Below are 64,734 nucleotides of genomic sequence, written 5' to 3'. Positions count from 1 at the left end.
TCTTCATCATGGAGATAGCCCTGGATCTATTCTTGTTACACAAATTCTCAATGGTGAAAACTATCACACTTGGCGTAGATCCATGATCATGGCCCTTACTTCCAAGAACAAATTAGGTTTTGTTGATGGCTTTCTTGCTAAGCCATCAAACACTTCTCCTCTACTTCACCATTGGACTCGATGTAACAACATGATTTTATCATGGCTTCTCAACTCTCTTTCCAAAGAGATTGCTGCCAGTGTAATTTACGTTGAATTGACCATGAAAATGTGGTCAGATCTTCAAGAACGTTTCTCTCAAGGCAATGGCCATCGGATCTTCCAGTTAAAGAAATCAATTGGATCTCTCATGCAAAATGATCTCTTTGTTAGTGCGTAGTACACTCAAATGAAAGGTCTATGGGATGAGCTGATGAACTATAGGCCATTACCTGTTTGTTCTTGTGGAGTATTACGTGCTTTGATGGATATGCACCAGCAAGATTATGTCATTCGATTTTTGATGGGGCTCAATGATTTATTCTCTCAAGTCCGTGGTCAAATACTCCTAATTAATCCACTTCCTCCTATCAACAAGGTTTTTTCACTTGTTCTTCAAGAAGAACGCCAAAGAGACAATGGATCTGTGCTAGGCTCACACATTCCATCTGCTGCTTTTTCATTTACATCCAAACCTGTTCATCAGACTAAGGCTTTTCCTCGCAAAGAAAGACCTATTTGTTCTCACTGTTCTCTTCCAGGACATACTATTGACAAGTGCTTCAAGTTACATGGATATCCTCCTTGATATTGCTCCAAAGGGAAATCTTCAATTCCTTCATTCTCAGCTCATCAAGTTGCTGTTGATTCATCTTCCAATTGATCATCTTTCGGGTAACTCTGTGTTTTCTTCTGTTTTTTCCGTTAAAACCATATCTCCATCATTTATTAATTATAGTGATTGGATTGTGGATACTGGTGCTATGGACCACATGGTCCATAGAACATGTTTTTTCACAACTTTTCATTCTGCACATAATGGGTTTGTTAAAATGCCTAATGGCATTTTAGCACCAGTTACACACATTGGTTCTATTCATTTGTCTCTACAACTCATTCTACATAATGTCCTCTGTATGCATTCTTTTAAATTCAATCTCCTCTCTGTCAGTCAACTAACCAAATCATCCTCTTGTTGCTTAATATTTTCTGGTGATGCTTGCTTTATACAGGACCTCACCCATTGGAGAATGATTGGGAAGGGTAAAGCCAAAGGAGGACTATACTTACTGCATAAACTAGATGATCTTAGTACTCTTCCTTGTGATTTACCTTTCAATTCAGCTTTTGTTTCTCATTCTAGTCAATCTGAAGTTGATATTTGGCATAAAAGGTTGGGTCATCCCTCCTTTTCCAAAATCAAATTGTTATCTTCTATTGTACCTAATGTTTCAATCAATAATACAATTCCTTATTCAATCTGTTCACTTGCTAAACATAAGAGGCTACCATTTCCTTCTCACAGTGAACATAGCTCTTCTTCACCTTTTCAACTTGTACACTGTGATATCTGGGGCCCTTTTCCATATCAATCATTAGATGGTTTTAAATATTTTTTAACCATTGTAGATGACTTTTCTCGAAGCACCTGGGTATATTTGATGAAATATAAGTCTAACACTCGAGTGCATTTTCAGCATTTCATAAACATGGTCAACAATTAGTTTGATTCTTCCATAAAAATTCTCAGAACAAATAATGGCACTGAATTTGTTATGTCAGATTTTTATTCTTCCAAAGGAATAGTTCATCAATTGTCTTGTGTGGCCACTCCACAACAAAACTCAGTGGTTGAAAGAAAACACCAGCACATTCTTAATGTTGCTCGTGCTCTTTTCTTCCAATCTCATGTTCCATTAAAATTATGATCTGAATGTATACTTATAGCAGTATATTTGATCAACAGAATTCCATCTCCTTTGCTTGCCAACAAAACTCTATATGAACTACTTTTCCAAAAATCCCCTTCATATTCTCATTTAAAGATCTTTGGTTCTCTTTTCTATGCCTCTACATTAGCTCAAAATAGATCCAAATTTGCTCCTAGAGCTAGGAGATGTATTTTCATAGGATATCCTCTTGCCATCAAGAGATATAAAGTTTATGATCTTGATAATCATCAAATCTTTGTTTCTCGAGATGTTGTTTTTCATGAACACATCTTCCCCTTCCAATCATTAAATCAGAATTCCAATGTTTCTTCAAATGTTGTTTTTCCTACTCCAATTTCTGATCAATCCATTCCCTTTAATCTCTTTCCTGATCACGAAGATTCTATCTCATCTCCCTCTTCTATAGATTCTGTTTTACCTGTTTTATCTCCTCACATAGAACCTGTCTTAAATTCTAATACATATTCTATTTCCAATACACCACAAATTTCACAAGAGCTTTCTCTTTCCAGAAGATCATCTCGAGTACATAAACCACCTAGTTACTTGCAAGATTTTCATTGCCATTTGGCATCTTCACAGGCTTGCTCTTCCTCACCTTCCCATGGGAATTCTAGTCCTTTATCAAGTAAGTCATACCCTTTATCTCATTCACTTGGTTATTCCTTTTTAGCTTCTAAACACAAAGCCTTCACTTTAGCTCTTTCCACTTTCACTGAACCTAAATTCTATCACCAAGCTGTTAAGATTTCCCATTGAAGAGTTGCTATGGCTAAAGAAATTCAAGCCTTAGAAACAAATAATACTTGGACATTAACCAATCTTCCCCCTGGAAAGAGTCCTATTGGGTGCAAATGGGTGTATAGGGTTAAGCTGAAATCTGATGGATCACTTGAGAGATATAAGACAAGGTTAGTTGCCAAAGGTTTTACACAACAAGAAGGAGTGGATTATTTTGATACCTTCTGCCCAGTTGTCAAAATGGTCACTGTTAAGTGTCTCCTTTCCATAGTAGCTACTAAGGGTTGGCATCTAATTCAATTATATGTCAACAATGCATTCCTCCATGGAGATTTATTGGAGGAAGTTTACATGTCTTTACCTCCTGGATTTGGTGACAAAAATGATACACAAGTTTGTAGATTAAAAAAATCTTTGTATGGCTTAAAACAAGGTTCAAGACAATGGTTTTCCAAGTTTTCTTCTACCATTGTTGAGCTTGGTTTTCAGCAAAGTAAATCAAATTATTCACTTTTCACACTGCTTCAAGGTACTAGTTTCATTGCATTGTTAGTATATCTGGATGATATCCTCATTACTAGCAATGACATGGCAGCTGTGAATATCTTCAAAGTTTTTCTTGACAAGAAATTCAAGCTTAAAGACCTTGGGTCTTTAAAGTATTTTTTGGGGTTGGAAGTTGCAAGGAATCTCTCTTTCTCAGAGGAAATATGCCTTAGAGATTCTACAAGACACTAGTTTCTTAGGATCAAAACCTATCAAGACTCTAAGGGAACAACATCTAAAGCTCTCTCAGGATGATGGACCTCTCATAGAAGATCCAACTTCATACAGGAGATTGGTAGGAAGGTTGTTATATCTAACCATCACAAGACCAGATATAACTTTTGCAGTTCATACCTTAAGCCAATTCATGGATTCTCTTCGGTTGCCTCATCTTCATGCAGCTCAAAGAGTACTACAATTCATTAAGGAATCTCCTGGTTAAGGATTATTTTTTCCTTCCAAGTCTAATCTTCACTTGACTGCATTTACTGATTCAGATTGGGCTAGATGTCAAGATACCAGAAAATCTATCACAGGCTTTTGTATTTTCCTTGGTATCTCTCTCATTTCATGGAAATCAAAGAAGCAATGCATTGTTTCATGATCTTCAGCTGAATCAGAATATAGAGCCATGGCCAATACTGTTTGCGAGCTTGTTTGGTTACTTTCATTGCTTCAGGATTTACAAGTTTCACATCCTCAAGCTGCTGCCCTCTATTGTGACAACAAGGCTGCAATTCACATTGCATCTAATCCTAGATTTCATGAAAGAACGAAACATATAAAAATAGATTGTCATTTTATTCATGACAAAGTCCAAACCAATATTGTAAAGCTTTTTCATGTATCTTCTCATCACCAGTTGGTAGACTATTTTACTAAGCCATTAGGATTTCCATTATTTTTTGCTCTGGTTTCCAAGCTGGGCTTGATTAACATACATGCTTCAGCTTGGGAGAGGGGTATTAGAGATAATATAGATTCATTTTATTCTATTATAGAGTTTTCTGTTAGTGTTAATTTGATATTTAAGTTTTATCTTTCCCGCCTCTGTAAGTGAGCTTATATAAGTTGTAGTTCATTTTATACAAATCACTTAATAAAGATTTTTCTGATACTCTATATCTTCTTAAGCACTTCTTGGTATCAATATTAACAGAAATGATCTTCCGTAACAAAAATATAAACTTATAATTATTTTGCAACTATCTTACACTTCTATAACAATATAAAAAATAAGGATAATTTTATAATATTAAAATTTACTTTTAATGGAATGGCATGATTGTGTTAATTATAAAATAATTGTAAATAAATTACAAGTGTATCATTTGATTCATTACCTTTGAAAAATATCATGCTAAGTGCTAACAAATTAATAACCACAACTTATAACTAATTTTAAATATAATAATATTTTTATTATATTTAAATACATTAAATAAAAAGTAAAAGTCAATATTAAATTTAGAATAATATTATTTTCATTTTTATTACATAGTTGTATACAAATTATTATTTAGTAGTAAATTTATTATTTTTCTATAATTTTTGGACCCATGAATTGTACGGAAAATCTGTACTGGTTTTTTTGTTAAAAAAATAAATATTCTTGAATTTATGTATTTTTTAAATAATGTTAAAAATGTTAAAAAAATATTTGAAAAAAAAATGCAATTACAGCGACTAGGTAGAAACCATCGATTCCAATAGCGTGGTATATAAATATATGATGAAATATTCTATCCATCATCTCACACACTAAATATTATATACTTTTTATTTTTTATTTTTCATATTAAGCATGTGGTGTATAGATGATGGATAGAATAATTCAATTAATTTAACAATAATAACATAAAATAAAATAATTTTTTTTTAAATATCTAAAGTATGTGATATATTAAATTACTTTGGTCACATCATGATTACACAAAAGTAAATATATAAACTAATGTAGTTTGATGTGATATATTAAATTATTAAATTATTTTTATTATAAAAAAATTTAACAAATTTCATAAAATTATGTTAATTTATGAATTTAGTTTTTATATAATCTCTTTCGATTAATGTAACCGTTTTTTATTATATGAGTAATGTTACATACAGTCGTGAAATACAAGTATTATGCAATCGTTTTAAAAAAAAATAAAATTTATTATTATAAAATTAATTTTCTTTTCATATGAATCTCTTATTTATTTTTTATTTTTTAAATAATTGTACAACACTTACCAAGTCAAGACCGCAACTACCATTTCCATAATTATACATTCGACGCGAGCCAAACATAATGCACGTTATAACACAGCCCACCTACCTGGCAAACTCTCTCCATTTCCAACTCTTCTTGTTGCCTTCTTCATCGTCGTCACCACTCGTTCTTGTTGATCTGAAACAGAGTCGAAATCTGTTATGGGTACCAAAAGCCGCCAGCTCCATGTATTCTTCTTTCCCTTTGTCGCCCCTGGCCATATGATACCAATGTTAGACATGGCCAAGCTATTCACAACCCGAGGTGTCAAAGCAACCATAATCACCACCCCGTTCAACGTCCCTATAGTTGTGAAAACGATTGAAAGAACCAAAACTCGCGGTAATGGCGTCGTCAAGATTGATATCCAAACCATCGAGTACCCGGCAGTGGATACTGGCCTCCCAGAAGGGTGCGAGAATACTGACTCCAGGACTATCCATGAAAAGATGACCAGTTTCATCACGGCCCCTGCGATGCTCCGGCAACCACTCGAGCAGCTACTGCAAAATCATGATCATCCTGATTGCATTGTTGCTGACATGTTCTTTCCATGGGTAATTGATGCGGCCGCTAAATTTGGTATCCCAGTGCTTGTTTTTAATTCAACCAGTGTTTTTTCTACGTCCGCAGGGGTGAGCATGCGACAGTACGAGCCTCAAATGAAAGTTTCATCTGATTCTGAACCATTCGTCATCCCTAATTTTCCTGACGAGATAAAGTTGACAAGGAGGAAACTGCCAACCTTCAGTGATAACAAATACGTTCAAGCATTATTTTCCGACTTCACGAAAGAAGTTGGAGAATCCGAGGTGAGGAGCTATGGGGTTGTGTTGAACAGCTTCTACGAGCTCGAGCCAGCTTATGCAAATCATTACACAAAGGTTTGCGGAAGAAAGGCGTGGTATATAGGCCCAGTTTCACTCTGCAACAAGGAGGCTGAAGACAAAGGTCAGAGGGGAAAAGAATCCTCCATTGATAATCATGAATGCTTGAAGTGGCTTAACACAAAGAATATCAATTCAGTTGTTTATATATGTTTCGGAAGCTTGGCTAACTTCAATGATTCTCAGCTAACGGAGATTGCAATGGGTCTTGAGGCCTCTGGGCAGCAATTCATCTGGGTTGTGAGGAAAGACAAAAAAGAAAAAGAAGATGAAGATTGGTTACCCAAGGGATTTGAGAAGAGAATGGAAGGTAAGGGACTCATTATAAGAGGTTGGGCACCCCAAGTTTTGATTTTGGATCATGAAGCAGTGGGAGGATTTGTGACACATTGTGGGTGGAACTCGATATTGGAAGGAGTGACTGCCGGGGTGCCTATGGTGACATGGCCTACGTTTGGTGATCAATTTCTCAACGAGAAATTAGTGACTGAGGTATTGAAGATTGGGGTTCCTGTTGGTGTTCAACAATCATATTTTGAAATGAGTGGGAATGATAGTCCTATCAAGAAGGAAGCAATAGAGAAGGCAGTGAGGCAACTCCTGGAAAGTGCAGATCAAGCAAAGGAAATGAGAAGCAGAGTCAAAGAACTTGGGAAGATGGCAAGGAGAGCCATTGAAAAAGGTGGATCATCTTATTCCCATTTGAATGCTTTAATTGAAGAGTTAAAGGCCCTCGATGGTTAGTATGTTGGAATGAACTAAGCGATGTGGATAATATCTCAACTATCTTTCTGCTTTGGATTAGGTTTTATTAAATTTTATGAGTCTGTTTTTGAGATTTCCTTCTTTAATTTTTGCTCCTATGTTCCTCTGTTATAAGTTAGTGTTCCTATGTTATAAGTGAGTATTTATTAATAAAATTGGACTATCGTTCAATTCTTAAAAAAAAAAAAAAAAAAAAAACAACAAAAACATCAAAGTGAGCTATCTTCCTTCAATAATTGATTTAATGGAATTTTTGAGAGCTTTGGCATTTGATTATATAATTGCAAATATAATTTTGCATAATATGACATGACTTTACATTAATTTGATTATTTCATTCAAAACTTATTTTTACATTAAATTATTTATCTATTATTTAAAATAATAATAAAATATTATAAATATAATATTATTATTTTTTATGTTTTTTTATTCTATTAATTTTTTCTCTAAAAAAAGAATTACATAAAAATATTAATATTATACCATACGAGACGTCTATAAAACAGTGAATGAGAGTGCAGCAAATACATTTTAGATATTTAATAATTAAAGGCTGGAAAGAGAGAAAATATTGATTAAAACATTATATATCAGATATCCAAAGACGAAAACAACTCCATGCAACTAAAAATAAAACCTACAAGGGCAAATTAAAGCTCTGCAAACTGCAGACTGGATGCTGCGGCATGTCTATCAACGATGCCTAGTCACTGAAACAAGGTGGGAAATATACATACGTACTTGTAAATCTAGCCACCTCTAGAGCTTAGCACAGTCTGACTTGCAGGGGCGCCCTACAATCCTAGATGATTATTTCAACCACTTGAGTAAATATACACACATAAATGTAAATAGTGTACAAATTTAGGAGTCTTATTAGTATTTTTTAAAATTAAAATAATAATATTTATAATTTTAGAGTGCGTAGACTCTTACACACTCACTTTGAAAAAAAATAATTAAATTTAAGATCCATTTAAAAAATAATTTTTAATAACAATTCTAATTTTTTTTAAAATAAATACGTGAGATTTATAGACTTTCAAATTTTATCTAATAAAAACAAAAACAAACTTATTTGCAAACTCTCTTATGGACAAACCAAGAGACACTAATTAATGATGTGAAAGTTGTAGATATCTTCGGCATAACTATAAGTTTAATTTTTTTTACAACTTCAATAGGTTTACAACAAATAGTATGCTTACTAAATTTAAAATCATTTTTTATTTGTTATTCTAAAAAAAAGTTTTAATTATTATTATTATATTTTCAACAACATTAAATGATTATAACTTTATTTAAGGTTAAATCATAAGATAATAGAAATATGATGATGAAAAGTCTTACTATTTTCAAAGATTAGGAGGGTAATACAGGCATGCCATCAATCCCTTTTTCAAGCATTGTCGTATGGAAAATGATTTATATACAACAATTTCACAACACATTTTATAATAATGTGTTAAATGAGGGGTAATTTTGTAAAATACTTTATAAAAATAATACTACTTTACAAAAATACTCTTATCTTATAATAGAGATTTTCTACTCATCTGCCGGTTACTCTTTATACACCACAAATTCGATGCCCGTCGGTGATGTGGCTTTGAAAAAAAAAAAAAAACTCATGCGTTTTACATTTATCCCTAAATACCCCAAATCAATCTATGGGTGGATTTTGAATTTTTTCTCCCCCCCCCACATTCTTCCTTTGCCCGCCTTCGCCCCTCTGCCAGCCTTCACCGATGTTCAACTCACGACCTTTAAAGTTGCACTACATCTACCACTGTCTAGGGCTGCCGATGAGAACGACCATCTGGGGCCACGTTTAGCTCACACACAGGTTTTCTCTCACCAAGCTGCTCCATAGTTCTTCATTGTCTTCATTCTGAGACGTGAGCAACACTCAAGAAAACAATAAATAAACAAGACAATAAGATATAAACAAGAGGAGGAACAACGTTGAGAAAATAATGGATCATTTATGACAAATACCATAAACTCCCATTTGATTGAGAAATCATTTTCGGTCTCTTCATCCTTCATGGACTTTAGAGCTTTCTTGTGTCTGTGAAATTAGGTCTCTACTAACGAACAAGAACTAATCAATTGAGGAGCAGAACAAATCTAGGATGAAGAGTTTGGCAAGTTTAGGATGAATTTTTTTAAAAAAAATATATATATATATATATTTGACATCAAGAAACCACACTGAGGAAAGGGATTTCTCAAAGTGGCTGGGCAACTAGAGATCACCGGGGAGGGGAATTTCTGTTCACGAATGAGAGGGGATTTCTCAAATGGGTTGGGAGCCGAACGACCGTCACGGAAGAGAGAGATGAGAGATTTCTCGGAGGGCGACTGGGGACTCATGGGGGAGAGATTTCTTAGAGTTTGACTTTGTGGAATCTATTTTCAGAGTTAGGGATTCACGATTTAACAACTGGACCGGATTTGCCATATCATAGGTGTGTGATCTCAAAACCGGACTAAGAATAGAATTACTCCTTATAATATTGTTGTGAAATATGTTGTAAAAATATATTGTGTGTTGTACTACCATTGTCGTCTACATGCATGACACTTTACCAGTCTTGTTTTCATTTATTCTTTTGTTTTGTTTTTGCTTTTTTTTTCGTGGGTATCCTAAAAAGTGCATAATTTTGATAAAAATATGTGCTACAAAATGGTAGCCAGCCAGAGGAATTCTAGGGACAATCGCCCTTGCGTCCCTATCACGGAATCGGATGACGTGGTAGTCTACCACATCAACTAGTTTTTTAGAAAAAAAACACAAATTGTTGTATGCAGAAAGGAGGAAAATCAAAACAAAAACACAAATTGTTTGAGGAAGCTTGCAAGAGAGCGTGAAACCAGAGAGGGAGATTTGACCAACTCTCATTCCAGCCTCTTAAGGAGAACCTCTCTTTGGACCTTCTTCTTCTACGTGAGTTTTCTGGCTTATCAATTTCCTGTATTTTACCCATTTGCTATGAAGTGGGTTGGATTTAATCTGTAAGTTTGTTGAGTCTTTTATATGTGTTTGGAAATGAAATTTTGTGTTTTGTCTCGCTGATTAGGATGTTGGGCTTGTTAGGGATGTTGAGTTTTGTCTAATATCAATGAACGCTTTGGGAGTTTATGAAGTCTTTTTCTTTTTATATGTGTCAGTATTTGTTCTTGAGGTAATTTCTTGTTCTATGTCAGCCTGTATTTTAATTATTTGGTTGGAGATCTTCTTCTCGGGTCTAGGTTCCTAGAACTATAAGATTCTGTGTTTTGCTTATTATTCAACTATACAATGTTTATGTGGACTGGAATTTTGAACTCATTTTATGGATCACCGATTCAACATCTATCCTAATGAGGAGTTGAAACAGATACATGTAAATGATCCTTGTTTGTCATACTTCCATCATAGCTTGCGAGTCAACGCTATTACTTTATCATAAGCAAGTTCGAGATGGTTTATGGATGTGATATTTAGTCTTGAAGTTCAAATATTGTAGTCAATCTCATGAGTTGTTAGCTGGAGTCCAAAGAGATCTCCCTCTCTGTAGGCTATGACGACAATGACCGTAACAATGGGATGGTGACCATACGTGGACTAAACCACCAAATTTTTTCAAACGCACAACGGCGATGAGATCTCCCTCTCTGGTTTCTCGCTCTCTTGCAAGCTTCCTCAAGCAATTTGTGTTTTTGTTTTGATTTCCCTCCTTTCCACCTACAGGATGTTTTTTTTTTTAATATTAGCTGTTGATGTGGCAGCTTGACACGTCAACCGGTTTTGCAATGGAGATGTAGGGGTGGTTGTCTTTAGAATTTCTCAGTCATAAATGACATAAAATAGAAAACAAAGGTTTGGTGGGCAATGTTTTCAAAAGCAGCTTTGTCTCATTCTATCATTATTATTCGACCATGTACCTATACATACTATTACTAAACTTCTTCCACTATCTCTTAATGGAGCAAGCAGTAGCAGCATTTTATTTGTTGAAGGAAACATCCTCCTCTACTCTGCGTTTCAACATCATTCTGTTGAATTCCCTCCTCTATGTCATACATATTATATATATATATATATATAAAGAGAGAGAGAGAGAGAGAGAGCATTGTGAGCTACAAAATGATCTAAAATTAGTTAATATTAAGAAAATACACTCAAGTCACCATAATAGTAATCACCATAATATGAAAATCATTTGAACACAATGTATGTGAGGTCTCCAGTCAGATATAAATTAGTTTTAACATTATTATAAGTGACCTGTTCTTTTGATATAAGTAGAGCTGTAAAATGAACAGGCTACAAGACAGGCAGCTTGAATTCGACTCAATTAAACTCGAAATTGACTCGAACCGAATATTAAATGGGTTAATCGTAAACCCAGAATTATACTCGATTATTAAACAATACAAACTCGTATAAAGCTTGACCGGCTTGAATAATGTTCATGAACAGACTCGTATTTAGCTCGACTCGTATATATTAGTACATATATAATACAATATATATATATATAATAGCCAATAGTTATAGTCCAATACAAATACTGTAAATTTAATTTATAATATTAATATATCATATTGATATATTTATCTTATTCTTATCAAATATTGAATTTTCGTATAAATTTTATGCTTACAAGCTATAGGCTATAGAATATAGTCATAACTTATTAACTTACAACTCATCACTTTAGATTTTATCATTCTATGAAGTATTGTTGAAGACTTTACAATATTGTTATTAATCTATCATAATATTATTATTAAAGACTTATCACTTATGATTCTATCTTTATATATTCTATGAAGTTACATCTATTTATGATTCTATCATTCTATAAAGTACTATTAATAACTTTTTACTAGTTTTTAATCTTATTACTTTATATATGATTAATCACTAGACTCTAGTAATATTGTATTCATAAGATTATATCAACTATAGTAATTTACATATTTAGTGTTAATATCTATTATTATTAATTAATAAGTTTATACTAGTAGACTACTAGACTAGTGTCTATTGTGTAGTGAGTCTAGTGACTAGTAGTAGTAGTCTAGTATTAATTGTTACATAATACATATGCATTATAACTACAAGAATAAATTGTAATACCCTGTATTTTAGTGTATTTTTAATTGAATGATTATTTGTTATTAATTTAAAAATTGATTCTCCTGTTTTAAATTTTCATATTTTAGTGGGTTTATTTTATGATTTTTAATTTGTAAAAATTAAATTTGACATGTTTCCTTAATATTAATTATTGTTATGCATTTAAATTTTTTTTCATATTAAATTAGTTTATTGTTGGGTTTAATTATTTTTATTTTCATTTCATCATTACGTTTAAATTATTTTAATCGAATTGCTGTTTTAAAATTTTTTTCGTTGGATCATTTTTTTTTTGTGATCCAGGATGTGAGGATTGGACCTCATTTCTTTCCATTTCCTTTTTCCTTTTCCTCTTTTCTTTTTCCCTTTTCTCTTTTTCCTCTTTCTTTTTCTTCTTTTTCTCTTTTCTCCCTCTGCTTCTCTCCCGCGCGACGCCACCCTCCCTCTCTCTCCCATGAGTTTTCCTTCCTCCCCCAGCCCGCCACTGTGAGCTGCCCATGACCGACACCGCCCACTGCCACAACTTCCCCTCTCGCCGACCATCATCCCCCACCAAGCTCAACCCTTAACTCGCCGCCGTTCTCCTACATACATGACTTGAAGCCACGGCGTTCCTTGTGCTCGCGCGCCACCTCCGGCCGCCATTTCTTCACCACTTCATCCTCGACCTCCTAGCAACCCAATGCACCCAACCCCAGCTCCGATCTGCCACCGGTGAAGCCCCACCAACTCCATTTCTGATTTGGACATTTTTGCACTTCAACCACCTTCTACGCCGCCAACCACGGCCAACCACCACCACCATTAGCTTTACCGACATCCTTAAGCCCTACCCTAGCAATCTCGGGTCTTGGTTTGTCCCCGTTCAAAAGTGGGTTATTGAGACTCACGGCCACAGTGCATTCGGCACTATTTTGTTGCTGCGTTGCCGCTTCTAGCACCTCCGTGATCTTTCAAAAATTATATTATAGTATTGTAAGTATTTTCCTAGAGAACTTTTGAGATTTAAATGTATTTTCGAGTTAATTCATATTTACTGTGAATTGGTTGGTTGTGCCGGACTGAGTTCGAGGAGTAAGGGGATCGGTTGGATTGGATGATGGAGTTGTTTGTGTGATTGGTTTATGCTATGAGATTTGTTGGTTGTTTCGGGTTTAAATATTGGTGTTTTGTATTTGACGTGGGTTACGGTGAATATTGGTGATTTTAGGAAATGATGATATATTTTAAGATTATGAAGGTTTTAAGTTTTGAGGAATTAAAATAGGTTATTTAAGAAGCTTAGACTTAAATATCGAAATCCGTGATTGATTGAAAACTTATGAAAATTACATGATTATTTTTATAGGTGACGATTTATAGTCGACTCGACATTTTTTAGGAAAATTCTGAAAAGCTAAGTCGTTCAGGTAAGCGGGGTTCCTATGCTAGATTTGCATGAAAATAAAATGGACTGAGGTTGATTTTTGAAAATATGCATGTTTTGTTATGAAAAGAGATTTGAACTACCTCAGTTATTTGTTCTGCATTACTCATGAGATTCTGTTTAAGAATAAAATATTTTCTGGCATGACTGGTTTAGACATGAGCTATTTTGCATTTTACTTCTGAATTGTGCAAAAGAGAGCGAATATGAAAGTTTGTGCATAAAATTATGTTTTGTGATTTCTGAAAATTCTATTCTGTTCTGAAGATGTTCTGTACTCTGATATGATGTAATTTCTGAAAACTTTTGGCATGACATTTTGAATCGGGATGTGGTTTGTAGATGGTGACCTATTTGACCTACCACGGGTGCTAATAGTGGCTTCTGTTTTGGTTGGTACCAACTGTTCTGTTTCTGGTGCACTCACTTTGGAAGCAAAGTGGTTTTCTGGTGGTTTTTCATGTGTGCACACTCGGGGTTCCGAGAATAAATAAGGGGAAGATTCACATTCTGTTTCTGCTCGGTTAGCTACCGAGGTTTGCACAACCCTACCACGGGAGTTAAACATGGCCTCTGATGTGATACGATGTTCTGGTACGATGGTGGTCAGTTATGTTATGCCAAAAGAATTTGAATAAGAATATTTTTGAACTTTCACTCTGATATTTTTGATAACATATTCTGACTCTGCATTATGAAACTAAAGTATTTTGTTCTGCATTCTGAAATATGTAAATGTTCATGTTTGCATACTAGTATATGTTATCTGCTACTGAGTTATTGATAACTCACCCCCTCTTATCTCCAATATTTTCAGATGATTTTTGGATATTTCAGCTGAGGATCAAGACTATGAAGAATTGGGTGAGATGACTTAAGAATAGAAAGTTTCCGATGAGTATTGGTATTTTTTATAATTATATTGTTGAAATGTGAGTTTAAGTGACATGTAGAGAAGTTGAAAATTTTTGGAGTTACTGTATTGGGGATTTTATATATGAGTATATGTGTTTAATTAAATTTAAAGTGTTTACGTTTGATTTGAAGCTTTTAGAAAAATATTAACAATGTTGGAGTTGATTATCAGGTAATATGAGTTAACTCTCCGGACTCTCGGGGGCGGGGCGTTACATAAATAATATAAGACCATGGGGTATCAATATTTAAGTATCAATATTGTAGTTAATATACGGTATTAGTATATATAATAGTATTATTATATTATACTAATTAATATAACTATAACATTATATTATGAGCACTAAATTATAATGTTTGAAAAAACATAATGTTAGACAATTTTATATAATTAAATACTATAAATAAATGCAGTTTTTTTTTTATAACACTACTTGCTAGTTTTATAAATTATAGTATATAACAACTAACATCTATTATAATTTATAGACTACAGTATTTTGTTTTCAAATAGAATATAGTAGTAATAGTTTAGTATTTAATTTTGTAGTTACTTAACTTACTTTGGTGTTGTGGAGATATTCAGGACTGAGGCCATTGGATCAAAAATCTATAGTGTGAGCCGTTGATTCCATACCCTAAAGCTAGGGTTACAAACTTACGCTCCTGCTTAGTCTTACGCCGTTTCATTCTCAACTCTCACTGTTTCACACTTTGACTCACTCCTTCAGACTTTCTCTCAGAGCCATTGAGAAACCCTAGTCTCCTACGCTTACATTGGTTAGCTCCTATTTGATTTTCATGGAATCAAGGGTTGAATAGCCTTGACTCTCGAAGACTTGCAGCTAGGGATTCTCAAGAGGCTGAGAGTGATACCGGCTGCAACTGCAAGAAACCTTAACAGATGCAGCCGGCGACTGTATTTTCGAGGAGCCGTGGTCGTAATCTCAGCCTCTGATATCACAGCCTGGCCTCAAAAAATTGGTCATTAAATGCATGCATTTATGACTCCCAACCAACTGAATCCCTGATTCTGTGGTTTGTGGTTCTCTAGTTCTTTGATTCGTTCGTCTATGAGTCGATTACCCAGGTTCTTTTCCTGTTTTTAAGCATTTGGTTGGGAACTCTTTAGATTTGGTCCATTTGGAGCCACTTATCTATTATTAACTTATCTGAGTAGTTTCGAAGATTTAATCTGGTTCTCTCCTAACTCTTTGTACATTGTAGTATTGTTACATTGTAGATCTAGATCTAATCATCTAAGTACACTATTGACTGTTCTGACATACTTCACACGTCGTCTATGCATGCTTCTGTTAGATTGTGACTATCTATCACTTTGATTGATAAGTTTATGCTTTAATTTTATTTATTTATTATTATTATTATTTTTTTTTTTGTAGTGGCAGAATATGCCTTGTTAGGTCCTTAGGCTATTTTGCTATTGTTTACAAATTACAATTACAAATATATGTTTCGAGTTTTATATTTCATATCTGAAAATTGTGAAAAAAATTCTTCTAAAGAGCTTTCCTATATATCTGTGCTTGAAGCAAAATTTAAAAGCCCATTATGAGTTTAACTTATTCTCCCGACTATAGATTTTCAATTTTTCATTTGCTTCATTGGCTTGTCTCGGGTTATTTGTATATATTGTTAACTAGAGTGTGGAGATTTGGTTCTGGCTTTATGTTCTTGCTCCTAGTATTTAAATATGCTTTCTTGAACTGGTTTTGGTTGATTATAAAATATCCTATCTTGCTCTTGCTTCATGTTCTTGCTTCAACCATTTAATTATGTTTTATTTAACATATCTTAGTTGATTAATCTTATCTAATATGTTCTATGTTTATGTTCTTGCTTAAAGTATTTAAATATGATTTCTTGAACTTGTTTTGACTGATTATAAATTATCCTATCTAGTTCTTACTTCATGTTCTTTCTTTAACATGTTTTGGCTGATAAATATGGTGCTTTCTTTAGCATGTTTTGGTTGATAAATCTTTTCCAATCTGTTCTATATTTATATTCTTGTTTCAAGTATGAAATAGTGCTTTGTTTAATATGTTTTGGCTCATAAACTTATCTAATATGTTTTATGTTTATGTTCGTGCTTCAAGTATGAAATGGTGGTGTGTTTAACGTGTTTTGGTTGATAAATTTTATCCAATATGTTCTATGTTTATGTTGTTCAGATGCCTTGCTTCTGAAGGCACATCCAACTACCAAGGCAAGGCTGTATATTGAAACTATTGGAGTCAAAATTGTTTGAATTTAATATCTTCTAGTTGATTAGTATCAATTGTATCATTCTTGCCTTCTTGAGGCACATTAAGCCATCAACGCAAGGCTGTATAACAAAATTGTTAAAGTCAAATTCTTTTGACTTTGACATCTTTTAGTATTATTACTTCTGGAGGCACCTTAAGCCATCAAGACAATGTTGTTTTGATTTTAATTGATTAATATAACCTATATAGTCAATGTTTATATGCTTATTTTATGTTTCTAGTTTTGTGTTTAAAAAATATTAGAACCTAGCAAATGGATGATCCTATGAATGAACTTGATCCGATGGAAGAGTATGAAAATTAAAACTCTATAGGGATTAGCTTAGTAGAGCCCATAGATGATGATGATGGAGACACTGCAAATACTGAGGCCCTTAATACTGTCTCTACTGAGGGCCCAACAGAAGTTTAAACAGTAGCCTATGATAGAAAGAAGAGAAAGTGGACTTCTGTTGTATGAAATGATTTTGTCGAAATTGAACGAGATGGAGCTAAACAACCTCAACGTAAGTGGTGTAAAAAAAATTTTAAAGCATTTCGATCAAGTTCTACGACTACACAACATATGCAATTACTAACTTGTTTGCCATACATGTGTTCTAAGAAAAAATAGAAAGTCTTAGTAGTTGAGTATAAAGAGGCAAATGGTAGCTTCACTGTCTCAAAATTTACCTATGATCATAGTAGGGTCCGAGAGCTTGCCTCTCATATGATACTTTACCATGAATATCCATTTTCTTTAATGAAGCATGTGGTATTTAATAAGTTTACAAGTGCAAACCGTCCATATTGGGAAAAAATGTTCAGGCTACTACAAAAAATGAATGCATGAGAACTTATGAGACTAAAAAGACAAAGTTAAAGGTTTCACTTAAACTTATTAACAAAGTTTATATCACAACTGACATGTGGACTTATTGTCAAAAACTTTCATATATAATAGTGACATGTCATTTTATAGATACTGATTGGCATCTTCAAAGGCTTGTGTTGAACTTTTGTAATGCGCCACCTCCACATAGTGGCCTTCTTATTCCTGATGTTTTAGAAAAGTGTTTCCAAGATTAGAGAATTGAGAATAAAATTAGTTCAATTACTGTTGACAATGCAAGTTCTAATGATGTTGTCATTTGGATCTTGAAAGATGATTTTAGATTGAAGAAAACATTGTCTATTAGAGGAAAATTATTTTATGTATGTTGTTGTGCACATATAACTAATTTACTTGTGCAATGTGGACTTGGGGAGATTAGGCAAATCGTTGGTTGTGTGAGAGATGGTATAAAATATCTGGTAGTATTAAAGAGTAGGCAAAAATAATTTAGTGAAACTGCAAAATAATTGCAATTGCCCTCAAAAAAGCTGATTTTAGATGTGCCTAGAAGATGGAACAGCACATATTTAATGTTGGATGTTGCAGGTCAGTTCAAAGAAGTTTTTCCTAGATATGGTGATAGAGATAGCAGTTTTGAATGGATTCCAACTGTTGAAGAGTGGGGACAAGTTGAAAATATTTGTCAACTACTTGTTATTTTCAACGAAGTAACCAATATGGTATTTGAAAGTAATTACCCAATAGCAAACTTATTTCTTTCTAAAGTATGGAGAATGCAAGACATCCTAGGAAAAAATAATAGAGATGAGAATGAGTACATGAAATCAATGGTAAGAAAAATGAGTGCTAAGTTTGAGAAATATTGGGGGGAGTGTAACTATTGATGGCAATTGCTGTGGTGTTAGACCCTAAATGAAGATGGTCCTGATCTAGGTTTGTTTGCCTTGAATTTATCAAGATTTGGAAGCTTTTTAGAATATTGAGTATGTCTCTTAAATATTGCATGAGTTGTATGATGAGTATATTTAGGAATACAATTCGACGCTTGAGGGACAAAGAGAGCAGGAAAACGCTCGAACTCTTGGTTCCAGTTGTTCCTCAAGTGCTGGGAGAAGTATGCAGAGTGGCCAATCATTATTTAAATCTTTTGTTAGAAGTGTTAATATAGTGCAACCTATTAAATTAGAACTAGACAATAATAGGGCTTAGATGCAAGTTTCGATGCCTTATTTGGCTACGCCAATTACCACAGTTAGCTCAGAATCAACATTCAGCGCAAGAGGCAAAGTTATTGATCCTCATCAAGTTTCATTGTGAACTAAAACTGTACATATGTTTTTATGTGAGTCTGATTGGGTTAGAGCATTATATGAGCTTAAAAGATCATCAACTAATTCTGTAAGTGTTACATTTATTTGAATTTTAAGTTGCTATTTTACTATTTTATACTTAATATTATTTATAGAAATACTAATTACTGTTTTTTCTTGTCAATTGAAGGATGTTCCATCAGAAACTCAGATTCTTTTGTCATAACCATAGGCAGTCCTGACTCAGATTCATCATTCAAGTGAAACTAATATTTTCACATTTTATATTTTTTAATCTGGTATGTATTGTTTAATTTATCAATTCTGCTATATACAACCGCCGGTGCGAAACCGGCACGGAACTGGATGACGTGGCACTGCCACATAAGTTGATTTAAATAATTAAAAAAAAAAGAAGCTCTCACTCACTGAACCAAGAACTGTCTAAGAGGGCCACTACTCAACAGAAAGAGGGAAAAAAATGATATAGCTCTACTTTCGTAATTTCTTGAAAAATATCCCTTTTCTTTTCCTTGATTTTCGTCTTCGTTCCATGTTGCTTTTGTGTTTCAAACTTTTCCAAACCAGCAGACCGTCGATTATCCAAGCTTCAAGCTGGTAATTGTTGGCGATGGTGGAATCGGTAAATTTCCTTTAGTGTATTCTTTCCTTCAAGATCTAACTGGTTGCCGTAATATAGTCTCTTTTATCTAGGGTTTTATTCCCTTTCTTTACCATTTTCATTATATAATTCTCAATTGAAAACACTCCAAAGGACAGATCTTTATGGTAGAACAAAAATTAAAAGCGACCTCGTATATAATAACTCAAAGTTCTTTAGGTTTAAGTTTTATTCTTTGTCATTTCCATATCGTGCAGTTGGGTTTGTATGTGATAAACCATTTTTTTCTTTTTTTAAAGAGTATGTGATAAATCAGTTACCTTTGACTTCGTTGTTGTTTTGGAACTCATATTGGATTGTTGACGATTTTGCTTTTTTAATTTTGAGTATTTGAACAATGCAGGAAAAACAACGTTTGTGAAAAGACATCTTAATGGGAAGTTTGAGAAGAAATACGAACGTAAGTCTGATTTCATCTTTTGGGTTATTTCCTTGGTGGTAAGGAAGGATTAAAACCTTGTTCAGTGATGTGGTACGAGCCTGAGATAGCAAGGTTTGTGGGTCTTGGGTTCGAGGAGAAGAGGAGTAGAACCATGTCCTACGGAGACTGCTCTGAAGCCGCTTCGTGGCTCTAGTGGAGAAGACCAAGTGGGTTTGTGGCTCTGGTGAACTTCCTGGGAAAGACGATGGGAATGGGGAGAAGAGGGCGAGGGATCGAGCGAGAGAAAGTGAAGGTGATATGTGAAAGTGAAATATACAAGGGGCTCGGGACTACATTTCAAATTTCAAACGACGCCGTTTTCAAACGTGCCATGTAGGACACGGTTCCGCGCCAGTTCCCCAAACCGGTTGCAAGTAGATTTATTCTTAATTTATCTTATTTGCTATCTGATATTTAAACAGTTTACTTTGTAATATTTGGACAGTTTGGCTATTCTATCTGATTTTGTTTGGGGTGATATAAGTCATGACAATTCAGGTAATTTTTAAGTTCTAACTCCTCACAATCCAAATTTTCTAAATTTTTTTTAAATGACAAATTAAATTTTGTATTGCAAACATCCATTGACAATCTTACTAAGTTAAAAGTACTTAAGTAATGAATTGAAATGAGATTCACCGACTGCCCCTCTCTCTAAACCAAAACACTCTCCCTTTTCTCTAACTTTCACTACAGATCCGGCTAGAGGGGGTGGGAGCTTTGGCTCCCTTCCCCCTCCCTCCCTCTCTCCCCCTTCCTCCCCCTCTGTGTAGTGCTCCATTTTGTGTTTTTTAAGGCCAAATAAGGGTGAATCGCAGATCTAAAACTTTTCGACGACAATAGACTAACACGCGCCCCTCCATGATGTTGCCCAGCCTGCTGATCTTCAACACCATTGGAGCAGCGAGTAACTTGAACACATGGTTTAAAGTTCTCATAAACGTTCTGCGAGTGGCTCTCACACGCCACCAAAAAGCTCTTTGCCAATGCTATGCACGGCACTTCTGGGGTCTGTGAGTTTGAGACTTTCAAGATCAACCGTCAGTTTTTCTCCCAGAGTAGCGCATGTACTGCATGCGCCACAGCAGCCTCTTGGAGCACTATTTTTCTGGTTTTCACAGTGGTTTCCCATTGTATTTTATTTTGTGTCTTGTCTTTACTTTTTAGAAAAATAAAAATCCAAGAAATTGTGCCTTCGGACCTTAGTCCAAATGGAGTGGTCCCCCCCTTCTGCTTAAGCATACTTTTGGTGGGGTTGGTGCACCCTACTCCGCTTAGTCGGGGTATGGAGTTTTGTCACCTGATTACTATTAACTCTGTCATGGACAGAGCTATGCACAATAGATCTCTTAGACTTTGGTCTTTAGAGATCTGTCGTCTGGACTAGACTATGTCAGTCACGGAAGTGTGCTAGGAAGCTATTAACGTTTGTAACTAACTTGTTTTTAAGTCAAATTTGTATGTCCTCTATTATGAATGGATTGTGGCCCAAATACATGCTGAATATAAAATTGTAAATGACATTAAACAGGCCCAGGGCCCAGGGCCCATAGCCTAGGTCCTTCATTCGGGAACTGTGACATCTGTCTTGTCTGAAATAATCCAACTTGTTTGGTCACTTGAGAAATAGAAATATTTGGCCACAAATTAATTACACAAAACTAATCTCATCATATTGTAGAGTTATTTTTATTTTAAAATAGATCTGACTAATCACATGAAGTCACGATAATTTGTAGAATTATTTTTATGTAATCCTTTTATTACTGTAGCTCTCATGAGAAAATTAGATCAGAGCTCTCTGTGTTTATGCATGGTTTCAGAGTATTTTTTAAGACCATGATAAGGTTCGACCAAAGTGACAGCGTTTTTTGTTTGATTAGCAATCTTTAAGGGGCATGTGGGGAAACTCATGCCAAAGAGATTGATTTTTCTTGACTTACTGAAAGGTAAAGTTTGCGTCTTACTATGTTTTGTTGCTTCTAGAAGTTCGACAGAGTATTACACAGCTTAAAATCTAACACCAATATTTCTAATGATCTTATCTTGGTTTATTATTAAAAACCATAGCAGCAATAACAATTCCAATATTTTTATTGTTATTATTGTTGAATCGTGCCAATTGCTCCCTTAGACCAAAATAGAATCATGAATTCAATGACTATCTTATTTTCTTTGTTACTGGGCAGCCTACGGTAGCAGCTTTTAAATAGCCATGAATGTGGAACAAAGACTACCACTTTGGGAGAAGTATTAGGCTTAGAAAGAGAATTGCTAAAAGAAAACTTATAAACTGACATGGTTTAACGTAGTAGGCTACATCTTTTGATAAAACTTGTTCACCATTCTGCTTCAATTTTGAGGCTTTGGGAACTGCTGAAATGGTTGCCGACTTGGTGCTGAGCAATCCAATCCTGGGAGAGTTGGTAGTGCACATCTTGCTGTTCAAGGCCAATGTTGGTGATAAAATGAGAGCTAGGGCAGCTATTATAACCAGGTTTTGAACTGCAAGCCTGCAGAGCAAGAGTGCATCTCAGTTGGAGTGGGACTTCACTTGATGAGGTATTACTCTGAGTAAAATGTAAGCCAAACAAACATTAGCAAAAATGAACAAAACCATTTGTACCGAGGTAAAGTACCTGTCAAATAAATAAATAAAATCATCATTGTGTGAAGCACATTGGATATGTTTGACATGTCAAATGGATATGCTGTTAGGAATCCCCTTTCCTGTCATGCCGACTTGAGATGCAATATTGGATGTATCTGGGTATAAACCATTGAATGGAACTTTTGCAGGACCCCATCTGTTCTTGAGCTTGGAATCTCCATTGCGGCTCATAATTTTCCCCTCTATCTCTTTAAGTGTGCCATTGAACTTCTCAAATTTATGTCGAACCTCTTCATTATCTGTCCACTCGGATGGCCTTTGGCCCAAGTACACTTCATCTGATGTGTGCCATGAGAGGACCTCCACTAATGCTACACCAATGGACATTTCAAATGTGTCAGGCAACATCTTAAGATAGTATTTGTCTGGATCCTTGAGGAATTCAGCATATTCAAATGTTCCTTCCTTTGGAATGAACTTTCGACATAGTGTGGGACGATTTAGAGGGTAACCGGCATATGTGTATTGCCCAAAGTTCACCGAAGCATGGATTGCAGATGCTATCCATATGAGAATTGTTAAAGTCTCTATTAGGGTTGAGCATGTTGTCATTTGATACCACCATTCCTCGTGGCACTTATCGCCATGACCTACATATTGTATTTCCCACCACCATGCTTGGAGTTCTGAATCAGTCTGGACAGAATTATCGTCTTTGTAGAAGATTGAGCAAAACTCTGTGACCCATGTCTTGATGGCAGTCCATATCTCAAGTCCATCTGCTCCATAGGGATAGTCCTCAAAGAGTAGCTGAACTCCAGTGGGATTGTCTGGATCTGCATCTTCCAGGGCCATACCTCTGGAGGAATTTTTCCATGAAGATCTAATTATCAGAATATGGAGGTATAGATGCTCTCTAAATCTGAAAAAAAAAAACATTCCCTAGGTTGCATCTGTGGCAGCTGTGACGTGAGAAAATTCCCACACTGTTATCTCATATCCATAGATCCAGCTAGAAGATCTCATAGATTACCAAGAGAGGAAGTCGGGAATTTTAATGGCAAAGCAACAAGGTACTGGCAAAAAAGAATGAGATTTCCACTTGTTCTAGATTATCTAGCCAATTTACCTTGCACGCATGGAAAATCAATGATAATTTCGTGGAATACCTTTTAAGTAGATCAGCAGGAAGGCCCTGCTCATCAAATCTCCACCCCTTGTAAAGCTCAGAAGACAACTCCATGGAGACTTCACCAGAAAATAATATTTTCTCAAGGATTCCTCCAGAGTTGATGAGGATTCTCCGAGCCAATGCATTTATGTGCATGGTGTCTTTGAAATGAGGATTCAGTAAACGATGGATTGGATGCATCTCACTCAACTGCCTTCTAGTGGCAATGATGAATGGTTCGACTACTGCATGGGTTTGCAGCCTAAAAAATGCATTGGATAGAAACAACTCACAATGTATATTTTCATATATATATATATATATATATATATAAATCTTATTGGAACCTGGTGTCCGGAACAAAGTCCAGACTATTTCCAGATATATTGTCACATGTATGTACAACAACTTGCTAAGTACCTCTGCACATTATTAGGTAGAGAAGCATATAAATAGGAACTGTTAAACTTGGGTGCACAGAATTGCTCAACTCACCAATGGCTGATTAGGTGATGATAGACAGAATCGTTAGTTGCAACATGAGCTTTAGCAAGCTGCCACAGTGCTGCTTCAGTCCCCTGACTTGATGGAACAAAAACCCTATTGATCTCGTTGCCATCATTCGAGTCAATCAAGCTAAGTTCTATTGCTATTGGCTTTAGCGTGCCATCACTCCTTAAGAATAGTAGTGTTCGAGATGCATAAACACAAACACCCTTTGTGTTTATTCTGCTTATATATGGCATCAGGTAGTCATGGTGATCTAAAATGAATAGCCTCCATAGATTCATTGCCTGTGAATTCATTGGAAGTAAAAAAAGAGAAGTCATGCTAGAGAACTGACCTCAAATATTTACTTCTTTCTGATCCAACAATTATACCCTTTGCTATTATTTTTCTCAAAAATTGAATCAGTAGATTTTTTAGATTTCAGGCCTACACTTTGGGCTTAAGTCTGTCCTTTGAGGCCAGATGCTCTAACCATTCTGTCAGATTTAAAACTACGATTGACGGGTTATATTGCATGCTGCAAGTAAAACTACTGCTTAGATTAGTGTTTTGCTTTACCTCAACAACAGTCAGGTCATCAAGGTTATGCTCTATTTGTGATCTCTTTATTGAACTTTTCACTCCATTTTTGTCCTGTGGCGGAAATACCTGCAAGGTCAAGTCATAGTAAACATTTCAAATCGGTTAGACGTACTCATATTACACTTACATTATACCTGACAGTAGTGAAGTTGCCAACCAGTAAGGCTGAACACATCTAGCCTGAGATAATTATTTTAGTAGTTGAAAATTTTGAATCAAGAGAAAGAAAGTCTTGCTTTAAGGCACTGTTGTAGATTTATTTTCAACGTATATAAGATGCTGAAACATTTTAAATATATGGACCTTAGCTGACAATTGCTTAAGCCTGGCCCATAAGGGTAGTGGGTACCTCCAAGCACTGGATTCGTGTTGGATTAGTTCCAGCAAGCATCTGGCGCCCAAACTCCTCATCATCCAACCATGCCATTCCATTTTCTGATAATAGAAAATAAAGCCAAAGATGAAAGTGAAAACTTTTGTCTATTGCACTGTATAGATTGATGATGTGGTACTCGACCTGCTATAATTTGAGGCAATGGAAATTTCATTGGGTTTTTCTTGCTTGCATGAATGACTTCTCTGTAGAGCTCTTCTGGCACCCCTTTCTTTAGAATCCCTTTAATCCATTCTTCCACTGCATGGCTTCTATTGCTAGAAAACATTCTGTGTGTCTCTTCAAATGTGTGAAAACTACTAAAATCTTGTTGGAATAGTGATTTTTCCTCGGGGCTTAGGAAATGTATGGTAGCCTGGAATGAGTTCAATATAAATGCAGATAGTTTCTTGGGGCTGAAACGCTCATCTGGAGGAACATATATATCCAAGTTGTCTTTTCCCGAATGACTTTCAGTGAAAGGATCTGCACAGTAGTAATGAAGAAGTTGCAATATAATTTCGGCACTAGTGGCATAAAGTTAGTCATGTGAAACAGAAAGGGAAAAGGAATTAGGTGCGTTAAAATTTGTCACATCATAGAGATAGAACCATGAATATGTGAAACCTCTCGTCTAGACATAACATACCACCAGGCATACTGTGCAACCCGGTTTCAAGTTAAACCTCTTTCTTTTAGCCTAATCCTTGTGTCAGTTAATTCTCTCCATTGTGCTCCAACTTCAACATTTTGGTAGGTTAAGGTGTTCTGACCTCATAATTGTAGTCACTATGCAGCACAGCAGAGTGAAAATTTGATTGTTTGATTAAGGGGTTAATAGGCATTGCTAATGCAGGGTAATAGGCATTGATAAATGCACGACTAATTATCAAATCCTTCCAGTCGGAGGACACATCCTAAATACCACTAACATAATAGAATTTGATTTGCTAGAGAAGTTTGTAATTAGTTTCTCTTACAAATTAAATTTTATCATGTCATTGGTGTGAAGGATGTGTCTTCTATATCGACTTGCAAACATAACTTTTCTTAATTACCTGGTCCAATTGTTTTGCCAACCATCTGAGATAAGGGAAGCTGCATACCTTCATTGCTGGGAGGCCGACCCGTTCTTAGTCTACGAGGATATGGATGTGACACAGACCCACCTAAGACAGGCCTCGTATGTTTTCGACCTTTGTCAGGGTTGCCGAGATCATTATAGTAGTCATAGTCGTAGATTCGATCCCATTCCTTCCTCTCTCCAATCCTCTTTCCTCTCAAGCTTTCGAGTTCGTTCTCCCTCAGTTCCATTAGACCACTTGGTGTCTGGTTTGGAAGATAACTCTAAAATAGCAGCATTACTGTTGTTTAATTGCATCTAAGAGTGAAAAAACAGTCAAAGAACCTGAATGTCTGCCATTACTTACTGTGTTTGAGAAAAATACTCGATCAGCTTTAGTCTTTTTGAAAGGGTACATCCAAGAGTTGCAGTCGAAGTGGATGGTCTGATTAAAAGTTTGGAGAGATGCTGACTGAATGAAGAATTTATGCTTGTTTTGGCTTTTTATGACCAGAGCTCCTGGAATTCCAAACTCTGGATCTACGTGCAACTTCACTTTATAAGTTGTGGTTTTTATGCCATTTATTGTGTTGCTTTTTCCATTTTTGAGGTATGCACTCTCGCTCAACCTCCCTCTGCCAGATCCTGTTGGACGTCACATGAAGAAAAACATATAAATGCTATTGTCATGCGTGAGAAGTAATTCTGTGTGGTCTTAAAAGAATAATGCCTCTGAAAATTTGGTACTTTCTAATGCTATAATGATGCTTGAGCTGCTTTAAAATAGGAAGAAGGGAATTGAGGTAGTAAACCAAAAAAACATTGGGACAAGTGAAAATATATACCAGGATTGTCTTCAGTGCAACTACAGACGTGAACCGAGACTGATTTTCCAGGAACCGAGTGACCATGACGGATGATGACAACTTCCCCCTTGATAACAGATGCCTGGCGCCGGCGTTGGTGTTCCATGCTTCTTCTTCTTTCTCCTTTTTCAGATTAAACTCAATATTTGTAGTTGGTGCCTCTCAGAATGACTTGATATGATCTCGGGGTATGCCCGCATCTGCATGCATGGGCAGATAAAACTACTGAATCATGTAGATTTGACAATATTTATAAATCTGGAAAAAGTTGAACGGCCTGTTCTTGCCTTGGTTTTCTGCTATGCATCTCATTCCTTCCTTGCATTTTAGGTTTCTTGTATAGTACTTAGAGCTAAAATGCCAAAATGGGAAATTGAATATACACAGGAAAAACAAAAGAAAAAATAGGATACCTTACTCTCTGCAGTCTGCTCATTCAATAAGAAGATCAAGCTCAGGTGCAGTGCTCTTTTTACAAACTTTGCCTGAAAGCAAAGTTGATTGCAGGAATTAGCTAAACAAAAAGGAAGAAAATTTTCAGACAGTACTGAGCAAACAAAGATTCCACTGGATGGAAACTGTAGGATAACGAGTGGGAACCAAAACTCTAACTAGTTTATTTTTAAAGTTGAGATTAAAGTAAAAAAGTTGAATAAAATATTGTTAGAATTTATTTTTTAATATCATTTTTATTTTAAGATTTGAAAATTTTAAATTGTTTATTTTATTTTATGTGTGAATTTGAAAAAGTTGTAATGATAAGATTAGAGGTTTTCAAAGTTTTGAGTTTTAGTCTTGAAAGCAAACCAGCCCTGCAGTTCATCTCTTTCCTGCGCAATTGACAAATTAGATAAGATAGGTAAATATGAACAAGACGGTTCTATAACAAAAGAATTATTCTATTCTCAAGTCAGTGTGTAGAGCACACCATTTGATTTGTAATATTCAAACTTTAAAATTTATCTTCTAAATCAAATTATACCATGTAAATACTTTATTACGCGCGCTTTACACACCAGGTTGAGAATAGAATTTTTCTAATAAATATATTTTTTTCATAAAACTATAAAATAGCATGATCATCCATCCTTTAAGAGGTTTCTATCAAAAGTGTGTTACAATAATAATTTTTCTTAATCTTAATCTAGGATATATGCTATTTGATAAAAAGTTATATATATAGCTGAACTATGTAATATATCAATTTGTATATAATAAATTCCGGTTTATTTTATTTTATTTTTTATTATTAGGAGGAATTTCATTTTGTACCCCAAGTTTTTGCCCATTTTTCAAATTACATATATCATAAACTACCAAAACTAAAAATTTTGATATCTAAAAATTACCAATTTCTTCAATTCGCACCTCAAATCCAGTTGATTAATTAAAAATTGTGAAAACCCTTTAATTCTTAAGCATATTTTCCAAACTTCCCTCTCAAAACTTAATAAGAAAATAATAAAAATAAATAAATAAAAGTTGACCAACGAGTAACAGTCTGATTTGGGCCGTCCATGTGGTGGCCCAAAACTGCCCTAATGGTGGTCATCCACGAGTTCCACCTTACGTTGGTGACCCTTTAGCTTAATAAGTTTATTATGTATTTTTATTATTATTTTGGTGTAGGTAAAATTTTAGATAATTATAATTTATAGAGCACAATTTAGATAATTTACTCTAATGATTATGAAATTCAACCATTAGTTTATCTTATGAGAAGACCCTGCTCCGTAATCGTATGCCCCCCCGTCCACTGCCCACACATGGTTTTTTTGTGTATAATATATATTTATATATATATATATATATATAATTTGGCTGGGCTAGCCCAGGCTTGGGTGTGCGGGGTGCAGAGGGGGCCTGAGCCCAAACTGCCTCTTGCCCCCGTTGGATTTTTTTTACCTGCAGGCGGGATTGCCGCCCAAGTGAAGCCAAGGTGGTGGACGCGGGGTGCTGGGGGCTAATGCCCTGCCACGGCGCCGCCCACACTACGGGGCTTGCACAAATAATTATTGCAATACTGCATGATGAGACAAGAGTGTACAAAGAAAAAACTCTTTTGCTAGTAGACAATTTCATGTCATTATAGCCATAATATAAATAGAAGATGACTGCAGCAAAATCATTAAAACTCAAAAATTAAGGTTACGTTTGAATATAAAAAGTATTTTATCTTATTATTATAAATTTTTTAAATTTTTATACAAAATATAATAAGTAATTTAATTTTTTTAAATATCAAAATAATAATATTAAAAAATAATATTCTAATAATATTTTATTTAATTTTCAACTTTCATTTTAATTTATCTCATTTTAACTCATTATCTAAATATTACTTCAAAAAAAAAAAAAAACAAACAAACTAATGATTGGACGAAATTAATGGATGTGCTGTATTTTCACTCAACAACCCTAAAGAACGTCGACCGCATATTGTCAAGTTGTTTTCGTACTCAACAACCTAGGCCAACCGTCTAGTTGAAGATTTTCCATTTTGGCAACCTTCTTAAATTCATTTGTTTTTCTTCCGGCTATCTCAGTTTGTTTCACCCGAACTTAATTAATGATCATTTCCTTCTTCTGATCTTTTGGCTTTAATCGTTTTGTTAATTTCCAGTCTATCATTTTCGGTGATCATCATGGATCCAGCAGAACTTCGGCGTATTTTTCAAATGTTCGATCGCAACGGTGATGGCCGGATCACGAGGAAGGAGCTTAGCGACTCGTTACAAAATCTCGGCATCTTCATCCCAGATAAAGACATGATCCAGATGATTGAAAAGATCGACGTGAACGGCGACGGATACGTGGATATCGATGAGTTCGGAGCATTGTATGAAACGATAATGAATGAGAGGGATGAAGAGGAGGACATCAAGGAGGCATTCAATGTGTTCGATCAGAACGGAGATGGGTTCATCACCGTGGAGGAGTTGAGGTCGGTGTTGGCTTCTTTGGGGCTCAAGCAAGGGAGGACCCTAGAAGAATGCAAGAGGATGATCAAGAAGGTGGACATGGATGGGGATGGGATGGTCAACTTCAACGAGTTTAAGCAGATGATGAAAGGTGGTGGATTTGCTGCCCTGAGCTCAAGTTCATAGACCATGCATGTGTAGAGACTTTTTCCTTTTTTTTTTTTTTTCTTTTTTTTTTTCCTTTTCTTTGTTCTTATTTTTATTATAGAGAGGGAGATAGAGAGAGAAGGGAGGGGGGGGGGAGAGAAGAAAGACGAATCTTCTAGGATAACTCTTGCATTATTTTTATTGATGAATGCAATAAATATGTATGTTTCATTGTAGGGGTCTTGTATATTACTTTTTTATTTATATTATTCTAGTATTTATTAATTTCTTAGTTTGTCATGATCCATGTTTGCAATTCTGATGTATTAGATTTTGATTCTTTTTGCTTTTTTGTCGGTACTTGTAGCTTGTCAATCACATTAGTGAAATGCACAAAGAATACGCAAAAATAACTGAACATAGCATTTTTGTATAATTTATGTTGCGTTTAAGATAACTGGAATATTTGTATATTTTCTCAGTTTGTCTTTTTCATCTCACTCATCATAGTGAAAAAAGAATAAAAGAAAGAAAAAAACAGAAATGGAGACGAGACTTGTTTGAATTCCACACAAAAGATGGCCCTCAAGATACGTCTCTACTTCTCTGGTTCTCTCAAATTTACAAGTCACAAGTTCGTGGCAAAGATTCCTTAACTCGTTCCACAATTAGCCTGTTTGCTTGGTCACTTTGTGTTCAAAGAACATGCCGTTTATGCAGCTTTCATTTGAATCTAGGGCCAAATAAAGCAAATACTTGAACCCATGTCTCCAAGGAGTTGGCCCAAGTGGTAAATGCCTTGATCTGGGGGTATCACTCCCTTCAAGGTCTAAAATTCAACACTTCATAGGTGTAAATAATCTTTTAGGACCACATTTTCTAGTGAAAAGTTTGTGATTTAACCAGTTCCGTGTAAGAAAATTTCTAAAGGTGCGGTGCACGGGACCAAAATTTACTCTGCAAGGATGGATAGAAAGGTCCTCTTGCCTTGGAGAGGTTCCCCAACATCAAAAAATAAAAAAATAAAGCAAATACTTTTTCTCATCTGGGGCCAAAAGGTTTGGAAATGGAAGAAGTTGCATAAAGGAGTGGCTTTTCTCTATTCGGCTTGTAGGTATCTGGGTAAGTGAATGTCTGATACGGATCATAAGACGTGCAGCACACAACTGTTCAACTTTCCAGCGCATTTTCAACTAGAACTTGGATTTTGGAGGACAGCTGTTCTGTTTGCTCTTCAACATTATTCACTAAACAAAGTAGTTTTTCTCTATATGTGCAGCACACAACTGTTCCTGACACTCCAAAGTTGTTCATCGTGAGTAAAAGCAATCTGCTGCTTTTCAAGAACAGCTTCATATATGGTTCTACGAGCTATACAGCACCATCCCAATCACCTATCAAGAAACATTGATGGCATAGTTCAAAGTGTGCGGGCAATTGAACAGAGAAATAAATTTTAGTTGTAGATTTTTGGTCTGGTGATGTGGGTTGAGCTGGATTGTCCTACATTTGCAATCAATGAGATGATTAAAAATAGTGAGGTGTTTGGACCAGAGCAACCCAGTCTGGTATGCGTTCTAGTAAGGTGTAGGAGATTGAATCGGCAGTTGCATTCATGATTCCTGTCGCAAGGAGCCAATAGATTAAGCTTCAGCAGACATCGAGATGAAATTCAGAATCAGAATTCTAATTTCAAAGCAACTCTCTTGGAAGAATTACACTTTTTATCCTCTTGGAGATTGAAGGTCTATGGTCTGCAAACCTACAAACATGTTATGCCTGAAGGCTAATTTCAGGTATAAGTTGTTTAACCTTCGGGCATAACTTCTTGATCCAGACCTTTGGGTTGGGAAAAAGGAAACGGACAGATTGAGATATAGAATCAAATGGCCTTTCTGAATATTCAACGATTTAAGAGTACAAGTTCAACGCCTATATAGGGTTTGCAGCAGAGTAATGCTGCATGCCACACTCATATTAGCTTGAAAGTTTTATACTAGCACAATGTCTATAGAGCTATTCCATAAACACTATAGATGCAGCAATTTCAAGTTGTCGAGTATTAACTTGAAAATTTAAAAGGGCAAAGTTCAAACTTCACAAGGATTTTTGGGTAAGAGGCAAAAATTCCAAACCACAACAACACAATACCCAATTAAGAGCCCAGATCAGGCAAACATTATTGAATGTTAGACACAATGCCATTGGGCTCCTTACATCAACCCATGAGAACTTGATCTTAAACATCGGGCAAAGGTAGCAATACGCAGATTGGAAAAGAGAAATAGTTCTTTACCGAGGCAAAATCACTGCATAAAAGCATATATGGCAGTAGAAATATAAACGAAGAGTGCAGAGGAGACCAGGATAAGCAATGCGGCGACGGCATGGACGGCGGATTTACTACCACACGACAACATCCCCAACCGGATTTCGATGACGTTGATCATGGAGAGCATAAGAAATATGCAGCCCATGACGGAGCCCACGGCCGATCCCATCATCCCGAGCCTGAGGACCTTGAGGTTGATGTGGGCGCGGAAAGCCTCGTCGACGTCTTTGCTGTTGAGCAGGTTGATGGCGAGCTTGAGGCCCTGGGCTACGAGGGAGGAGAAGAGGAAGAAGCTGAAGGAGACGACCTCGAAGACGAGGAGCTTCCGGGTGACATCGATGCCGGCGTCGCAGGCCGAGTTGTTCTCAAGGCTGCGCTGGCCGGGGGTGGTGAGGGAGAGCCCCACAAAGACGGCGATGGTGAAGAGGGAGTTGACGTTGACGAGGCCATCCAAGGCGGTCACGTGCACGCTCGTCGTCGTATCCGCTGCAGAGGTTGATGTCGCTCTCTGAAAGCTACTCTCTTTCGGGTATGTTTCAGATCTGCAAGAAGAATTCAACCAGAAAAACAAAAAACAAAAAAAGGGAAAGATTGAGGTGTGTTTTAACTAATCATAGAGAAAGTGGGAAGGAAGTGAAAAATATATGTGAATGAAATTGCAGACAGAGAGAGAGAGTAGAGAAATACTCATCCATGATCTTCCAAGTTCTGTTTTTATATAATGTTGCTTGTGAGAGTTTATGTTATTCTGAGAGAGAGAGAGAGAGAGATACGAAGGAAATTTGCATCTGGTTAATTTATCATTGCTTGCAGGGTTTAAGGTGGTTTCTTGGAAGAAAGGTTCTGAGGGAAGGAGAGAGAGACAAGGGGGAGATACCTTTTTGCCTTTTTGGTGGTTGTGCTTTTCTTTTTCTTTTGATTAAAAGTAGGGAAATACTTTAGGATTAGATAAAAATAAGGAAAAAATTACTTTTTCTTAATTTTAATTTAAAGATTAATTGAGATAATTTATAAATAATAGAATAAAAATTAAATTATTTATTATATTCTATATAAAATTTTAAAAAAATTATTTTAAAATTTAAAAAAATTAAATTATTTATTATATTTTATGTATCGTTCAATTTTACCGATTGTCAAAATTTTTTTTTTATTTAATGATTAAGGAAGTAATTTTGAATATATTAAAATTATTATTTTTTAAATATTTAAATATATTAAAAAAATATATAAAAAAAAACAAAAGTAAAAAGCAGTCAACTTGAACAAATTACTCTAGACGGTATATTTATCTTGATTTGATACAATGTATTATATTATAAAATAATTTTTATTATAAAATAGATATAATAAATTATATTAATTTATAATTTTTTATATATAATTTTTTTATATCTCTAGCACTAGGTTAATACATGAGAGATAACTCAGGTGCAAGCGTTTAATTGATTGCGACATGGTCATTAAGATCAATAAAAAAGGATTATGTGCTACAATATTGGTAATCAAATACAAATTATGATTAAAAAATAATAATTAAAAAATTAAAGGTAATTTTGACTGTAGAATTCGTTGTAAATAAAATTAATTGGAACCTGAGTATAATGCTTGATCCGAATTAAAAGGTCAAGAGCATGTAATTTGCTTGTAGATAACTATCCTTGGAATTCATCGATCGTTTGAAAGAACTACAAGCAACCCAACATCATAATCATGCAAGTTACATTAATTGTGTCTTCAAACAACGTCCAAACTATCATGAATGTCAAATAGAATAATTTTCTCATCAATCACTGTCAATTACTCTACAGTCTACACCTTATAAAAAATACCTCATATTTTATAAAAAAAAAACTATCAGACATGAAGTGTGGGAGTAAATAGTGACTAATATATAGCACAATTCATGCCAAATATACCAGCAAGAGACATAGATTGAACATGCCTAAATCTAATGCCCCGGTTAGCTTTGAAGATGGTCTCATTTCATCTCAATATTTAAACACCACAAATACAAACACGAATATTTTTTAATTTTAAATTTTTAAATTTTTCATCTAATCATTATAACTTTTTCAAATCTACAAATAAAAATTATATTAAAAAATTATATTATAATAATATTTTTTAACTTTATAATATTTTTATTTAACATTTTCTATCTCTTTTCTCAAAACTCCATAAAATATCTTTAACTTAAACTATTTTACTATTATTTACAAATTTATCATATCAACATCCAGCAAGTGACATAAATCGAACATGTCCAAAAATCTATTGTTTCCTTTTTCATCTTTTTGTCTTCTACCGTGAGCTTATATTCTTTTCATACTCATGATGTCTGCTATTCATGAATCCTTAAAATGGTGGAATGCTCGCTAAATCTATAAACAAAATTCATAGATACTCATTAAATATTTTAGAAAAATTCTAAATAAAAGTTTTACACCACACATCTTTACGTAACCAACATGTGATTTATTATTTTTATATTTATATCGTAATGCTTAAATATCGTGTGTATTTAAATAAAAATATAAAAATGATAAATCACATATTGATTAAATGGATATATGTAGTGTAAGGCTTCCTTATAGAATAACTCGTATAGAATAATTGGAGTGTAACATTCTCATAAAATATGAGTTACCAATAATCCCCACAAGAGCAAGCTTCACTTTCGAGATAATGGAACCTATAGCCTATAGTGATCGATAACCACAATCTTTCTCCGAGTAATCTTAGACACAACATTGATGCATGGAGTGGCAGTCATTGCATACCCTTAGATTTTTCCCAATCCTCAAAGTTGGATATGGCGTGGTTGAGATTAGCCCATAGCATATTGTAAACCTCTCACTGTGTATTGTCAAAGCCCATTCATTTTGCCCATCCTCGACATCCTGCATAACCATTTGTGTTGTTGGTAGGTATCCTTCCAATTTGAATGCATGATTAAGCTCCTCTTAACTTCTTGGAAATTTCTTCCCTCTCAACATGTATGATGTCTCCTAGAAGAAACTCATGGATCTCATTGTTCACTTCAATTGAACTACAGTCTGGTTCCTTTAGCATTCCACCCTCCTCCATCTTTGCTCTCACTTCAGCAAGCTCATTCCATCTCCTAGAAAATGCATAGACACTTGATAAGAGAATGTACGTTCTAGAATCTGCATACCCACAATCCACTAAGATTTTTGCAACTACTTCTCCTATTTCAATGTTCCCATGAATTTTACAAGCACTCAACGCACCCAAAATTTTATATGATCCGGAGTTATTTTCATTTCTCTGATGAAGTTACAAGCATCTTCAAGCTGGCCAACGCGCCCTAGGAGATCAACCATGCATTCATAGTGCTCTATTTGTGGTTGGATCTAATAAATCTCTAGTCATGGAGTGATAAACGTCATATTCCAACTCTAGTAGACCTCTATGACTACATGTATTCAGCACACCAATGAATTTAATGTTGTTTGGTCTAATACCTTGCTTCTTCATTTGTTGAAACATTTTGATAGCATCGATACTCTTCCCATGCATAGCAAGCCCTGAAATCATTGAATTATAAGTAATGACATCTCTCTCTTTCATCCCATCAAAAACTCGTTGCGCCTCATCAATATCACCACACCTTGAATACATACTGATCAATGCACCACCTACAATATGATTAAGCTTGATCTCATACTCATACTAATTCATGTTCACGTATTATTCTACTAATTGCTATAAAATAATTAAGAATTATCTTCATAATAAGAAGATAATACTATCGTGTCTAAATATTTTTAGAGTAATATGCACTAATTAGTTATTTAATTATGCTTGATTTTGGAGTTTAGATTATAAGGTTACTAAGCCATTTAATCTAAAGAGAAGTGCTATGGTGATGATAAAGAGATTCTATAAAAATAAACTCATAAATTGACATAATTTTTTATATGATACGTTAGATCTAATTTAAAAACAATAGTTCCATAATAATAATAAATAAAAAAAACATTATATGTGCAGCTATGTCCATTTTTTTCATAAGAACTACATGGGACGGACTTGCACACCCTAAAGATCGTATCTAGTAGCCTTGCTCAATAGCATATTATATTCGTCAAAAAATTCAAAACAAAATCACTTTTTATGCTAATTGCTGCGGCAAACTTTCATATAATTAAAAACAATAAATATAAAAAAGGGATCTCTCTCTTAGGAGTCAGGCGCGCCGGCAACCAGATCAATTACGTGGATACTGCTTAAAACAACATCCTGGTAATACCTATAAGGCTCTACATGCGGCATGTTTGTGGGTGGATCAAACAATCCATGCCAGCTCTCATTTTAGATGGACCTAAACTCACGCTTACCTTCACTGTTGACAGGGAACACCACATGAACAAATAATCCCGTTACCCTCAATCTGTAATTCTCTATAAATGCCACAGAACCACCAAATGCTAAATAGGTCAGATGAAGAACAAATGCAAGTTCCAATTATGCAAAAGCAAACCCTAAAATAAGATAAACTTCTGAGGTATTTGGACTTGCTTTATTATAGTTGAATAAAATGTCTGCAGAGCCAGACAATCTATCTCTCTCTGACTGGCATTTGGGCAAAGATGGGGTGTAAGCCTACATGGGTGAACCATTGTTTCAGCCCTGCAAGTTCATGCAAAAGTTCATTGAAGTGTATGGTTGTCTGCATCAGGATTCAATTCCACCCACATGCAGCTTGTTCTAAAGGCACTAACAAGTGTATGGTTGTGTACATTAGGATTCAATTCCACATTTCCACCCGCATGCTGCTTGTTCTAAAGGCTCAGTCCTTGATAGTTGGTGTTTAGGTCACCTGAAACATGGGTTGGAGGATATAGACTAGGTACAAATACCATAAGTGGGTCGATTATACCATGAAACCTCACCTCAACTTCTAATCTTAATCATTCTCCGCACTAGAGAGAGGAAACAAGAACTTTCAGGTCAACAGTATACAAGTAATCATCTCTACCTTTTTGCATCCAAAGCCGATGGGGAGGGAAACAACACACTTGATGAACAAAGAATTGGTGTAAATATGATGAAGAACATTAATATACCATGTTTAAACACAAAAGGAAAAAGAGGAATGTGACTAGGCTCCATGAACCATTATACAATGTAGCATATACGAAATTTCATCCCATGATTAGAAAAGAATAGAGTTCAAAATCTATACACATGAATTCAGAAACTTCAAAATTCATGAAAGACCACAGTTGTTCCATCATAAATCTAGAAAATCATCATGATTATAATACCATAGACGGGTAACATGTTTAGTACTCTTGCCTAGCTACACCACCAGCGGAAAAACAAAGCATGGAAGAAAAGTTGAAATTATGATAAGGGACCTCAAAATAGAGAACCGATTGCAGAAATCTACTCTAATAATCATCACTATTCAAACCTCCTGCTCAAACTCTCTGACAACGAAACAGAGTCCTTCAAGGTTCAGATATGAGCATAACAATTCAAAAATAAGTCCCTCAACAAAACCGGTGGACACCTATAAAGAGAGAGACAGAGAAAGAGTAGTACGGATACCCTGACTCATTTGTGCCTTCTATCCCTCTAACATCAAAAGCATTACTCAGAAAATATCATAGTCCGATTCTTAGATTTAAGCGAAAATGAGAATAGCAACAAATGTCAACTAGAAGCAAAGCAATTGATAAGATTGACGGTATATAAGAAGTGGAAGAAGCAAAGATAAAGCAACAAAGCTTTTCATTCTTCATTATTTTATCTCATGAACTAGTTTCACATAATTAAAAATTATATTACAGAAAAGAAATAAAATAACAGACTCGATACAACACCCATGTTATACTCATGGTACAATTAACTTGAACATAAACTAATTGCAGATTCATCACCAGAATTTTTCTCCACTAGATGGCCATGCCTCATTTTATCTTCTACAGAAGAAAACGCCAATGTGATTACTGATTATGCCATCCAGCCTTGTTTATTTCCCTCTCAATTCATCAACGATCCTCTCACAGATAGGAGCTGGCCTGACCAGTTTGTCGACTCTGCACTATATGGAATAAAAAAATGCAAGCAAGCACATCGGATGGAAGCATAGAACCCACATCCATATTCTCCGACGAGATTTACAGGGGGAATGGAAGAACCCATGAGCCGATTGATTGAACTACCGCATAACTTAGACACCCTCTCCGTCACAATCTACTCAAAATCCCTCCCAGAACCGTCCCGATCAAGCTGATATCGTAGCTTCCCAGATTGACTCTGCGTTTGAAACTGCTCATCATTTTATAAATACATCCAACAGAATACCTCAAGTGTAGATAATCCAACAAAAGCTTAATTAATTCAGCATCAGTAGAAAAATGAAATAAAAATGGAAAGCAAACCTTGGGCATTGCGTCAGCTACAATAAAACCGCTACCATCCGGAAGCTGAGCGTGGTCCACCGTCATCTTCGCCATACAATCCGGCGGCGTTTCGAAGAGCGACAAGGAGAATTGCTTGTAAACCACGCCGACGTCGAAGTAAATCAATCCGGAGCTGGGTATATCCACCCGGATTCCCTTCACCGGGAACCAAAGAAACAACTCCTGCGCAGAAATACCGGACAAGGCACCGATCTGACCGTAGCTTAGAGTGCCCGAAACGTTCCGGTCGTAATGCAACTGGCTCTCGAACTTGGCGTTGCAGGCCTGATCAAAGTGGGCATGAAACCGCCCGGTCTCGTCGATTTCGAACTCTCTCACTCCCTTGGGAAGCAGGCCCATGGGGAGCCCATGTTCCCGCAAGACTTCATATATCGACGACGACAACGGCGAGTCTTCCGCACTAGAGATCGGGATTGAAGTATAGGAGATTAACGAGAGAAAGGAGAGCCAAAGAAACGGTAGCATAATGTGAAAGTTGTGGGTTTTCTTTACTCTGCTACAAATGTTGCTCCGTTAGGGTTTAAGCTTTAAGGGCTCTGAGCAGAGAGAGAGAGAGAGAGAGAGGTGGGGAGGAAGAAGTAGGCAGGAGGCGGCGGTTCCAGCTTCAGTCCAGTCTGATGAAATTATTGGTGGGTGACTGACTGCTGTACGCAGGTGGGACCCTTTGTGAGGTTTTGTCTATGGCTAACCAACGGTAGTCTGACAGGTGTATATCCACCGTGAATTACTGGAGTCTTCAGTACACACAAATCCACCTCATATAATTTAACAAAATATACCATTCTCTCTCTCAATTTATTCATATTTTTTTTTTGTTTTTATTTAATAATAGAGAAAGTGATTATTAACATATTAATAATTTTTTATTTTTTAAAAAGATTTAAAAAAAAATGAAAAAAAAATGCAATTTGCACCCGGTCTACAAGTGGATAAACTTAGATGATATAGTAGCAGCATCTTATAATTTAATTTAAAAATAAATTTTAAATTTTAAATTGCAATTTTAAATTTTAAATTTTGCAATTTAAAATATACGGTGTGTATAATAGAAGCCTATAAATAATATTGCTCCTTAGTTATGTTTATCAATAAGTACTATTTTCTCTTAAATTTTTCATTTTCAATAATATTAATTGTATAACTCATCTTAAGAGATTTAAAGTGTTAATTACTTAAATAAAAGACACTTAAAATTTAGCAAACAACAAATGCATTGATTACTAAATATAATGAAATTAAAATTAAAAATAATATTTTTCAACATAAACTTGATAATGTTATTATAATTAGAAAAGTGATAGGATTAAAAGAAAGTTATGAACTTACGATATTTCAGATATATTTTATAATAAAAATAATTTTATAATTTAACGTAAAAGTCACAAACTTGATATTTCATTATAATATAGACTAAGAATTTACTTTATAAATAATTTAAAATAAATATATATATATATATAATGAATATTGGTAAATTTCTATAATCTTGTAATTATCATTAGGCAGTGTTGTAGTACGAACATGAGATATTCACAATATAATTATATAATATAACTAAAATTTAATAATTTATATACATAATTTTAATGACAAGACATCTAAATAATAGAAGTTCCATAGTATCCTAGACAATCTAATAATCTTATCCATGGCTCATTTTCTCCTTCAATGTCTTTTTGTTTCAAATTCTAAAAATGCCAACAGAATCTTGGGTATCTATATCACGGTCGTAAAAGGTTTCTTTCACGTGGTGGGAAGTGAGTGGTCGGAGTATGTTTAGAGACTAGCCGATACACTCCCCTGTCAAAGTGTGAGAAGGAGGGAGCAAACGAGTGGAACAATAGGGGAGGGGATGAAGATAGAGATGAGTGGTTGGGGGCACAAGCAAGCCGTGAATTTAGCTACAAAGCTGATCAGAATGGCCCACTTGTCTTTCTTATCCACGTCAGCTCAGCTCTATCCTTAATTTGGTTGGACACGTAATCTACAGGTGTTATTCTATTTTCAAACAAATATCTAGGATACAGTATATATTATTTAAATATTAATCTTGATTTGTATTTTTATATAATAGCTGATTTTACAAATTACATATCCATATGATAATGCTAGACCATAAACCAGGTGGCTGTACAAGGAAACATTGACTAAGTATTTTCAAGGTTGTCCAGATCTAGTGCTGGCAGTATATCTTTACAGTTGGAGACAATTGATCCTTGGTTGTCTTAACACCCCCGCGAGGTAAACGCAGATGATAACACGTTTAGCTTGGATCGAGAAAGTAGAAATTGAGACCGAAAGAGACTTTTAGTGAAGAGATCAGTAATATGAAGAGCAGAGGGAACATATTGAATTCGTAGAGCACCAGCAAGAACCTGTTTACGCACATAATACTAATCAAGTGCAATATGTTTTGAGCAATTGTATGAGACACGATTAGAGGACATAAAAATAGCAATGCGATTATCGCACAAAAGAGTAGCCAGAGTAATGGAGAAATGAAGATTCCGCAAGAGATGAAAAAGTTAGGTGAGTTCGGTAGCAGTCTGAGCGAGAGCTCGAGATTCAGATTCAGCACTAGATTGAGAGATAGTAGATTATTTCTTGGAGTGCCAAGAAATAAGATTAAAACCAATAAGAAATAGAAAATCAAAAATTGATCATCGAGTGTCGGGACAACTAATCTAATCGGCGTCTGAATAAGCAAGTGATTTCTAGTCACTATTAGAATAGATATTAAGATAAAAATAGAGAGTACTTTTTAGGTGATGTAGAATGTGTTTCACAGCTTGATAATGATCATCTGGTCTCAACTTTAATGAAACTTTCAGTCTTATGATCAAATATATACAACCATTCGACTTATACCTTCACTTCTGGATGGTCTCTCCATCAACTTAATATTAATAACGTTTTTTTACATGGCACTCTCAATGAAGAGGTTTATATGGATCAACCTCTCGATTACGCTAATGATCGCTATCCTAACCATGTGTGTCGTCTCAATAAATTCTATATCATATCAAACAAGCTATTCAGATTTGGTTTCAACATTTCAACATGCTTCTCATAAAATTTTATATTCAACTCGAAACATAACGAATCAATGTGAGAACCCAAAAATAAAGCTCTACAACTTGAGAATATAAAACTTTGCTGTCAAAATCTCTCCATCCATAGTTCTCCATCCCGCGATTTATGCTAACTACAATAATTACATACAGAATTCTCCAAGTCACGTACAATATACTCCTTTAAAACCTATAAAGTTTGAGCTGGAGTCTTATTGGATTTCACTTATTTATTTCTATTTTTGTTAATTTAAACCTTATACTTTGTTAAAGTATAAGGTTTAATAAAAATTTGGGATGTGAAGAAATAATAAATAAATCATTTTAAACTAACAGCATTCATCATTTCTTAAAGCCTTTTTGTAATTTGAAAAATCAAAATAAAAAAGAAAGAAGAAAAATGAAAGTAGAAAAGAATCTCGTATATTTGATAATTTGAGAAATAATCCTCCCAATTGATCCGTCGCATCTCATTTTATTTCATATCAATATACAAACATCACAAACACAAACAATATTTTTTTAATTTTTAATTTTTAAATTTTTAAATTTTTCATCTAATTATTACTTAATCATTACAACTTTCACAAACTTCCAAACAAAATACAAAAAACAATTCAAACTTTTTAAATATCAAAATAAAAATAATATTAAAAGTTATTTTCAAATAATATTTTTATTTAACTTTTTCTCTCTTTTTATCTAAAATTTATAAAATATATTAATTCAAATTATTTCACTATTATTCATAAATCATCTCATATTATCTCAATATCTAAATGAGGCCTAACGTGAGGAGACTCTATAAATAGTAATGAGTTGGAGAGCAGGGCTGAACTCCTACATATCAACATTAAATACACCCGACAAAGTGACAAACATTTTTTTTTTTTTTTTTATACGTTTGGAGAGGGGAGTTTCGAACTCAAAACCTCCATTTGGAGAGGTTGAAGGTTAGTGCCAATCAGACTACATGTCTTTGGTATACAAAGTGACAAACATTAAATGTTAAATAAACTATACAAAATAAGAGAGACACAAACAAAAGTTAAAGTGTTTAAAATATGTTGTGATATTGATTCATCTTCCGCAGTATAATTTACAAGGGTTAATGGTATATTTGCCAATTGATCAGATAACATAAAACTACTTTATTAACAACGCAATAAAAGATAATATAAAAATAAATAAAAATAAAACAATACTTACCCAACTCACAGAAAGTGGGGGTGGTAGAGTAGATCTCCTTCCTCTTAAAACTAGTCGTGGCTAGGGGGCCACCATGGAAGTAAAGCGATTGTTAAAGAGCTAGCCCATCACTCTTGACCTAGGTGGTTATGGAATCTATCATAACGCCGAAGAGGTGGTTCTATAGCCACACCGAGTGGCCGTAGAGCTAATGGAGGATTAATTGTGCCGTTAAACATTAAAATGAGGTGGTCCTAGCCCCCAACAAAGGCTGCTTCTATAGCTGCTCCACCCCCAACAATTAGTGATCTAGAACCAGATCCGGATCCGGATATCCGGCCATAATCAAATTTAAATTTTAAAAATCGGATAGTTATCCATCCGGATAAGCCCGGAAAAAAATTCGGACGATAACTGGATGTAAACCTGGATATCCGGGTTTATTATTTTTTTTTTTTTGTCTTTTTTTTAAAGACTTTTTAAAACTTTTAAAAAATTTTAATAGTACTTTTTTTAAAAAAAAAATTAGATATCATGTTTAATACCTAGATTTTTAAAAAAATATATTTTAAACACTTTTTAAAAGTTTTTTTTTTTAAAAAAAAATCTTTTTAACTTTTTAACAATTCAAAATGATTTTTTTTTATAGGCCTTTACGTTTTTTATTTGTTTTATACAAAATAAATAATAATACATAAACACACACAATGCATTTATAGTACATATTACATTGTTGTTTACATCACAATGCAAAACATCAATTTACATATAGCAAAATAAAAAATAATACATCACAACAAGATCAAGATGCAACACTTAATATTATCTGCCTCCAATATAAACTTATTCAAACTGATCGTTTCAATTTACTTAATACTTACTTAGTCGGTGATAAATAATAACAATGTACATCAAGAATCAGAAATTAAGATTAACTTTGGTGGGAATGCTACTCCAAGCATTAATTTATTACAAAACTAGTGAAAAATATATCAGAAATTTCCAATAGTCTTGCATGGGACAATCACTTATGCATGCATGTTAATTAATGTTGATATATATATATATATATATATATATGACTTCGACGTGTCAAAATAAGTGCTCGAGAAGTTTGTGAAAATACGCCTTCTGAAAATAGTATATTTGCGTAACAAATAGATTAAATCTAAGGCGACTTTAAAGAAAAAGAAAAATCAGAAAAGTATTGCATGCATGCATGATTAATGTTAATATTTTAGCAAAACCTTTCTCTTAAGTCATGATTTTGGAAGTTAAGATGAGATTACCTGGTTTAAATAGTAAAATGAGATGAGATAATTTGTTAAGAGTAGTGAAATAATTTGTGAATAATAATAAATGATTTGAATTAATATGTTTTGCAGTGCTTTGAGAGATGAGAGATAAAAAAAAAAAACTGAATAAAAATATTATAAAATTAAAATATTATTAGAATATACTTTTTGTAAATTTTTTGTTTTGTTTTGAAATTTGAAAAAGTTAAATTATTTTTTGTATTTTTTTAGATAAGACCCGATTACGGATAATCGATTACATAACCATATTTATAACCGGGTCTATACTGGATCCGAATTCATCTTACCCACCTGGGTCCAATCAAGGCAGATAACCGCCTGGAATCACTTGGATTTTCTAGTTCTGGACCGAATCGGAAAAAAATCCGGTCCGATTGCACACCCGTGTTAACAATGGTGGTTGTGGGGCATACAAAAAATTAATTGGATCATTCAAAATTTAAGAGAAACACTTTAATCACAAAGAGATTTTACAAAAAGTAAACTTACAAATTGACATTTGTTTGATGTGATACTTTAAATTGTAAATTTAATTTTATTGTAAAATAAATATTTAAGATATAAAATAAATAATAAAATATATTTATTTCCATTAGCTTAAACTTTTGAGACAAGTAGTGATTTCACATGGTATCAGAGTAGAGATCCTGAATTCGAACTTTGATTCTACACTCTACCACATTTAATTATATTTCACGTGTTGAGTCATTCATTGATGGAGAGTCTGACCTACACGTGAGAGAAAATGTTAAGATATAAAATAAATAATAAAATAAATATTCCCATCAACTTAAACTTTTTTTATAAGTGGTGATTTCACAGTATCATATAAAATTATGTTAATTTATGAATTTATTTTTATAGAATATCTTTATGACTGTAGTACTCATTAAAACTTAAAAAGAGTAACGATAAAGATCAAAACTTAAAAGAGTAATGAAAATGCAATCTTTTTATACAATTATTTTATAACTATATTATAAATGCAAGATATTTTTGTAAAATAAAATTTTAGGTATGTCATTATTTTACAAAAATACTACGAACTTAAAAAATAAGTAATAAAAAATGCTAAAGAATTTTGTCCCTACCACTGGTCAATTTTAACGAGCAATGTTTTAAATTGAGCCAAAGTTCACTTTCGATAAAAAGCTTTTGCAAAAGGAAAAAAATATGAGGACTGGTTTTGCGGTATAATTTCAACCCGCATTCTCAGATACCTCTAGGTTTGAAAATAAAGAAAGAGAAACGAGATGAACATAAAGACTCGACTGCTATGGTTCGGTGTAGGGATTTTGGTGGGAGGAGCTGCGATTTCCCACTTCATCTGGAGAGGCTCGAGGAGCGATCGATACGCTCTCGTTTATGATGTAAGTGACCTCTCTTATGAAACCGAAACAATTAAATTAATTTTGAAGTTTGTTCCAACTCTTAATGGCTTCGTTTTTCCTCCTGCAGATGAAGCTGCAATTGGCTGCTTTGGAAGCCAGAGTGTTGAAGCTCGAGGCAGTCTCTTTTCCGAAGTCGAGTCCCGCTCAGGTAACTTCTCCTGATGATTTTCAACTCCGTCTTTAGTTTCTTCCCGAACCAAATTACAATTCCTGATACTCGTAAACAAACTAAGTACCTTTCGTAGTGTACGTAACTTCGCGAGAAGCTTCAGGACAAGCAAGCACATCTAGACTGTTAGAAACCTGTTTGGGTGGCTGCTTATATCAAGGGAAAAGTGATGGAAATGGGGATAGAAGGCTACTGCGTTGGAAATGCAGTAATGCATGCGATGTGTTTGACAAAATGTAAAGAGATGAACACAGGGAAGAAGATGATGAAAATATGGAAATAGTATTAGATAGTCACGCTGGAATTCTTCGAGGGAATTCCTTCCTCCAGACAAACAAAACACTTCTAGATTTCAGATGGTCCTCCATCTCCTTCCTTCTCTGACTTATACCCCCAGATTACTACAGCCACGACACTCTAACAGAAAGGAAAAATAACTAAAATTACTGACACAAAACACATCACATAAGGTGAAACGCATAACTTAACTAAAATAACAAAACACATCGTTTTATTCTTCCATCTTCAAACGACACCGCATCTGTTCCAACCATACGACACCGTTATACTCAGGTTCATAACATAGACACCATTTTTCAAGTTTTCTTTAATCTCAAGAATCAAATGTTGTTTTTCAATTTCTAGGTTTCGGGCTAAGGACTATAGCCATGGGTGGTTGGTGTCTATCTTGATTGATGCCTTTTTATGTGATTTTTATTTTCTTTTGTTGCTTTCGTTTTGGGTTTAGTTTTCCAGGTGAACTACAGAATGGATATGGAATGTAAATGTTATGAATTGAAAAGAGAACAGATTTATTGAATTTCTAGTGGCCATGGAGCTCTTGAGTTTTAGAACGAGTTGTATTGGTTTTGCTGTCAATCATATCTTCCTATGTAAGAAGGAGAGTTTTAAGTTTAGCGGTGGTGATTTCTTTACTCTGTAGTGGAAAATGAGGAAGGCAGCGTGCAATTGCTGTGTGGTAAAATTCATGTGAGCCATACACGGTTCGCTTAGAAGTTTTCTCTTATTTGGTTGAGGGGCAAATATGATGGCTCTTTTATGGGCAGAAAATGGTAAAAGGGAGCAACCGAAGGTGGCTAACTTACCTGAATATGACCATTGTAGCACCTGCCCACTAGGAACTGTATAGGTAGAGCCTAGACGGCGGAAAGCCACAGACACTCTCAAGTCAGGATTTGAGCCATAGAGGGGCAAATATATATGCCTCAATCATAGTAGCCATGTGTGTAATGTCCTGGCCAGCAAGTCTGTATGAGTCCTCCGAGTCAAGTGGGCAGTGCCATCGATAGAGATCAAGGGGATGGACTTAAGCCTGGCCTAGATTTACAGCTCAGACAGGATACACAATTCGGAATTAAATGGGTGGGATTTCATTGAGATTGACATCACCTTGGTAATGCGCTCCCATCTGGTAATCAAGGCATTATTTGGCCTATCCTTTGGGGCTTGGTACCAAAGGAACCCTATGCTTCTCAGTCGGTAATTAAACGAGGTTTTACGTTTGAGGAGATGAGATTGATAAATGCCGGTAGGAAGTGTTGTTAATTATTACAATTTTACCACGACGGGATCGGAAAAATGGAGAACCAAGGCATGTCCACTGGTTGTGTTTGGTTGTTGAACCAAAACTCAAGTCATTTCAAACCAATCATTGAAGAGACTCACTACTTTTTCAATTTCCCATAAAAAAAATTAAACTCATCTCAAACTACTTCATACATTTTAACCTAAAAAGTTAAATCCATCTCAATGGGACTCACAAAATACTGTTATTCACAACTCAACTTAACTCAACTCATATCAACATCTAATTGTAGCCTAAATAAACCTGAACCACAAAGGTTGTAGGTGTATATAGTCACGCTCAAAACCCAAAATCCCACATAAGTTTCAATAACTCCTAAACAATCACAAAAAAAGTAATGTTACATACCATACTCTCATCCCACCATATAAAATGTGACATTAATCACCCTTGGATCAGAAAGTAAAACTCAAAGGTTGATGGACGATAACACGTCAACACAGATGAATGAAAGTGAGATGAGAGTACTTTATTCCACAGTTTTATCTCTTTTATAACCTCAGACGAATTATGAACAGTCAATGGACAAGATTAGATCTTTTTTTTTTTAGTATTTTATTCCATTGGTCGATTGTAAATTTGTAATATATTTTAACGGCTTCAATAGCCATGCTTTTCTTGTATGGCTTGTCACTCATGCTCAAGTGTCACTCTTGTATATGCCCGTGTAATTGGGCTATGCCTATTTATATCATCAATAAAATTCTTGTTTTACTGATAAAAAGAAAAATCTGTAGAGATACCATACTCCCTAATAAATTCGAGGCCTTTACCCCCAAAACCATACGGACCTCTGCTGCCAAATATATCTTAGCCGGTCTTCAGTTCTTTCTTTTTCGCTGTCCTACTTCGATTGACAGGTGTTTTTGGCATAGCTGTTTCCAAAAACAGGTAGTTCATGGTAGAATCAGCATCTTGAATATTCATTCCCCTGCTAGCATATTGTCTGGGAAGGGTTGGTAATGGCAATAACAGCAACGAAGGTTTTGTGGAATTTGATACAACGAATATGGTCATCGATTGGCATCTTAATAATTATATGGGCCACCTAAGTAACAGTTGCACTCAGGGAGGGAAATGGATTGTGCTTCTGCTACCTTTCTTTTCCGAGCTTCAGTAAATTACTTTTGCGTGCGTTATTATTATTATTGGCCTTTTTTTTTTGGAGACTAGAAGAGATGATTCAGTTGAATCACTGTTTTGGTCTAAATTCATCGTTCATTAATGTATAGAAGTGTTCTAATGATTGCAATTTACGCACTTTTGGCAGGCTGAAGGCTAGCATTATTTCAAACACACATCTACATCTCAGACGGAAAAGAGGACTATATAAGATTTATTGTCTTCAAACATTTGTTGGATTTAAATATTTTTACTGAGATCGCGACGTACCATGGATGATCTACAAATCTTGACTTGCTAATGTCTTGCTGCCTTGGAACAAGGAAAAAGTAGTCTAAAGAAGTCAATTTCTTTTTTGTTTTACCATTATAGCACCCTGCTTTCTGTAGTATTCATGTACCGATGAACAACCATGATTATAGCTTACAGGATTTGACTTTAGAAGGCAGAGTTTGAAGTTTGACAAGTCCCTAGATTTGCTCAGGAAAAAAAAAAAAAAAAAAATTGGAACTCTTGGAATTGAATGCCGCATTCTTGGCCAGGAGATGGGCAAAATGAGCATCGGATACATTCCCAGAAAACTATGCACTATTTGCAAACATTTAGGGATCTATCCACTGAAAATTATTGCACTTGTAAATCCTGGCCTGTGGACGATGGTTGTTAAGATTTTAAAAGCTTTGGCGAATAGATTTTTTTCTTTTTGAATTCTGAATTTACTAAACCAAACGAGAAACTATAGGTAATTTGTGACATGTATGGATTATTATTGGTGATGGGACATGTGATGAAACTTTGTGACATGTAACGTACACGAGCATAAGAATTATTTTTATCTTCAAAAAGTCTTAATAATAAATATCTTTTCCGATAAACCATTTATCCTCAAAAGTTTAGGATGAAGGAAAAGAAAAAACATATGTTTTAGTCTCGTTTGGATATAGAGGTGAAATAAAATTATTTAAAAAAATATAAACTTGATATGAAAAAGTTGATTTTGTTATATGTATTTTATGCGTATCTTTTGTTTCAAAGTAATTGTGTGGTATTTGTATATTTTAAAGTTATATAAATTATTTTCTTTTATACCTTTTATACTATAAAAGTGGTTATCCTTAAGTGAATAGAAATGAACAATAACTTTATTGTTTTGTACTAGCTCTTGTATATCCTTATGTTAACAGTGAACAATGAACATAAATGAACAGTGAATAGATATCTTTAATATCCTTATATTATTATTACAATTTTGTCCTGACTATTGTATTTTACTTTCTGCTTATGCCCTTTTGTGAGTGATTTTTATTACGATTTTACCCCTAGTTCTTGTGTTGTTTGATTTTTTTTGTTCTGCTGATGCCTCTATTTGACTAAGTATTATTACTTTTTTGTCCCGATTGATTAATAGTATTTTTTCGACCACTATTTTTTTTCCAATATATATACACTTATATAAAGAAATAATCATATCTATGCCTAAAACCATTTTCTAAATCTTTTTTTTTATTACAAAATTTTCGAGAAGTTTTATTTACACAATATCTTGATTAATTATTATTTTTTATAATTGGAAAAAACTAGAGATAATTTTTTTTACAACTCTATTTGAAATAGAGAACAATTATACGAAATTTCTAGTTCAAATAAAAGAAAAACTTCTTTTGCTAAAGTGGCATTACAACAATTAGTTAGTTATAAAATGAGATTTAAAATAATTTTATGAAAATATCATTTTTCATACCTTTATATATACCGAAATCGGAAATTATTCGATAATTGATTAATTTTTATTTAATGGATTGGTAAAATTGTCATTGGGGCATTGAGAATTAGCGAGAGATCTAGACTGGGGCATCTTCTTTGTTTCTTCTCTTTCTTCTTCTCTCTCTCTCTCCCCGCTGCGCTTCTTCGCCCGATCTCACTCTCATCCTTTCTACTCCCTGACCGGAAAATCCCCCCTCTCCTCGCCGCTACCGCCGCCACAGAGCGTCAATATTCCGTATCACCTTTCTTTGCTCTTCCTCCGGCAAGTAAAGGTAGAAACGTCCCCACTCATCCACACTACCGTCCATTTTGAGGGCAACTCGATCTTTCGATTCTTTCTCTCACTCGCTTGGCCGGACCTCACATACAGCTAGCAAAAACTTCGTTCCGGCCTCCTTACTGGAAAATCGAAGGCTTGGCATCCGTTGGGAATTAGGGTAAAGCTCTTTAGTTTTCCTTGGTTTCTTGGTTTAAATGCTTCGGCCTATGAATTTACTTCATTTTTTTTAATGGCTTGAAGACGGGCCCAAAGTTTTGGATTATTTGTTGGAATTGATAGGGCCGAAGGTCCTCATTTTGAAATTAGGGTTTCTGATTGGAAGGGATTTTGGACCTATGTTATATATGTTGAATTGGGATGTATTTGGAGTTAAATCAGTGGAGATTTAAGGAAGATAAGACCTTTTTAAGAGCTGTTTTAACGTAATCAATAGAGAGCTCCTAGATAGACGATTTTTTTCCTAAAAGAAATGGTCAAGCTATTTTTTGGAGTTTCTTTGAACTGTTTTGGGGACGGTTTTGAGGATAAATTTCCTAATCGATACATTGGTTATGAGATTGGTGTTTATGGGCTACGGATTTGAGATACTGTAAACCTTGGTTAGGGGGATGGTGGAGTGTTTTACCTAGCGAAAGATGTGGAAACGGAAAGGGAAAAGAAACGATGATACCAAATCTCAATTTTATGCCCTTTAACCCTTGAATTGACAAGGAGGCTCTCTTTAACCTAACGTGTTTTTAGTATCGAAACCCTTGGGTTTTAAAACAAATAAGGTTACTAATAAATTTTTAAAAATAATGACCTATAATGTAACAAAATCCTAGCCATCATACAATTTGGATTTGGGGATAACTTGTTCTACACCAGCTTGAATAAATAACTCTTAACCATGTAGCTATTAATTTAATGAAGTGCTCATTCTAGCACGTCACATGAACTGTGGCACTGAATTTAGTGCAGGTGGCAAGTATCGAGAATCTGATTGAAATTGCGCCATCTCTTCTAGGCACCTAGGCAAGTGCAAGCCTTGCTTTCTATTTTACTGGAAAGTGCTCTGAATGATTTTTTTTTTTATTTTTTTATTTTTATAATAGATATTTTTAAGCAATTTTTTGACAATTTTATGATGGGATGATGTGAAACAATAGATATTTTTAAGCAATGGTTGAAAATGTTTATTAAAGAAGTTGTAATTTGCAAACGGTGATGTCAACAATTGCCTACGTATATGATAGGTGAATCTCTAATGTACTTGGAAGTCATTAGTAACTTTTGGACACGTACACAGAAAATTTCACATCTAACTCACCATGAAAGGTAACTGTTCCCTTATTATGCAGTTTAGATCAAATTTTTATTTTGTTATAGTTCATTATTACTAATAGTGGAAAGAAGCTCAACCAAGTATACAGGGTGTATACAAGAGTAGTTTAGATCGATTTATGAGAGAGCTCAATTTCTGTTTCATTATTGCAGACACGTATTCCTTTCATCAATTATTTTAATTGAGATTGTATTTTTTTTTTTTCTAGAAATTGCAGTTGATAATGGTCCACTGCTTTGCAAAACAATGATACATGGATCCTGAAGGCAAGAAGTTTGGAAGAGGTGAGAAGTTTCTTTAGCTATGTGTCTCTTTGTGTGCATTGTTCATCCTGTGACTTGTTTGGCTGAATCTGGATCTGCTAATTTGCAAATGTTGTCTTGTATAGAGAAACCCATATGCTCGTGCCTTTGTCTATTTCACGCTCAATAAAATTATGTTTATCGATAAAAAGAAAAGTATAAAGAAAAGTATAAAGAAAAGTATAGGCATTGCACTGTGGACATGCAGTGATTATTCCTGCAAGTAGTTGGGATGGCTCGCAACAGCTGGATTTATTTTCTTTTTTAAAGATGGATGAAAAAGTTTTGAATGGAAAGTGCTGGAAAGTTTTGATATTGGATGGTTTAAACCCTCTGCCTATGCTTTAATGGTGTATATACGCCTTTGGACAGACTTCTTGATGTTTGTGCATCCTTATTTTCCTTAGGTAACATTTGATTGGTGCCATACGATCTGATTCTGTTTTCAGTTACTTTTTCCGTTTCCATTGAGTTTCTTGGCATTTGCTGCTATTGGGCTTTGGCATTGGTCCTTTTTGTTTTTGTGTTGTTTTTTGGGTCAATGACATGCTGTCCTATTTGAACTTTAGGACCAAGGGAACTGACTGGTGCTGTGGATCTCATAAGTCACTACAAATTGTTGCCACATCATGATTTTTTCTGCAAGAGATCACTTCCTTCGTCAATTTCAGACACACATTATCTCCATGATGTTGTTGGAGACACAGATATCAGAAAAGGAGAAGGGATGCAATTGGATCAACTTATTCAGAACGCATCCTATTCCAGAGATACTAATGCACGAATACGGCCATTTGACCTGGATATTCTAAGAGAAGCCTTTCAGTTAAGGGAAGCTGCTCCTGTTGATTTGCCTCTTGTAAGAAATCCACTGCTTTGAAATGTTTATGTTGATTAAGTTTTGTTTCTTATATTTGGATGGGAATTTGTCATATGAATTGGTTCCCAAAGGTAACATGGTCCTTCGCTTCCTTCTCTGGACTGGTTACCTCTCTTTGTCTCTCTCTCCCTGTTAAGTGCTGATCTTATTTGTTTTACTTTAGGCGGAGAAGGGGATCCCCACTATTGTAGGGAAATCTAAAAGTGAGTCCAAGGACAAGGAGAGGAAGCATAAAAAGTACAAAGATAGAGGTAAGGATAATGATAAAGAGCATAAGAAGCGCAAGCATCGGCATAAAGACCGAAATAAAGATAAAGACAGGGAGAAGAAGAAGGATAGAAGTGGGCATCATGACTCCAATGCTGATCACTCAAAGAAACACCATGAAAAGGTTGGAACACTCTTATTACTACTTTGTCTTCTGAGGCACTTGGAAAGTTTTGACAATAATGGGATTTGGTTTGGTGAAAATATTTGATTAACATCCTGCCTATTTTACTTTGTACATATAGTCAATAAGTCTTTTTTAACTTTCAAATAGTATTTTCTCCATGGTAAGGTATATAGCAACAATTCACTCTTAACTATGAGGTCATTTCAATACTTGGGCTATGCCTATTTCAATATTAATAAAATGTTTTATTACTTCTCAAAAGAAAAAATATGAGGTCATTTCAATGTCTCTAAATTATTTTGCAATCAACATCTTCATTCAAGATTAATTCATAATATCTATTCCATGCCCAAGGAATGTTAAAATTACCAGATTAATAGGTTGGGTTGGAATTGAAATTGCGAATTTATCTGTGCAATTATCTGGTAATTTTGACAGGGTAATGAACTCCAGCTACTACTAATCTAGTAGTTTTGCACCAACTTCAAATATTAAAAAAAATAAAAAAATTGCACTAACTTAGGCAGTGACATAGACATTTTAAATTAATGTAGAATTTGGGTGTTGAATGCAAAATGTTGTAATTAAGTGGAATGGTGCAATTAATTCCATAGTTTTTGATGGATAGCTTGCTTATAAAAAAAGGTTTTGGATAGATAGCTGCAATTAACTCATGTAATTCAATTTTCTAATGCATTCTAATACATGAGACTTTTTACTTCATTTATTTTCAGAAAAGGAAGCATGATGGAGATGAAGATATTAATGACATTCACCGACCCAAAAAAAGTAAGGTAATACATACACAAGAAGCATTACCAACTTTGATGATTTTTGTTTTGTGTTCAATCCTAACTCTTTGTTTTTATATGAATTGTGCAAGTATTCCCAATTCATCCATGCTTATGCTTTTTGTATCACCAATAACATGTTGCAGCATAAGAGCTCAAAAATTGATGAAGTGGGTGCAATCAAGGTGGCTGGCTGAAGAGGTGGCATGTAATAATTGGATTATTATTCGCAAATGGATGTTGTCAGAGAGTTTGGAGGTGTCTTTCACTTAACGTTGTCAAATTTTTTGAGGTAAATAACATTCATTCTACTCAATTTGTGGATAGCAGCATACAATTGTATACCACATGGTATACGATTGATCCCAACAGTATAGGCTGCATTGTTATTCTGTTCCATTCATCATAATTAGATATGTTGTCAGCGGTAGAGCCTGGAAACTTTTCTTTTGGGGGCCCAGGCAAAAAAAAAAAAAAATTATGAATAAATTCTACCTTATAGAAAGATATTGATGTTTGGGGATTTTTTTTTATCTAAGCCAATGCATGAGTCCGCCCTTAAAAATTCTTATAAAAAAAATACCTTAGATATTAATGTTTAGGGATTTTTTTTTATTAAAGCCAATGCGTGGGTCGACCCCTGCATGTAATCAATAAAGCGGCTCACTATCCTCAAGTCCTATTATAACTCCCCAATGGAGGCCCAAATCACATCGAGATCTATAATCTAAAAGAACTTGTCAATGGTACGATTGGAACCCCATTGGAACCATTATAAAGAGCAAGAACTTTCTCTCTCCCAATCAATGTGGGATCCCTTACACCACCTACACACATCAGTCAGTATTGGGTATCACAATCTCTACCCTTTAAATTTTTTATGTCCTCATTGGGTCATTTCATCATTGGTGACTTGGCTAAAGTCTGACATTTCTAGTTGGATTAGGCTCTAATACGAATTGTAGTGCCCCAAGGGAGGCCCAAGCCACATTTGGTCTTATACTTCAACAGTCAATGGTATAACTAGTGCCCGATTGGAACCATTGTGAAGAGCAAGAACTTCTCTCCCAAGCAATGTGGAATCGCATACACCACCTACACACATAAGTCAGTATGAGGAGGTATCACACCTATACACATCCACACAATCCCAAGTTCCCATTACTCGGAGATTATTTTGGATTGATCTTACTTGTTTCTCTGTTGCACCTAGCTCTAGTCCACCCATAACCTCCAGTTAGCCATATAGAAACATGACCATTGTCGTTCTACTAATTTATGTCTTGTACCTAGTTAAATATGTTGCAAAATTTTCTCTTCTTCTTTTTTTTTTTTTTTTGCGTAACTAAATGTGAAAGTAGTGATTGCTAGTCATTATGACTTGTCACGGCACATGAATTATGATATTTCATTTTTATGCAGAGGAGCTTCTGCGTCACAATTGTGAGGTAGATTCACCTGGTGGACTGATGCAAGGTAAAAATTGCTGAAAAGGAACTCTCTTGTATCATAACAATGGTCTAATATAATTGGTAGTGATGTGCAAGACTCTGATACTTTGTTTCTCAGTTTCTATGGCGCATTGGGTATATCAGCATGTTCACATTATTATAATCTTGCAGCTGCTTAAGTGTTTTTTTTTTTTTTTTTTAATTCATGATTAGCTTGAGTTAGATTTTCCAGGAAAGAATAGATTGAGAAAGGGGATTGTGTACATTAGTTCTATTTTCCCTCTGTTGTAGCAATGACTAACATAACGTGTAGTTTTCCAAAGTGATTGTAAGGACTAGGACTATGTTCTCACATGAATCCCCGATTCATTTATTAGGGTATTCTGTGTACATACGGTAGTAGAGGCATTTATTGGGTTTGAGGGAGTTATTGTTGCTGTTGGTTGATATCTTGAGTCCTAGGGTGATTGTTTGTTATTTCCTTTTTGCTTTATTTTTGTCTCCTCCAACCAAATTGAGGGCTTTTATTGCGCAAATGGAAAAAGATTTCACGGTCAATAAATTAAGAAACTGCCTGAATGCAGGCCATGATGTATGGTCAAATAATTAATTGGTCACAGGCAATAAGAGATGATGTCGTTGAACCACCAGAACCTGAATCTAACTCCCAAGAATAGGTTTTTAAAACACTTATCCAGATTGAAGTTCTAGGCCTAAGAACACTTGTCCGAGATCGATCTCTACCGGATGACCGCTGGTGCTATCTTCCGGTCCTCTAATTGAAGCAAAGTTACCGAAATCTTATGGAATTGTCACTCCGAATTTATTTACGAAGATGATGAATGATTACTTTGGACAATTTTGGATCAGAAAGGTTAAATTAAAATAGTACATTGGGCATTTGTGATTCGTCAATTTGGTTAACCTTTAATGGGTTCTAATTTAGTTCATGAGTTTTGGCGCAAGATGCAGCCCTTTTTATTTTTATGGGAATAATTCCAATGAGTTTTTCTACTAATTAGCTACTGTTTATCAACCAACACCCCACACTTGAAGTGGCTGTCCTTGACACCATTTGAACACGACACGTATTGAAACCATCCCATTCCCGCGCCCCCTCCCTCCCTCTCGTCGCGTGATGTCGTCTCTGTCATCGCCCAGGATCGATGACTCGGCGGCCTGCCTATACCCATCGCCACCCATCCTGCCCCTTCCCTGCTCCCGGTTCGAAAGCTAGGTTTTTCTGTCATGGGTTTTATTTGCCCCATCGTTTCTCAGCATCCAAACAACACCGAAGTAGGAGTTTTTGAAATTTCTTCCGACAGTTTCTCCACCAATTTCTTCGTTACATGCACCTGTCCTGCAGCCGCAGCTACGTAAAGTGGCGTTTGGTATTTCAAGTTTACTTGGTATTTCGATAACTCTCGTTCTCGTTCTCCTCCGCTATGCCTTCCAAGTTTTTCTGATTCTCTGTGATGCCAAGATTTTACAACTACAACGTTGACAAAATATATCTAATCTTATACTGCAAGTTTTTCTTAATTTGCTCTGAAAGTTTTGCATGGAATAGCTAGTGGTGTAGGAGAAGAACACTAAAATAAATGAGTAGAAGAAGAAGAAGAAAGGGGTTTGCTATGCATCTGCTTACAGCCGGCACACAATTCACAAATTTTTTTTTTTTTATTTTTTTTTTTTTACACAATGCATTGAGTGTGTGCCAATGTAGGCAGATGCAAAAATTTTTCTAACAAAAAAAGAAGAAGAAGCGAAAAAAGAAGGAAGCTGCGGGTTCATAGGATTAGTGAACCCGGTCTCCACGTAGGGTGTGGGATGTGCGGTGGGGACCGGATGATGCAAAGAATTCCAAAATGTATCCATTATCACTGACACGAGACGAGGAGATGCAGCTCATAAATCCAGCTTTGTAAAGCCTGAAAAGTAATTATTTATTAAGATTTATTTTGCAACATAACTCGGGATCCACGTAATGACAAACAAAACATGGGGGATCATGTAAGAGATCTCATGGAGACATCCCAAGGAGCCATGGTTGTTGAGTTGTTTCCTCATGTGCAGTGTTTTGGCCACTAAAAATAAGGGACGACAAAATCTCATAATACTTTTGTTTTTGAGCATCATCCATTATTTGATGAGTAATGTTAGAGAGAAGATATTATAATAGTACATATTTTATATTTACTGCGTGGTTGCTTCTAGTTGATTGTTCTTAACATTCATTAGGAAGATGTGTGATCTATATGATGTCACATTATATATACAAAATAGATACTTTTAATAATAATTATTTGATTTTGATAAATGTATGTGTCAAACAAATCATCATAAAGGTAACGGTACAATCGAAAACTAGCCATGCATTTATACCCATTAAAGAAAGAGTTATAGCAAGTAGAGTTCTTTTTAAATATTTTTTGTGTATTCTATTAATATAATTAGTTAAAAATAATTATTTTATATTAAAAAAATGACATATTCAATTATATTAGTGAAATATATATAAAAAAAAAAAGGAAAAAGTGAATCAGTGATTGCACATTTTTATATAAAAAAAAATGGTATAAATGTCCAGCTTCATCTGCTTTAGATTGATATCTAAGCTGCAACAATCACGTATCAAAAAAAAAAAAAAAAAGGAAAAAAGAAGGAAAATCTGCAAATTGGATGTTGCTCGACGATGCCTAGTCACTGAAACAATGTGGGAATATACATACGTACTTGTAAATCCAGACACCTCTGGAGCTTAGCAGTCTGACTTGTAGTGGCGCTCTAGATAATTAAGAATCTTATATTTTAAGTGGTATAAGTGTAAATAGCTTTTCTTTTTCTTTTAAATATTTTTTAAAATAAGATACAAATTTATTACTAATCACTTCTTTAATCATTAAAAAAAATAAAAATATATGAATGTGCATATTTAGTGAACACATTTAAGAGTCATATTAGTATTTTCCAAAATTAAAATTCATCGCACCAGAATGTGTAATTAAAAGTTATAAAAGAAGATAAATAATATTTGTAGTTTTAGAATGTGTAAATCTCTATACACTCATTTTGAAAAAAATAAATAAATTTAAAATCCATTTAAAAAGTGATTTTTTAATAGTAAACTCTATTTTTAAAAAAAAAAATTAGTACGCGAGACTTGCACATCTTCAAATTTTATCAAGTAAAAAAAAAAAAAAAAAAAAAACTTATTTGCAAACTCTCTTATAGACAAACCAAGAGACACTAACGATGTGAAAGAAGTTGATATCAGCCGCATCAACTATAAGTTTAATTTTCTTACAACTTCAATAGGTTTACAAGTGAAATCGCATGATAAGATAAGATAATAGAAAGATAATGCTAAGATGATAGAAATACGATGAAAACAGAAGTATTAATATTTTCAAAGGTTAGGAGGGTAATCCTGCAGGCATGCCATGGATCCCTTCTTCAGGCATTGTTGTATTACCGTTGTCTTTCTGCATGCATGACACTTTAGCTGTCTTGTTTTCTTTTCTTCTTTTTTGTTTTTGCTCTTTTTTCTTGGGTATCCTAAAAAGTGCATGATTTTCATATAAAGATGTGCTATAAAATGTTACCCAGAAACGACATAAAATAGAAAACAAAGGTTCGGTGGGCAATGTTTTCAAAAGCAGCTTTGTCCCCATTCTATCAATTATTATTACTCCACCACGTACCCATACATACTATTACTAACTTCTTTCAGTACTATCTCTTTAATGGAGCAAGCACTAAGCACTATCAGCATTTTATTTGATGATGGAAACATCCAGCTCCTCTACTCTGCATTTCATTATATAAAAAATAATAATTTTTTAATATTATTATTATTTTAAAATTTAAAAAAATTAAATTATTTATTTTATTTTATATTAAAATTTGATAAAATTATAATGATGAGATAAGATAAGATAAGATGATATGTGTTGTGAACAAATGAGGCGTAAAATCAAGCTGGCCCTTGGTCATCTTCTTCTTCTTGTTTTTTTTTATATATGTCTTCCATTGTCCTCACTTAGCCATATCTTTTGCACAATTAAGCTTTTCATGTTTTTATTATTTATTATTTTGATGTGATTTGATATGATACGTCATATTATAAAGTTATATTTATTATAAAATAGATCCAACAGATCTTATAAAATTATGTCAATTTATAAATTTATTTTTATATAAACTCTTTATATCTTTAAGAGTTCTCTAATATAATGTAGGGGCGATTTTGATTTGGTGCTGAAAAAGTAGAAGACACCCACCCACATAAAATAGTAATCACCATAATATGAAAATCATTTGAACACAATGTACGTACGTGAGGTCTCCAGTCGGATAAAAATCAGTTTTAACATTATAAGTGACCTGTTCAACTTTGGAAAAATCATTTCGTTAATTATTTATAAAATGATGTGTGATATTAAAAAATGCAAGTCCAACATAAGTTTTTACAAAAATATTTGAAAATATGGGTCTTACCTTTTTTTTTTTTTTTAAAGAGCTTGCATGGAACTTGCATATTCAAAACCCATATCTAGCATCATTACTCTAATTATTATAGTTTTTGAACTTGAAATTATAGTTGGGAAGATTGAAAATTTTCACTCTCTTTAAAGTTTAAGGTTCAACACTTCATGAGTACAAACAATTATTTAGAGGCCACATTCCTTAATAAAAAGTTAGCAATTTAACCAATTCCGTATAGGAATACTTCTGGAGGTGCGGCATATGGGATCGAGAATTTACTCTACATGGATGAGTCCGAAAGATCATGTCTTGAAGAGATTCTCGACATTAAAAAAAAAAAAAAATGGTGATAAATTATGTAAATGTTTTTTTCCCGGATGATGCTCTTTTTTGTGTCTTCTTTTCCCGTCACATTGAGAAGAAAATCCATTTTCAGGTACTGGAATCAATCACGAAGTTTTTAAGGCCATAAAGCTCTCTTTCTTTCCGATATTTATGAATAATTTTATTTGATAGTTTTTTCACGCCATAATTTGTGGTATAAAATATCAATATTCCTTTATATATCTCAAAGATTGGTTACTTTAAGGAGATAGACGTACAAGAACAAATGATGTTATTACTGTAACATGGCACGCCTTATCTTTTTAATTCATTTTCAAGTGTTTTACCCTCTAAACCTAATCTAATTTTCTCAAAGAAAAGAAACTTCTCGAATGGTTACAAAAACAACAGCAGCAGCAGCTTAAAGGCAAACTACCAGTCAATAGATTCATCATTGAAAGGCAAAGTAGAAAAGTGGAAAAAAGCTCAGCGATTCCAAAAATAATAAAAGGGCATAAAGTAAGGTGGCATTGAGATTTCATTTCTTGCTTGTATTATTCCTTGGTTTCCTTGTGCTGAATTTAAGAATGCCATGGGAAGGGAATGTTTTGGGTTCATTGCTGACAACATCAATGTTTACATATTGTGGAGTCCAAAGCTGTCCATTTGTTCCCTTGTAAATGGATTACATTAGTTGAATTATATAAAATTAAATTCATAAATTGATGTAACTTGACGTGTATGTCAGATTATAAAGTTATTTTTATTATAAAATAAATATAATGGATCACATGAAACTAACGTCAGTTTGTTAGTTTATTTTTATATAATCTTTTTGTATATGTAATACTTATCGAGAAAATAATTATCTCATTTTCTTCACTTTATATAAAATGTGACATTTTTATTACTTTTAAATTATCTTTTATTTAGATAAAAATAAATAAAAATAAAAGTTAATAGACAATAGTCACAATAACACTCGTTAGAAAATGCAGTATGTAAAACTTTGGTCAGTCATAACGAGCCTTTGTCAATAAAAGCATTGGTAGGTGATCTTTAACTCTTTAGGGTTGCCATGAAACATCCTTGCACCCGAGTTGTTGCCATCTTAACAAATGAATCAGCAGAGGATTTCATCCATTTTAATACAACATTTTTGTGTCAGTCAAAGAGAACTGAGTCATATATATATATATATATATATATATATATAAATATATATTTATACATATATAATATTTACAGTCTGTGTAAATTTTATATATATTTTTTAAAATATAGATGAGTCTAAGACTGCATGAAAAAATTAGTTTTTAATAATAGATTTTTTTTTAAAGAAAATATTTAAGCTTAGACGCCTTAAAACTGTATCTAGCATTATTTATTAAAAAAAAAAAAACCCTTATCATAGTTATAATTGGAGCTTTTTAAAATTATTATAAAGGATACAAAAACTTCCCTCCTAAGTAATGACTTTGACGGTATTACGACAAATTTGTTTTGATGCCATTTGTAATAGCAAAACTGTTTGTAATAACCTAAGACATGCACAAGTCACATACCGGTATTTAACTTATAATTAGAGCTCTTCATGGTCATTATGGCAAAAAAAATAAAATAAAACTTCTTCATTTTAAATAAGAGTGATGCAAGGCTGTCACCTAGCAATGAGCGTGCCGTCTAGATAAAATTTATTTTTTTTAATTTTTAATTACACATTTTTTAATATTTTTTAACATTTTTAAAAATATAAAAATATTAATAGTCACTTCTTTAATCAATAAGTAAAAAAATTAAAAAAAAAATTAAATATATAAACGATCAAAATGAGAAGACATATTAATATTATTATTTAAATAATATGTAATAGTATTTACCACTTTTTTATACTCAATTGAAAACATTATGAATTAATTTAATTCAATCTGGTGGGAGTAAAAAATGGTCAATTTCTTGGGCTTAGCTTCATTTTCTAGTAGACAGTGCAATGAGTCAAGATTGAGAGCATAAACTAAGGTTAGAAGCAACATGTTCTGAAATTTTTAAATGATGTCGTTTGAAAATGCAACCATTGCATCATCCCGGTAAAACTACCTTCCTACTCATTGACAAATTGAATTGTCTTACACAGGAATCATTGTCCTCCCTCCCCCCTTCACTTGAGAATATTTTTCTTTTCTTTGTATTGAAAAAAGGACCATAGATCTAGATAATTAAAATAATAGAAAAAACCAGGACCATCCATCTCTTATGCAGATCCATACATATGAATAATAAATTTATACAGAAACAATCATTTTTTAGGTTATTGACCAATGTTCTTCCATGCCATTATCACAACCAAGTGCATGTGCTGGTGCACCCATCAAATCGATAAGATGTTTTGGCATAAGAATAATTCATCTCATCAACTATTATTCAATGCATGCGCTCTGTATTTTATAAAAAATAAAAAAAATTATTAGGTATGAGATGTAGAGGTGAATAGTAACTGATATATAATAAAATCATTTGACACAATTCCGTAGAAAGAAATTTACTAACTAACGTGGTTTGACGTGGTACATTGTATTATAAAATTATTTTTATTATAAAATAGATCTAATTATATAAAATTATGTAAGTAATGCTATTCATTATCTTAATTTTCATCATTTTATAATGTGGTATTAAGTGATTGGAGATTATTTATTATATTTTACTTATAAATTTATTATTTAATATCATATCATAAGATGATGGAATGATAATGAGAGTTGGAATGATGAATAGAATTTTTTATATTCTAATATCATGTCATCGAATGCATTCAGTCGCTTGGTATATCTCTTTTGCTTCTTTCAGTTACAAAGCAGTCACAATTAGAGATTATAATTTCTCATTTTCTAAATTTGCATCTTACTTCTTTCTTTTACAAGATAAATGAGATTATATTTTATAGAATAAATATAGATAAAAATTATTATTGGGAGCATTCATTTTGTATATATGATGTAGCATCATGTAAATCACACATTTTCTCAAATGAGTGTTAGAAACAATTAATTAGAAGCAGCCACGCAATGAGTATAAAGTATATATTATTATAATGACTTATCTCTAATATTACTCATTTTATAATTATTTGCAACAATAAGTGAGTCGGCAACTATGTTGTTTAATCATTAATTATACTATTGGAGCACTATCCTTAGACCAGTAAAATACTCTTTTTTCCCTAAAAAAATATGTGTTTAGAAATCCATACAAATCACCCCACTTCCAACTTCTTAACATAAATAAATACTTTATTCTATCTCCCATTAAAATGCACAAAAAAATTGAAACTTTTTGAAAAATCTATAAATAGAAAAGAAAAGAAAAAGTCATTAAAACTTTGCTATATATATATATATGTTAAATAGGATAAATTAAATTAAATTATAAATACTGTATAACCCATAGTAACAAAATTCTACAAAATAAATATAAATTTAAAATGTATTAGTCTCGCTCGAATATTTTTTATAAAATAATGAATTCTAATGTAAAAGAATGTGAAAAAAATTCTATTTGAATTCAAAAATGAGTTGCGATTGTTTTATATAAATTAAAAAAATATTGTTAGAATATTATTTTTATATTATTATTATTATTTAAAAATTTAAAAAAATTAAATTATTTATTATATTTTATGTAAAAATTTAAAAAAT

General features: G+C 34.0%; 6 protein-coding genes, 1 long non-coding RNA gene and 1 pseudogene across 12 annotated transcripts; 4 read left to right on the top strand and 4 right to left on the bottom strand.

Annotated features, from left to right (window-relative positions):
• The first annotated feature begins 5,540 nt into the window (after positions 1-5,540).
• On the top strand, positions 5,541-7,254 carry LOC108986797 (scopoletin glucosyltransferase-like). Its single transcript, XM_035690375.1, has one exon. The coding sequence runs from the start codon at positions 5,637-5,639 to the stop codon at positions 7,104-7,106; it is 1,470 nt and encodes a 489-aa protein (XP_035546268.1). The 5' UTR covers positions 5,541-5,636; the 3' UTR covers positions 7,107-7,254.
• A 15,069-nt stretch (positions 7,255-22,323) lies between these two features.
• Positions 22,324-27,544, bottom strand: LOC109019281 (linoleate 9S-lipoxygenase 5-like). The gene is made up of 10 exons (XM_035690446.1): positions 27,300-27,544; positions 26,822-27,099; positions 26,498-26,738; positions 25,536-25,877; positions 25,368-25,453; positions 24,995-25,084; positions 24,422-24,720; positions 23,925-24,188; positions 22,784-23,614; positions 22,324-22,657 (listed from the first exon to the last, which is right to left on the bottom strand). Exons 1-9 carry the CDS (start codon positions 27,424-27,426, stop codon positions 22,843-22,845), a joined length of 2,499 nt encoding a protein of 832 aa, XP_035546339.1. The 5' UTR covers positions 27,427-27,544; the 3' UTR covers positions 22,324-22,657; positions 22,784-22,842.
• A 2,323-nt stretch (positions 27,545-29,867) lies between these two features.
• LOC109019283 (calmodulin-like protein 3) lies at positions 29,868-30,440 on the top strand. The gene has a single exon (XM_019001553.2). It carries the CDS (start codon positions 29,966-29,968, stop codon positions 30,425-30,427), a length of 462 nt encoding a protein of 153 aa, XP_018857098.1. The 5' UTR covers positions 29,868-29,965; the 3' UTR covers positions 30,428-30,440.
• Positions 30,441-32,425: 1,985 nt separating this feature from the next.
• LOC109021504 lies at positions 32,426-33,614 on the bottom strand. Its single transcript, XM_019004142.2, has 2 exons — positions 33,408-33,614; positions 32,426-33,262 (listed from the first exon to the last, which is right to left on the bottom strand). The coding sequence occupies exons 1-2, from the start codon at positions 33,413-33,415 to the stop codon at positions 32,695-32,697; spliced, it is 576 nt and encodes a 191-aa protein (XP_018859687.1). The 5' UTR covers positions 33,416-33,614; the 3' UTR covers positions 32,426-32,694.
• A 1,752-nt stretch (positions 33,615-35,366) lies between these two features.
• On the bottom strand, positions 35,367-38,897 carry LOC109021505 (annotated as a pseudogene).
• Positions 38,458-39,826, bottom strand: LOC109021507. 2 transcript variants are annotated; one of them, XM_019004149.2, is made up of 2 exons: positions 39,137-39,826; positions 38,458-39,011 (listed from the first exon to the last, which is right to left on the bottom strand). In XM_019004149.2, the coding sequence occupies exons 1-2, from the start codon at positions 39,641-39,643 to the stop codon at positions 38,949-38,951; spliced, it is 570 nt and encodes a 189-aa protein (XP_018859694.1). In that variant the 5' UTR covers positions 39,644-39,826; the 3' UTR covers positions 38,458-38,948. The 2 variants fall into 2 exon arrangements, with proteins under 2 accessions (XP_018859694.1, XP_018859693.1); XM_019004148.2 differs by having other exon boundaries at positions 38,458-39,023; positions 39,137-39,767.
• Positions 39,827-45,899: 6,073 nt separating this feature from the next.
• Positions 45,900-49,731, top strand: LOC118348404. Its single transcript, XR_004801510.1, has 3 exons — positions 45,900-46,123; positions 46,212-46,292; positions 49,190-49,731. It is a non-coding gene; the product is annotated as an uncharacterized LOC118348404 (long non-coding RNA).
• Positions 49,732-50,870: 1,139 nt separating this feature from the next.
• On the top strand, positions 50,871-56,581 carry LOC109021506 (mediator of RNA polymerase II transcription subunit 19a-like). Of its 5 annotated transcripts, none has more exons than XM_035690388.1 (8): positions 50,871-51,242; positions 52,046-52,099; positions 52,618-52,693; positions 53,281-53,570; positions 53,755-53,982; positions 54,720-54,779; positions 54,923-55,068; positions 56,199-56,581. In XM_035690388.1, exons 3-7 carry the CDS (start codon positions 52,663-52,665, stop codon positions 54,971-54,973), a joined length of 660 nt encoding a protein of 219 aa, XP_035546281.1. In that variant the 5' UTR covers positions 50,871-51,242; positions 52,046-52,099; positions 52,618-52,662; the 3' UTR covers positions 54,974-55,068; positions 56,199-56,581. The 5 variants fall into 5 exon arrangements, with proteins under 5 accessions (XP_035546281.1, XP_018859688.1, XP_035546280.1 ...); XM_019004143.2 differs by having other exon boundaries at positions 52,041-52,099; XM_035690387.1 differs by lacking the exon at positions 52,046-52,099.
• Positions 56,582-64,734: the final 8,153 nt, after the last annotated feature.

This window comes from Juglans regia, chromosome 5, assembly GCF_001411555.2.
Source record: "Juglans regia cultivar Chandler chromosome 5, Walnut 2.0, whole genome shotgun sequence".
Classification (NCBI taxonomy): domain Eukaryota; kingdom Viridiplantae; phylum Streptophyta; class Magnoliopsida; order Fagales; family Juglandaceae; genus Juglans; species Juglans regia.
The sequence above is the reverse complement of the archived record's forward strand: the minus strand, read 5'-3'. Positions and strand labels throughout refer to the sequence as shown.

Excerpts from the sequence above, each read along its gene's own strand:
- LOC109021506 (XM_035690387.1), top strand. The coding sequence starts at position 52,663 with ATGGATCCTGAAGGCAAGAAGTTTGGAAGAG. Across the intron at positions 52,694-53,280 it reads AGGCAAGAAGTTTGGAAGAG|GACCAAGGGAACTGACTGGT; the intron begins GTGAGAAGTTTC and ends TTTGAACTTTAG. Across the intron at positions 54,780-54,922 it reads ACCGACCCAAAAAAAGTAAG|CATAAGAGCTCAAAAATTGA; the intron begins GTAATACATACA and ends AACATGTTGCAG.
- LOC108986797 (XM_035690375.1), top strand. The coding sequence starts at position 5,637 with ATGGGTACCAAAAGCCGCCAGCTCCATGTATTCTTCTTTCCCTTTGTC.
- LOC109019283 (XM_019001553.2), top strand. The coding sequence starts at position 29,966 with ATGGATCCAGCAGAACTTCGGCGTATTTTTCAAATGTTCGATCGCAAC.
- LOC109021507 (XM_019004148.2), bottom strand. The coding sequence starts at position 39,643 with ATGCTACCGTTTCTTTGGCTCTCCTTTCTCTCGTTAATCTCCTATACT. Across the intron at positions 39,024-39,136 it reads TAGCTGACGCAATGCCCAAG|TTTCAAACGCAGAGTCAATC; the intron begins GTTTGCTTTCCA and ends AATGATGAGCAG.
- LOC109019281 (XM_035690446.1), bottom strand. The coding sequence starts at position 27,426 with ATGGAACACCAACGCCGGCGCCAGGCATCTGTTATCAAGGGGGAAGTT. Across the intron at positions 24,721-24,994 it reads ATGACCTGACTGTTGTTGAG|GCAATGAATCTATGGAGGCT; the intron begins GTAAAGCAAAAC and ends ATGAATTCACAG. Across the intron at positions 23,615-23,924 it reads CCTGCTGATCTACTTAAAAG|AGGTATGGCCCTGGAAGATG; the intron begins GTATTCCACGAA and ends AAATTCCTCCAG.